The following is a 72,089-nucleotide window of genomic DNA, read 5'->3' as shown; positions in this document are numbered from 1 at the left end:
CCACACTGACCTATGAGCTAAAAGTTTAATAAGCTTCAACAACATATGGGTAAATATATCTCCTCTCCTACCCTTCTCTGTTCGTTCTGCACTTTTTTGACAGTGTCTTAACTTTACTTCACCTTACATTTTAGAATCCGTTTGTCAAGATTCATCATTCTGGATTTTGATTAATATTGTATTGACTATACAGATCAAATAAGTAGAATTAGCATCTTCCTTATATTGTATGTTCGTATTCATGATATATGTTGAAGTTTGTTTAGGTCTGATTTAATATTAAAAAATAGCATTTTATAATTTTCTTCATAAATACATTGTCCAATTTCTCTCAGACCTTTATAGAGATAATATCTTAGCTTCTATTATAAATGACATTTTTATATTAGATTGTCTACTTTTTATTTATTGGTATATAAATATGTGATAGACTTCTCCAGATTATAATAAAAATTAACTTTTATTAATTTAAATAATCTATCTGTATCCATTTTAAGTTCTCTATATAATCAACTATATTATTTGGAAATAATTAAAATGTTTGAGCCATTCATTTTAATTCATTTTTTATTTTTCCTTTTTTTTGTCTTACTGCACTACCTGGGGATTCCAGTTCAGTGTTAAACAGAAATAGTAGTCCAAAGCAAATTGTGTTCTTCTTGATTTCAGAAAAACGTTTTCTAACATTTTACCATTACATATAATGTTTACTAGAGATTTTTAAATTTGTCTTTTATCAAGTTAATTTAGTTTCCACCCATTCTTAAGTTGCTAAGACAGCTTACCAAGAATGGGTTGATGCTTTTTTATTTCATTTCTGGAAAAGATGATATGGCTTTTCATCTTTAATTTTTTAATATGGCTTAGTTTCCAATTTTAAACTAATGTAGCATATTCCTTTTCTGGCCAAAATTAATTATAAATTGTTTTGAATTTTGGTATCAAGCTTTTTTTTAAGCTTCTTAGAATGTGTTTGGATATACAGTCTTGTGCCACTTAATAACAGGGATATGTTTCAAGGAAAGGATCGTTAGGTGATTGCATCATTGTGTGAACATCACACAGTGCACTTACACAAACCTAGATGGTATAGCCTAATATACACCTAGGCTATAGGGTATAGCCTGTTTCTTCTAGGCTACAAACTTGTACAGCATGCTACTGTACTGAACACTGGAGGCAATTTTAACATAATGGTAAGTATTTGTGTGTTAAGCATATCTAAACACAGAAACAGTACAGTAAAAGTATGTTATGATAATCGCATGGGACTACAATCATATATATTGCCTGTTGTTGGGTGAAACATCATTATATGGGGTTTGACTACACTCTCTACTTTTTTCATTCTCTGAATAGGGTTGTATAAGATGGAAATCACCTGTTTGAAAGTTGGGTAAATGTTTGAGCCTGGTATTTTAATATTTGAAATATTTTAAACTATTCAAAACAGTTGATGGTTATATGATTATCAATTTATTTTATTTATCTCTCAGTCTGCTTATTTTTCAATTGGCAATTTGTGACTGTTTGTCCAAGATAAAAGTTTGAATAGCATAGATCTAGCCAAAGAGGCAGAGAAAGTCTATACAGTACTTAGTTTTGTGTCAACTTGATCAGGCTACAGTATCCAGTTATTCAATTGACCAAGAATCTAGCAGTTGTGAAAGTATTGTGTAGATGTGGTTAAATTCTACAATTTAGTGACTTTCAGTAAAGGAGATTATTCTCTATAATGTGAGTGGACACCATCCATTCAGTTGAAAGGACTTACGAACAGTTGAGGTTTCCCTGAGAAAGAAGCAATTATGCCTCGCGGCCTTAATATCAACTTTTGCATAAGAGTTTTCAACCTGCAATCCCGTACATATTTTGGATTTGCCAGTCCCCAAGATCCTATAAGCCAATTTCTTACAATGTCTTTACTCCCACTGGTTCTGTTTCTCTGGAGAACGTTGGCTGATACAGTGCCTTAGTTAACCTCTCCTTCCCCATACTCTATCTCTGCCCTCCCACCTCCCTCATTGAGAAGCTGCTACAGAAGCTATTAAACAACGTACTTTTCGTAGCCTTTCCTCCAAACATTTTTTGATCTAGTTCTCTCAGGAGAGACAGATAAGCACTTTTCTTCTTCCATACAACAGAAGAGCCAAACTCCCGGTCCCCACTGCTGCTTATAGAACCTATCAGGCTGATACCTCTAGCAGTAAACTTTGGGTTTTAATTCCTCAAAGATGTTAATCTTAATTTTGAGGCTGGACATGTCTTCTTTCCTATGTTCGTAGTAATCTATGCAGCAATGTTTGCTGCATTATCTTCCCAATTCTCTCTTTATACAGCTACCTGTTTGTACAGTTAGGGAAAGATTATTATTTTTCCCTGTTTTCAGAAAAATAACATTAAACAGTTTTCCATTGAGTAGGCTCTCCAGATTTTCTCTCCATTATGAATGTTTAAAATGAAATGAAGAGTTTGGAGTGAAAGTTTTTAATAATGTTCCATGTGAAGAACATTTTTAGGTAAGAGTTGGCCAGTAAGAGCAGGTAATTATGCACTGTAATCTCCCTAAGTTTTAAACTTCTACTAATTTCTAGTGTCTTGTGTACAGAATATAATAGCATAGGCTACTGATAATGGGAGCTGACCATTTAATTGAGGATATAAAATGTTTTGAGAATCCTCAAGGTTAACTTGGAGTGTGTCTGTAAGCCAGGTTTCTCCATTTGGAGGGAAGAAAAACTGTAAAAACATCCAGCAAGGTCTCCTTAGACTTTTATTATCAGTTTGTTTCAAGGGCTTTCCTTTTAAAATGTTACTGTGGGTAATGACAGAAGATGAAAAAAATATGCATTTGGGCCTGAAACAAGGAAAAAAACTCTCTGCTGGCCATTTACAGGATGAATAGGACACAGAGATTTGCTCCTAAATTGGCAGGAGCCACAAACTGCTAAACAAATTAGCATAAAATCTGTAGTATGAGGATGGAGTTTGTCAGGTTTGCCTCTATAAAAATGCGTTTCAAAAATATCATTCGTATATGAGGTTAGACTTGTGATCACCACGTCGAGAAAACTGAGATGTAGAATTCTCCTTTGTAACTCACCAGTAAGTGTTTGACAGTGAGACAAGAACTTAATTATTGGCACATAGAATTCACTAAAGCCTTAAAATGATATATCTCTAAAGCATATGAAACTACATTTTCCTGGAGTCATTCATGTGATTTATTATAGAAAAAGACAGACTATATAATAATCCAAGTGTTTAACTGGACATCACCTTAGGGCAAACAACCATGGCTTATGATCTCAGGAAACTGATCTGTGTGTGTTTGTTTGCTGGTTTGATTTCTCAAAAATGTAAGAATTTAGAAATTTCTAATGAACATTACATTTCTGGTGATTTATTTAAGCTAAAGCTTTCAAATATACTTGCTCTCAAATATAGTTGTTCTAAAATTTAACATATGTGACTCCTCAAATTTACTCATTTTCAATCTGTTTATAGCCCAAGAACAGCTATCTTTACAAAATATTGCATATTTAAATGCAAGTATACGGAGAAAAGTACACTTTTTGTGTTATTTTCAAATATTAAATACATGTTATATTACAGTTAAATTTAAATATTAAATACATATTACTTACATTACCTCTATTTTCCAATACACAGCAAGTTTATTTTATAACTGAGTATAGAGAAGGTGTTTTTCTTGAAAAATGATGAAATTATTCCATCTCTCAATTAAAACATTGGTCATAAGCTAAGGAGAGAAAGGAAATTCAATAGTATAGGATTTAATACATTTGGTAAAATAACTATACTTACAAACTACCAAGTGTGATGAAATATGGAAACCAATTGATGTATCCTAATAGAATTAATGTATACAAAGTGAGATTTGTAAAATCTCTCACCCTTAAGATTTAATATCCATGGATTCCTTTTTGAAACATGCCTCTGACCTTGTATAATTGAGCTTATATTATTTTATAGTATCATTTTATTCTTTTATTTTATGGAAATTACATGAAAACAAAAGAAAATGTATAATTTTCTTTTAAATATGTTGTATCAGAGTATGGAAAATGTGCACAGCTCTTTTAAAAGCCTGTGGTTCCAATTTTCAAGGTTATTTTAATTTACATTTCCACCAAAAATGAGAATATATATCGTCATAATGTGTTTCCATGGTAACTATTTTTTATGCTGAAAATAAACTAATGAATCTCATAAGAAGATTGCCCTTCACCAGCTTTGGACAAATGAGTGTGTCTTTTTATTTATCAATTCTGAAAGTTCATTGTCTGTTCTTCTGATCTTTGCCCATTTATAACAACCAGAAGCATAAAGGTTGTCTGTGGCTCTAGTTACCAAGCAGCAACATGTAGCTAACTAAGTTGGTTAAATAAGAAATAATCTAAGAATATGTCAGAATTAGCTGTATTTTAAGACTCACTAAAAAGCAAGGTTTCCAGAGTTGGAAACCATGAAGATGTGGAATGGAACCTGGGCATGAATGCTAGGAATTTTAAGTAATGAGAAAGGATTCTCTCAGTTATTAATGACCCATAATTGCTATAACTGATGAAATTTTAGTGTTACATTTATTAGCTATTACAAATAATTAAATTCACATTTAAAAAATACATAAGGCGATTTCAGATCAAGTTTCCAAAGCTGGTACCAAACAAAGCAAAACAGGCCAAAATTCCAAAGGTCTCGCTTCAAAATCGTTCTGAGTTTCCTTACTTCTCAATGCCCTAATTGTGCCAATGCAGAATGGAAATAATAATATTTCTCCTTCTTCCTTGATGACACTATCTTGAGAGTAAAATAAGAAAGTGAGACAGATCCTTTCACTAACAAATATTCCTTGGTAACCACCTCTGAATGTACCTAATGTTTTCAGGTGATCTGAGTTGTTCTCCATGTCAGGCTAAGGACTTGTTCCCAGAGCACACAAGAATTTCTGTAACAGATAGGGAAAGGCAACACAGCAAAGGATCTGCAGTATTCAAGATTAATTGCTTCTGGTGATAATGTCTTCAGTTTAAGAAACTGTTAGTGAGTCTTGGCAAATTTAGTCATGTAACTAATGTCTCATTACATTGTGGTAAACATCTCATTGAGATAGCAATTCTGTCTTCTCTTTTGTAAAAAGAAATGTCTTCTGCCCCAATCACAATACCCTTTTTAAATTTGTTGGCACTGCTCTTACTCAGAATTGCCTATACTTCCTTCCTTTGTCATCTAAATCAGAGGTTGTATAATAAGTTTCTGAGACTGCGTATTTAAAGACACAGTGCCACCCAACACTCAATGTTGGAGCCCTGAATTGCCAGGGAGGAGATCTGACTATCCTGTAGTCACCCTTCTAGGAGAAAGCCAAGCCACATGGAGACGTGTTGTATAGGCACTAGTCGGCTGTCCTAGCTGAGCCAGCCCTTGCATCCTTCCAGCTAGCCTCCAAACATGAGTGAAAGAGAATTTAGTTTAGTGCCTAGTCATTGAGTTACGCCCACACCGCACTTTGAGTCTTCCCAGCTGAGGTCCTGTTTATTGTAGAGGAGAGAAAAGGCACCTCCTTATCCTGAGTGTGAAACCCTAACTTACAGATTCTGTGAGATAATAAAGTGGTTGCTTTTAACAACTACTATAGGGTAATTGTTAAGCCGCAATAATAACTGCTACAGAAATTTTGCTATAGAGGCAAAATGGTGAGATTTTCAGATTTTGAATTGATGCCCTAACAGGATGAGATTGTGGGAGTGTGTGGTGGGAAATGAGGTGGGTTATCTTGCATGTGGCAGGCATAGATATTGGTTTTGGTCAAAGGATGTAACGCAATAATTTAAAAACATGGTCCCAAATTTCTTTGACACTCCTCTCATTGATACTGGGATTTGTATTAGTCCGTTCTCACACTGTTATAAAGAAATACCCAAGACTAACTTATAAAGAAAAGAGATTTAATTTACTTGCAATTCTGCATGGCTGGGGAGGCCTCAGGAAGCTTACAATTATGGCAGAAGGCAAAGGAGAAGCAAGAACCTTCTTCACAAGGCAACAGGAATGAGAAAGAGTGAAGGACTGAGGAAGTGCCACACTTAAAACCATCAGCCCACGTGAGAACTCCCTCAGTATCATGAGAACAGCATGGGGGGAACCATCCACATGATCCAATTACCTCCAGGTCCCTCCCTCAACGGCTGGGAATTACAAGTAAAGATGAGATGTGGGTGGGGACACAAAGCCAAACCATATCAGGATCTATGCCTGTTCTCAGTATTCTCATCAGGCTTCCATGAATAAAGTACATAGAAAATAAGACCATGTGGTTTCTAAAATTGGGTCATAAAAAGTGATGCTGCTTCTGCCTTGCTCTGGAGGAAACTTGCTTTAGGATCCCTGCCCCACCATGTAAGGTGTCCAACTGCTTGACTCAGCCATGTGGGAGAGATCACAGGTTGGTTGGCAACCTGAGCTAAGCTCTGGGGCCACAGGGAGCATCACCTCCCAGCTATGTGAGTGAAACATTCTGGATGCAGGTTAGTTCAGCCTCAATAGAACGTCAACCCTAGAATGCTCTCTGGAATCCAGTGGTCCTTTCCATACAGTCTTCATTTCCTTTCCAACTCCAGCCCTTCCAAGCAATCAGTGTTCTGAGTTCTATTATCAAAGGTTAATTTGGTAGAGACATTCTTTTATTTTACTCAAGTCTTACAGTCCTGTCTCCATGATACTTATATATCAATAATAATTGATCCAAGTTTTAACTTTAAAAAGGGTGACCTTATTTCTCACTTTATGTCCTTAGGAATATGTCACAATTGCCTTTCAAAACATCATTGGAGAAAGAGCACTAAAATACCATATTTTTGCCTTAAATATAACTGATGACTAATACTAAGAACAGTAGACTGTGATTTGAACTGCTCTTAAGACCTTTAACATCTACTGTTTAACCGCTGATGGGCGATCATTTCCTGTTTATTTTGCTAAGGCCCAGTCTGAGGTCTTAGCACTAATGTGCTTGCATTAGCTTGTGACATGTCGACATTAATCAACTAAGTAGGGCATGGTAAGTTTTTGGTGAAGTTTTAATTTTCAGTTTAACTTGTTAATGGAAAAAGTATTTAAAATCTCTCTCTAAATTATCTCAAGTCTAGTAATATCCTCTCAAGAAATTGAGTTTCATTTTTAGCTTTAAAAGGTAAGCTCCAATAATCAAAGCAGACAACATAGTCTCACTGTTAGTATAAAATAATTTGGGCATGATTACATCACTTGAATTTTACTCCCCAAGGAACTCTATATTATTTGGTAAATCTTTGTGTTATTCTTTAATTCCACAGAAATATATTATTAAATATAAATTAAAGGAATAGAAGAATGATGTTTGAATTTAATTTACAAGGAGATAATACTTTTTTCTTCTCTCTTGATGTATGACAAGTAAAAACTGTATATATTTAAGTTATATTATGTGATGTTTTGATATATGTATTGTGTTAGACTGTTCCTGCACTGCTATAAAGAAATACCTGAGGCTTTTTCATTTATAAAGAAAAGTAGTTTAGTCAGTTCATGGTTCTGCAGGCTGTATAAGCATGGCACCAGCATCTGACTGGCTTTTGATGAGGCCTCTGGAAGTTTACAATCATGGTGGAAGGCAAAAGGGGAGCTGGCATATTACATGGCAAAGGAGAGAAAGGGAGAGGTCCCAGACTCTTTTAAACAAGCCAGATCTCTTAAAACTCACCCATTACCAAGGGGATGGCAACAAGCCATTCATGGAGGATCTGCCCCCTGGATTCAATTACTTCCCACTAGGACCCACCTCCAACATTAAAGAATACATTCCAACATGAAATTGAGAGGGGACAAACATCCAAACTATATAATGTACACATTGTGAAATGATTACCACAATCGAGTTAATTGCATATCCATCACTTAAGATCTACTTCCTTAGCAAATTATAAATTTTATGTAAGACATACCTTGGGAGACATATATATGTGATATTACATTTTCTTTATTCATTCATCCATTAACATGGACACTTAGTTTGTTTCCATATCTTGGCCATTGTAAATAATGCGGCAATGAACATGGGCATACAGGTGCCTCTTTGAGATACTAATTTCATTTCCTTTGGATATATACTCAGATATGGGATTGATCTACCATATGATAGTCCTATTTATAATTTTTCAGGAACATTCATGCCACTTTCTGTAATGGCTGTACTAATTTACATTCCCACCAAAGATGTACAAGCATTCTCTTTTTTCCCCATATTCTCACTAGAGTTTATATTTTGTATTTTTTATCATAGCCATTTTTACATGTCCAAGGTGATATTTCACTGTGATTTTGATGTGAGTTTCTCTAATAATTACTGTTGTTAATCATATTTTCATATACTTGCTAGCTGTTCACATATTATTTGGGAAAATGTCTATTTGGGGTTTTGAACTATTTTTCAATCAGTTGTGTGTGTTTGTTTTGCTGTTGAGTTGTGTGGATTTCTTATATATGTTGGATATTAATTGCTCATCAAATGTATGGCCTGCAAATATTTTATCCCATGCTGTATGTTGTCTCTCCACTCTGTTGATTGTTTTCTTTTCAGTTCACATGCTTTTTAGTTGATGCAATCTAATTTGTCTATTTTTGCTTTGTTGCCTATGCTTTTAGGGTCATATCCAAAAAATTATTGACCAGACCAATGTCATAGACCACTATTATTTTTTCTTCTAGAAATTTTACAGTTTTAGGTCTTAAGTATTTTACCTATTTTGAATTCATTTTTGTATATTGTGTGAGATAAGGGTCCAGTTTCATTCTTCTGCATAAGAATATCCAGATTTTTCAACATCATTTATTGAAGAGACTGCCCTTTTTGCTCGTGTGTTCTTGGCAACTTTGTCAAAGGTCAGTTGACCATAAATGCATGATTTTTTTTTCTGGGCTCATTATTCTGATTCATTGGTGTATACATCTTTTTATGCCAGTACCATAATGTTTTAATTACTGTATTTTTATTATATATTATGAAATAAGATTTGTGATGCCTTTAGCTTTTTTATTCTTTCTCAAGATTACTTTGACTATTTGGGATTTTTTGTGGTTCTATATAAATTTTAGGACTTTTTATTTCTCTGAACATACGCCATTGTAACTTTTAAAATCAATTTTATTTTATATATTTTTTATTTCCACGTTTTATTTTAAGTTCAGGTACATGTACAGGATGTGCAGGGTGGTTACATAGGTAAACTTGTGCCACAGTGGTTTGCTGCACAGATCATCCCATCACTGAGCTATGAAGCCCAGCATCCACTAGCTATTCTTCCTGATGCTCTCCCTCTTCCCACCCTCCACCCTCTGACAGGCCCCAGTGTGCATTGTTCTGTCATCACTCAGCTCCCACTTATAAGTGAGAACATGCAGTACTTGGTTTTTCTGTTCCGGCGTTAGTTTGGTAAGGATAAGGGCCTCTAGCTCCATCCATGTCCCTGCAAAGGACATGAACTCTATCTTTTCATGGCTGTATAGTATTCCATGGTATATATATACACAAAATTTTCTTTATCCAGTTTGTCATTGATGGGCATTTAGGTTGATTCCATGTTTTCGCTATTGTGAATAGTGCTGCAATGAACATACGCATGCATGTATCTTTATAATAGAATGATTTATACTTCTTTAGGCATATACTCAGTAATGGGATTGCTGGATGAAATGGTATTTATGATTCTAGGTCTTTCAGGAACTGACACACTGTCTTCCACAATGGTTAAACTAATTTACACTCCCACCAACAGTGTAAAAGTGTTCCCTTTCCTCCACAATCTTGCCAGTATCTGTTGTTTTTTGACTTTTTAAGAATAGCCATTCTGACTAACGTGAGATGGCATGTCATTGTGGTTTTGATTTGCATTACCCTAATAATACGTGATGTTGAGTTTTTTTCATGTTTGTTGGTTGCATGTATGTCTTCTTTTGAGAAGTGTGTGTTCATGGGCTTTGCCCACTTTTTAATGAGGTTTTTTTTTTCTTGTAAATTTGTTTATGTTCCTTATAGACACTGGACATCAGACCTTTGTCAAATGGATAGTTTGCAAACAATTTCTCCCATTCTCTAAGTTGTCCGTGTACTCTGTTTATAGTTTCTTTTGCTGTGCAGAGGCTCTTTAGTTTAACTAGATCCCATTTGTCAATTTTTGCTTTTGTTGCAATTGCTTTTGGTGTCTTTGTCACAGAATCTTTGCCCATGCCTCTGTCCTGAATGGTATTGCCTAGGTTTTCTTTTAGGGTTTTTACAGTTTTGGGTTTTCATTTAAGTATTTAATCTATCTTGAGTTAATTTTTGTATATGGTATAAGGAAGGAGTCCAGGTTCAATTTTCTGTGTATGGTTAATCAGTTCTTCCAGCACAATTTATTGAATAGGAAATCATTTCTCTGTTGTTTGTTTTTGTCAAGTTTGTTGAAAATCAGATGGTTGTAGGTGTGCAGTCTTGTTTCCGGGTTCTCTATTCTGTTCCATTCTCTATGTGTCTGTTCTTGTACCAGTACCATGCTGTTTTGGTTACTGTATCCTTGCAGAATTGTTCGAAGTTGGGTAGTGTGATGCTTTCAGCTTTGGTCTTCCTGCTTAAGATTGCCTTGGCTATTTGGCTCTTTTTTAGTTTTATGTGAATTTTGGTTCCATGTGAATTTTTCCTAATTCTATGAAGAATATCAATGGTAGTTTAATGGGAATAGCACTGAATTATAAATTGTTTTGGGCAATATGGCCATTTTAATGATACTGATTCTTCCTGTCCATGAGCATGGAATGGCTTGTCCACAACGATCAAGTAGGCTTCATCTCTGGGATGTAAGGTTGGTTCAACATAAGCAAATAAATAAATGTGATTCATCACGTAAACAGAACTAAAGACAGAAATCACGTGATTATCTCAATAGATGTGGAAAACATCTTTGATAAAATTCAACATCCCTTCATCTTAAAAACTCTCACTAGGCTGGGCGTGGTGGCTCATGCCTGTAATCCTAGCACTTTGGGAGACTCAGGCAGGTGAATCACCTGAGGTCGGGAGTTTGAGACCACCCTGACCAACATGGAGAAACCCCATCTCTACTAAAAATACAAAAAATTAGCTGGGCATGGTGGTGCATGTCTGTAATCCCAGCTACTCGGGAGGCTGAGGTAAGAGAATCACTTGAATCCTGGTGGCGGAGGTTGCAGTGAGCCAAGATCATGCCATTGCACTCCAGCCTGGGCAACAAGAGCAAAACTCCACCGCAAAACAAACAAACAAACAAACAAATAAAACCTCTCACTAAACTAGGTATTGAAGGAACATACTTCAAAATAATAGGAGCCATATATGACACATTCACAGGCACTCTCATACCGGATGGGTAAAAACTGGAATAATTACCTTTGAAAACAGGCACAATACAAGGTTGCGCTCTTTCACCACTTCTATTCAACATAGTATTGAAGTTTTTTATCAAGGCAATCAGACAAGAGAAAGACATAAGGAGTATTCAAATAGGAAGAGAGAAAGTCAAACTATCTTTGTTTGCAGATGACACGATTCTATATCTATAAAACCCCATTGTCTCATCCCAAAAGGTTATTAAGCTGATAAGCCACTTCAGCAAAATCTCAGGGTACAAAATCAATGCGCCAAAACCACTAGCATTCCTATACACCATCAATAGGCAGGCCATTGGAATTTTTTATAGGAATTGCATTGAATATGTAGATTGCTTTGAATACTATAAACATTTTAACAATGTTAATTCTTCTAATCCATGAACATGGAATATCTTTCATTTATTTATGTCTTCTTCCACTGCTTAAATCAATGTTATATAGTTTTCAGTGTACAAATCTTCGATCTCCTTGATTAAATTTATTTCTAAGTATTTCATTTTTTTGATGCTATTGTAAAAGCGATTGTTTTCTTAATTTCTTTTTCAGATAGTTCATTGTTAGTGTACAGGAACATAATTAATTTTTGTTTGCCAATCTTGTCTCCTGCAACTTTCCTGAATTTATTTAATAGTTTTAAACGTTTTTTGGTAAGATTATGTCATCTGCAAACAGAGGCAGTTTTACTTCTTCCTTTCTCATTTTTTTGGAAGTATATTTTACTTCCTTTTCTTGCTTAATTACCTATATAATGAACAATATCTTACCTCCAAATAAGATAATTTTATGACATAATATAATCACTTTCTTCTCTTTTTCACTCACCAAACTAAATTGTCATATTTCATTGCATTTTGAGAAATCAATTCAGGGGGTCACAATCATTAAACAGTAACATACTAAATTAACAAAATTTAGTGTGCAACACACATCAAAAAGGCAAGTATCATTTTATAAAACTTCCTTCGTTTATATACACATACACGTATGCAAAGTCACATTCACTACATAAACACTGAATGTAGAAAAAATACAAAATATGTATGCTTAGAAATATCCTGAATCAGTTTTTAAAAAATGGAAAAGTCATTAATGAGATCAATTTTTAAATTCTGAAATTATATTAATAAGTGTACTTTTTTCTATTATCTTTGTAGGCAATATTATAGTATACTAAATTATCCTATTTACATTGCTTTTGTGTCTATAATTAAATCTCGTTTAATTAAATTTTTCTTTTTCTGGGTGTGTTCATCAAGGGTCTTTCTGAAACATAATTTTTATGTAATAAGCTTTCTGGGATTTTGTATGAATGAGAAAAATCTTTATTGCATCTTCATATTGAAATGAAAAACTTACATTTTATTATTATGTAATTTGTTTACACTTTAAGTATGTTACTCAGATTTTCTGTGTGTGTGGATGGGGGTGGGTATGTGGCTCCAGTGCTGCTATTAACCAGTCCAATGTCAATATTATTTTGTTCTTTTGTTGTTTTTTTAAAATTTTTCCCTCCTCTGGAAATTTTCAGGTTGTTTTTCTTCTCAGGGAGAAAAATGAGTAAAATCCAACAGCTTTTCTCTAACTCATCTTTTGAACACGGCACTTGGCCTCCTATATTCAGGCTGACAATTTCTCTCCAGTTCAGTTTGCAAATTTTATCTAGCTCTGTAGGAGCCCCGCACAGTTTTTACATCAGTTTTTCTGACTCATATATTTCCCTCTTATTTCTTCTGTTTCTCCTGAGATAAGTTTAGGAGGGAATGAGCTGTCTCTGCTTGCTCACCACCTTAGTCAGCCTGACTGATATCTTGCATAATTTTAAATCCATCTATGCTTTTAGAGGGAACCTATATACCCACTCTCTCAGATTTCTCAATGCTCAATCAACTCTCCATGAAATTTGGCTTTCTTGACCTTTAAAATTAAATTGATCTTATTTATCTCATTCCTAACCTCCATGTTGCTAAAGCCAATGTGGTTCAACTTTTTTCATCTTCAATTTTCTAGCTATTATTTGCTCATGTGCATTATCCACTGTTTAATTATCAAATTTGACTTGGATTGAATTCTGAAATCTTGTTTACTTTTGGTTTATATTTTACATCCCTCAAATCTCCATTTCTCTTCCCCTCAGTGCCTATTCTTCCTTAGCCTTAGAGATTGGTGCTTCCAGGGCTGCAAATGACTTATGCACACAATATATGTAATGGAAACCTCTCTTTAAATTAGAGAAAAGACTCTTTCGAGCTTCAGACCCATGTATCTATTTACTTACTAGGCCTTTCCACTGACATATCTCACAGACATTACTAATTCAACAGGGCCAACGCTAAAGTCATCATAGGCTTGCTAAACATTATTAGGCCCTATTTATCCTTTTTTAGAAAATGATGGTTTCATCACTTCAGTTTCATAATTCATAAAATGCAGAGTCTTCCTGATTTCTCCTTGTATCTATTCTATTTATCAATTCATTCACTCCATTCATACTCAATATAGCATCATCCCTTGATTCTGTCTTCTTAACTTCTCTAGTCTATATTTTTTTTCTTTGTTTTTGTAATCCATGTCCTAATTCTGGCCTGCAATAATTTTTACTCAAACCATTATAATAGTCTTTCTTCTTGCCTAATTACCTTTGAGTTCATTCTTCTTGAACATACTCTCCACCCTGACAATACAACCTTAACAACGTAACTCCCCTACTCAACATAGCTAATAGCTCCAGGATAAAGGCTGAAATCACTTGTGGTGTATGAGTCATTCATAAATAGCATCTAGCTACACAGTCCACCCCATCACCCCTTATGTTTATAGTTTAGCACCACTGGAATTTGACTTCCCAGATCTTACCATGAATCCATACTACCTCCACGATTTTTTCATATGATGTTCCCTGATATTTTAAAAAACATACTGACTTTGTTCTGCCTTGCCTATATTTTCTTCAAATTTCACATCAAATAATAATTTATGTTAAATACTCCTTACCTCTCAGGTGTTATGGACTGCATGAATGTGTCCCTGCAAATTCATATGTTGAAACCCTAACTCCCAACTGGATGATATTCAGAAGTGGGAAATGAGGGAGGTAATTAGGTTTAGATGAGGTCATACAAGCGTCCTTATAAAATGAGAGACCAGAGATTGCTCTATCTGATATATATAATATCCGATACATATATTATATATATATTTTATATATATGTCATATATATAATATATATATATATATATATGCTATTGTAAAAGGGATTGTTTTACACAAGGATACCACAAGGATACCACAATAACATAGTCACCTGTTAACAAGAGATAGGGCCTTCACCAAGAACCTGACCATATTGACACCCTGATCCTGGACTTCCAGCCTCCAGAACTGTGAGAAAAAATAGTGTTTGTGTTTACGCCACCCAGTTTATAATATTCTGTTGTAGTAGCCTAAACTGACAAAGACACCAGGGAACTATATATGTACTGCTCTAGTATTCCACTACATTTTTTTGCTTAAAATAATATATACTGGAATAGTCTTGTTTATTTATTTACTTATGTGTCAACTCGTTTAGGAGAAGGTTAATATAGGAACTACTGCATGGTAAAGTTGTGAAACTAAATTCATGAAATACAATCAACACAACATAAATTTTATCTATTGATGTTGATAGTTTTAGCTCTTGATATTATTTAGCTACTGATATGATTATCTAGCTTATTTGCTATTCTTGAAAAATGGCAGTGCTGAAAACAATACTATATTGTTTTCATAAGTCATCAATAAACAAACATTAAACTTATAAATACATTTTAAAATATGTTGCATTTACATATCATGGCATCAGGGCTATAAAATTGTGGTGTTAGTCAAAGAAGCATTTCCTTAATTCCTTCTTGAAAAAATCGGATATTCCAGATATTGCCATAGCAAATATTGAATTAAGACATACTAGTGGTTACAGGGTGTCCAGCTTTCAGGAAAAATGGACACAAGGATGCAGAGTTAGACCAATATAGAAAATTGGCTTTATATTCCAACTGAGTCCAAATGCAGGGCTTCCTGTGAAGGCTGTGTTGGAAGATGTATGGTTTTGAAGTACTCAAAAGCCCTATCTTTTGCCAGTTACTTCTGAGAATCAAAGGGGATAGAGGAGGTTGTGACTGAGGTTTCCCAAAATGATATTTTTCAGAACGATTTTATTCTGCTTAATTTTTTCTCTATGTTTACTTAGGAAAAAGCAATGAATTTTGTTTGTCTGGAATTAATACTATTCATTTCTCTTTCTGGTGTCCAAGCTGGAGTGCAGTAGCATGACCTCGGCTCCCTGCAACCTCTGCTTCATGGGCTCAAGCAATTCTCCCACCTCACCCTCTCGAGTAGCTGAGATTACAGGTGCCTGCCACCACACTTGACTAATTTTTTTATTTTTAGTAGAGATGGGGTTTCACCATGTTGGCCAGGCTGGTTTCGAGCTCCTGAGCTAAGGTGATCTGCCCGCCTCAGCCTCCCAAAGTGCTGGGATTGCAGGCATGAGTCAACACTTCTGGCCTCAATTTTCTAAAATAAACTCTCAGTGGATTTTTATTAAAGAGATATAAAATATATCTGTAGCTTGTGCTCTTCTTTAGAATTGCCTCCTAGGAAGAGAGAGAATGGCAAACCAGAAATAAATGATGATGAAGGCTCTAGAACTTACAGAATTTTAAAGTGCATTAGCATCCAGTTTTTATTGTTATTATCAAGGATTTATTCCCATAATTATGATACAATAAAGATAGATTATGATTAGTAATATACAAAACAGTGATTACTAAAAACCATGGAGATATAGCAGAAGTTAGAAAAAAATTTAATTCACAAGGTTCATAAGGTTTTGATGGAATTAAAAATATAATGCCTAGGCCGGGCGTGGTGGCTCACGCCTGTAATCTCAGCACTTTGAGAGGCCGAGGCGGGCGGATGACGAGGTCAGGAGATCGAGACCATCCTGGCTAACACGGTGAAACCCCGTCTCTACTAAAAATACAAAAAATTAGCCGGGCGCGGTGGCGGACGCCTGTAGTCCCAGCTACTCGGTAGGCTGAGGCAGGAGAATGGCGTGAACCTGGGAGGCAGAGCTTGCAGTGAGCCGAGATCGTGCCACTGTGCTCCAGCCTGGGCGACAGAGCGAGACTCCGTCTCAAAAAACAAAACAAAACAAAACAAAAAATATATATATATAATGCCTAACAGACGCCCTAGTTTTTCCATCCCCTCTAAAATCTCTAGCACCAAAGATAGCAGTGGCTTTTTTAAAAAAATCAATAATCACATTGGAACACAACAAAAGGAAATCTTACGGATACGAAAATTTTTTAAAATCCTGAGAGGCAGATGGCAGGTAGGGTCCAAACTAAATAGGAAAATCTCAGCTCCAATGTACATAAGAAAGTATTGCTGCATGGGGCTACCAGGTAAAAAAAGAGCTCTATGTCTGGTGGATGTATTCCAGTCATAAAAGTAGATCTACGTGTAAATTACAAAATAATTTATTGAGATATCATAAAAGGTGAAGTCACACCCTTGACACGTCTCTCAACACTCATACCCATGTGGTCTTGGGCTACTTGGAAATTGTGTCTGCCTCCTGACATGAGAAGCAGACAGGGGAAAGCGGGTCAGCACACTGAGTGACAGGCCATAGCAAATAAAAATGAGGAGCACTCCTACCTCAAAGAGCGGGGGAAATAGCTTGCCGTTATGGACTGAGTGCTCATGCTCCCTACATTCCTATGTTGAAATATTAATTCTAATGTGATGGTATTTGGAATTGGAGTCTTTGGGAGGTAATTAGTACAGAAAGTTGAAGCCTTAATGAATGGGATTAACACCCTTATAATAGAGATGTCAGAGACATCTCTTTCCCTCTTTTTGCCTTGAGAGGATACAACAAGAAGTCTGCAGTCTGCAACCTGGATTCACCAAAACCCAACCATACTGCCACCCTAATCTCAGGCATCCAGCTTTCAGATTTTAAGAAATAAATTTCTATTGTTTTTAAGTTACCCAGTCTATAATACTTTGTTACAGTAGCCCAAACTGACTAAGACAATTGCCAGTGTTCACATTCTTCCCACTAATCTTTCTTTCTTTCTTTTTCCTTCCTTCCTTCCTCCCTCCCTCTCTGCCTCTTTCTTTCTCCTTTCTTTCTTTCTTTTTCTTTCTTTCTTTCTTTTCTTTCTTCTTTCTTTCTTTTCTTTCTTTCTTTCTCCCTTTCTCTCTTTCTTTCCTTTCTCCCTTTCTCTCTTTCTTTCTTTTCTTTTTGACAGAGTCTTGTTCTATTGCCCAGGCTGTGACACGATCTCAGCTCACTGCAAACTCCACCTCTCAGGTTCAAGCGATTCTCCTGCCTCAGCCTCCCAAGGAGCTGGGATTACAGGTGCCCGCCATCACACCCCGCTAATTTTTGTATTTTTTTTTAGTAGAGTCAAGGTTTCACCATGTTAGTCAGGTTGGACTCAAACTCCTGACCTCAAGTGATCCGCCAGTCTTGGCCTTCCAAAGTGCTGGGATTACAGGCGTGAGCCACCGTGCCCGGCCTCTTCCCACTAATCTTTTTATAAAGGATACAAGCACCAGAATATAAGCAGCTCTGCCTTCATAACTCCTCATCACAAACATATACTCTGGGCATGGTGATTCGGCATTTGATGTAATGAGAACTTTAGCTATGAAGATGAATACACAGCCAGAAATTACCAAACATTTAAGGAAAGCTCATGCTGTGAAAAACAAATTAATGTAAAAACACTCAAGTGAGGTAACATAGTAAATAGGGAAAATATAACATCTTAAATGGGAAAGGATATTGGGTTCATACAAAAGAATCCACTTGTGATTTAAAAAAAGACTTGAAGTTTGAGAATTGAAAAGCAGAATTAAAAATTCAGAAGAACCCATTGGAAATCTTTACAATCACTAAGAGAGACCAGAGATCTCTCTCACAAAATACTGCATAAAAGACTAGGTAAAAATCTGTCTACGATGTTCCAGGAGAAAATGAAGAGAAGGTTGAGAAGACATATCCAACAATACGAAATAATACAATTTATTGAATTGATCAAAGATATGAATTCAACTTACAGGGCCTATCCAGTGTCGAGAATAATAAAACACGAACACATTTACACATAGATATTAAACTCATTGCAATAAAACCTAAAACTACCAAAAGAGATACAGATTACTAAAAATTTCCAGAGAGAGATGGGCAGAACTTTTTTTTAATCATACAAATGAATGGGAGTTAAGTTTGCTATTAGGCTTCTGTTATGGACTAAATGTTTGTGTGCTCCCAAGATTCCTACATTGAAGCCTAAAGCTGACACTCCCAATCTGATGGAATTTGGAAGTAGGGCTTTTTGGAGATAATTTAGTTTAGACCAAGTCATGAGATTCGGGCCCCCATGATGGGATGGGATTAGCATCCTTATAGGAAGAGAGGGCCGGGCGCAGTGGCTCACACCTGTAATCCCAGCACTTTGGGAGGCTGAGGTGGGCGGATCACAAGGTCAAAGGATTGAGACCATTCTGGCCAAGATGGTGAAACCCCGTCCCTATTAAAAATACTAAAATTAGCTGGGCGTGGTGGCACACACCTGTAATCCCAGCTACTCAGGAGGCTGAGCCAGGAGAATCGCTTGAACCCAGGAGGCAGAGGTTGCAGTGAGCCAAGATAGCACCACTGCACGCTAGCCTGGTGACAGAGTGAGACTCCGTCAAAAAAAAAAAAAAAAAAAAAAGAAGAAGAGAAAGGGAGACCAGAGATCTCTCTCTACCATGTGAGGACACAATGAGAAGGCAACTACATGTAAACCAGGGAGAGGGACCTCACGAGAACCCCACCATGCTGGCACAGATATCAAACTTCGAGCCTCAGGTACTGTGAGAATACACATTTCTGCTGTTCAAGCCACCCATCTATGGTATTTTCTTATGGCAAGCCGAGCAGACTAAGACACCTTCTCATCCACAATATTCTTAGCATGAAGTCAATAGACCAACAGATTTAAATTTTTGAAAGAAAATATCTTTAAGTGTAATGATAACATCTACAAAGTTGGTAAAATGAAGACATTTCAAACATGTAAGGCTTCTAAAAGTTTACACCATGCAAATTCTATCTTAAAATATTATTAAAGATAGATAAGCCAGGCGCGGTGGCTCATACATATAATCCCAGCACTTTGGGAGGCTGAGGTGAGCGAATCACGAGGTCAGGAGTTTGAGACCAGCCTTACCAACATGGAGAAACCCTGTCTCTATTAAAAATACAAAAATTAGCCAGGTGTGGTGGTGCATGCCTGTAATCCCAGCTACTGAAGAGGCTGAGGCAGAGGAATCACTTGAACCTGGGAAGCAGAGGTTGCAGTGAACTGAGATTGTGCCACTGCACTCCAGCCTGGGCAACAAGAGCAAAACTCTGTTTCAAACAAAAAAAATAGATAGTGGGTATGGTTGCACTACACTGTGAATGCAATTAATGCTGCCAAATCATACAGTTAAAATGGGTTACAATAGAAGAAGTTGTTGTATATATTTTAACCAAATATAAAGTGTCATTTAAAGATCCATTCTAACAAGACAAAAACATGAAACTAGGAAGAAGACAAGGAATGAAATTAACAATGGTGAAAAATTATTGTGAAGATAATTAAACACACTAGTCTCAGGATATATAGAGTAATACAGCAAAAATTAAGGAAGATTAGAGGAGGTTAGAGAATTATGTCATAATTCAAAGCTATACGTAATGAACTCTTCACCCCCTAAAACACACAGTAAACACTGTTTTCAAGCAGATCAAACACATAGAAATGATCATGTACTAAACTACAAAGAAAAATACAATATTTCAAAACTGATGTTATGCTATGTTCAATGACTATCATGCAGTATATTTGGAGATCAATAATTTAAAGTAGCTAAATCTGTGTATATCTGGAAATTAACACAAACATGTGTACATGTTTATAAGAAGAGGATGAGATACCAGATATCTTTCATATATATATACATATATATGTGTATATATGTATTAGATTAGGGTGGTAGTATGTGTATATATATATGTATTAGATTGGAGTGGCAGTATGGTTGGATTCTGGTGAACCCAGTTTGCAGACTGCAGACTTCTTGTATCCTCTCAAAGCATATATACACACACATATATATGTGTGTATACATTATATACACAAACAGACACACACATACACACATGAAGTTCTAAATAATTTTTGGTTTAAAGAAAGAAAATTGGACATTGCAATTACTTTAAAAAATGCTTTTTGTGAGCAAATAAAGTTATGGAAAATGTATAGCCTTCTGCTATCAATTAATAAAATTGTCTCAAAATAGAAAACCTGAATAGAAAAACTACGGGATACATTAAAACAGCAAGGAAAGAAATCTATCTCCTAAAAGTAAACAGACACAGATGTTTCAAGTGATATCGAGCTCTCAAGGAACAAATAACTCCTACCTTATAAAAACTGTTTAGAACACAGAAAAAAGGTGGGAAGCTCTCCAAGTCATTTCGCAAAGGGATGCATAAGGACAACTGTGCTGTTGTCTTGGAAGGACAACTGTGCTGTTATCTTGGAACTTCAACAGAGACCAAGAAGCTGGACGACAATAGTTGCCAGACCATTGCTGCAGAACACACTGGGATATTGTTAACACTCATGAAAGTTTTAGCCTATTACCCAGCTAAAAACCTTAAAACTGCAGTTGGGTAAATTGATCAGAAGTATTACCCAGTGATAATTCCACTGGAGATAGTTGGTATACTATGAATCCTCACCCCTTTCCCAAAGAAGAAGGGCTTCAGAAGCCTGATATGGGCACCCTGAAGATTAGAGCACTTAGGAGACTGGAACTTGCTTCCAGAAATTAATGAGGTAATTATTCATGAGTTTCTCTGTGAGTTGAACAAATCCAAGCATGGAAGTGAAGCCTTAACCAGCCTAAAATTTATCCCTTTCAAGAAGGACATCTGGAGTGGTGAGATACCTACAAGAGAAAGAGTCTGTATAAGAGAGATTGATGGAAGCCAGGGACTGTCAGTTCATAAGAAGCCAGCCGGATGGAGGTATCTTCTGCATCAGATAACAACAGTGTGACATCTTGAATAATACAAATTTCCAAGAGTTGACAAAAGCATTGCATAAGAGAAAAAGCCAGAAATCAGACATCTATCACACAGATGGCCCTGATACCGGATGATAATGAGCCAAAGAGCTATATAAGACTTTGTTATTTCTCTCTAATCCTTACTACTCCCTAATCCTAACACTGGAGGGACCCCAAAGGGAGGCCAACTGTAGAAAGAGGAGATAAAACAAAGAAAACATTAAGAGAAACTGGCCACTTTCCCTCTGTTTCGGTATCAAACAACCGAGTGTAGCTTTGATATGAGGCTGAACTGAAAATACAAGAGGCTGTCTGCTACTACATAAAAGAAATTTGGTAAGTATGGGTTTTGCAAGACAATCACTCCTGAACCATTTTATAATTCTACCCTTACTGAGTCCTTCAATATACCAGGGACACTCCAAATCCTGACAGCCAAACAGTCAAAATAACACAAATTCTTAAAATATTTTAAATTCTTAAAAAAATTAAGAATCTCTTATAAGTAAAATGATAATAAATCAAATGATAAAATAATTGCCTATAGTAGCAAATTAAGATCCATCCCCAGTAATAAAAAAATTTTCAATAGCAAAGAACATGTGCATATTTTCTACATGTGCACATGCATTTTACCTATCTACTTGCATTCTACATGCATTACATTTAAGAATGTAATTTTCTGTATTGATAAGCCAAAGGAGAAAATATGATCTCAGCACATGCCAAGTCTTAGCTAAAGGTAAGCAGTTGTCATGTTAATTAAATACAAACAATATCTTAGCAACTATAAAATTAAGGGAAATGTCCTTAATAGGAGATACCTTTCTCATTAATATACTTAAAACCATATAAGAAATCAGATATTGTTGAATTTACCCAAGCAACAGTACAATATATTACTGGAGGTTATAACCACACAACAAACCAAAAACATTAATAAGCCTAAAAATTACTCTCCAAAATATAGAAAGGTATCCTAAAATATCAAGAAAATGCAGGCAAGCCAATAAAATGAATTATGTCTATGGCTAGACAATTTATAGAAAAGTACATAAAGATGACTAAGAACGTAAGAAAAATTAACTTTAGCAGTAGCTTGATTAATGCAAATAAAAACAAAAATAATGAAACTTTTATAAGTTGTAGAGTTTGGATAGGTCTGCATTCTGACCCTCTGCAGAATTTCCTAAATAATAATAATAAAAATGTCCATGGTCTCAAAGCCAGCAATTCAACTGAATAGCCACTACAACACATGTATAAAAGGCACAGAATCTATATGTGTATATTTTTATATATGTGTGTGTGTATGTGTGTGTGTTTATATATATATATATATAGACCTAAACTGCATCATAACTTTTGACAGTGTAGTTTGAAAAAAAACGAATCTATATTTCTGTGATATTGAAATATCTAAATTAGCTATAACATGGTAATGCTATATGATGTTCCATATGCCAATTATAAATAGACAAATTGGTATTAGTTATATATTAAGGGAAGTATTTTATGCATATGCTTCAAAGCTATTTACATAAAAAGTTACCAAATTGTATTATTTTATAAGGATACATATATATGTATTAAAATACATAGAAAAACATCTGAAAAGAGATGATACAGCAAACTGTTGACAGGTGTTTCCTGTAGGAGGGGACTGGGACTACTGATGGTGGTCAAAATGAGGTTTAGCCTGTCTACCAAGTTGTAACTTTGTATAGCAGTTAATCTATTACATGATGTTTATAGTGAGTCAAAGGAGAAAGATTATATTATCATCTTGATAGACTCATTTGATTTCATTTTCTTTATCCTTCTTTGTATTCTGTCATTATAACTTCTACCATATGTGCATTGCATTTGTAGACCAACTGATATCCCCATGGAGGAGCAAAAAAATACTTGCACTTTTCAATGCTTGTTAATGTGAAAATGCAAGAATACACTTCACATTTTTTGGAGAAGTGATCATATGGGCAAATTTCATGGCACTTGGCTATAATTGTTTTTGACAACGAGCCAGCTAACAGAGCTAAACATGCTTTTCCTTTAAAGATGCTTGTAATATACATATATTTAGATATATAAATACTATTAAGATTATATAATATTGTATATTATAAATATGTATGTTTAAAATAAATATTTATCACTTCCAACTACCTAATTTTTGCCCCAAATATTTAAAAACTAAGATTTATTTAGAACTGAAGTAAAGAAAGTTTCAACTGGAGTAAAGAAATAACGTTACCCTTCCTCTATAACTTTGGGCTCTTTCCATCCCCCACACTCCTCACCAGCTCTATCTTGTATCCTAGCAGAGAAAAAGTAGTAATTTCCCAATATTAACAGTCAGCTGCAGCAGGAAACATGGAGGAGCATGCACTTCTGCACTTCATGAAAGGGGTGCCACTACTCTTAAATCTATGAAGAATAAATTAAGAAGTGGCATACAAGGGTTGCATTGGCAGAATTGGTTAATATTTTGCCCCTTAAATCTTAACTTTGAGTAATGTTTGAGAGGAATAGAATTCGGCAATTGTTACATTCAAGGGCCAATCATTCTGGTGTTTAATAGTTTGGAGTTGGTAATAATTATAGGACTTAGAATAGGGTTAAAATATGCCAAAACCTTACCTCTTACAAGAGTCAAATATGAACATATTGCCACCAAGTACAGAGTCAGTAATTATCCAGTGAATTGAACAACTTAACCCTACATTCATTTGAATGACATATTAATGTGTATTAATCTGTTTTCACGATGTTCATAAAGACATACCCAAGACTGGGCAATTTACAAAAGAAAGAGGTTTAATGAACTCATGGTCCACCTGGCTGGGGAGGCCTCACAATCATGGCACAAGGTGAAAGGCACATCTCACATGGCTGCAGACAAGAGAAGAGAATTTGTGCAGGGAAACTCCCCTTTATGAAGTCATCACATCTCGTGAGACTTATTCACTATCATGAGAATAGCATGGGAAAGACCCACCCCCATGATTCAATTATCCCCCACCGGGTCCCTCCCACTACATGTGGGAATTGTGGAAGCTACAGTTCAAGATGAAATTTGGGTGGGGACACAGCCAAACCATATCATAATGTTAACCTCATCTGAATGTGTTCACAAATAAAAGATATATCCTATCTGATAAGTGGCGAGATCAAAGAGATGACTTAGTGAAATACCATGGTTTATGAAGCATCTCAAGCACTTGGTTTCTCCGGGTAGACAGCAAAGGTGAGAAGGGATTGATGAGGGTTCTGAAGCGGTAGGCAGAGCCAAATCAAGACTTGTGAGCCATGTCAAGAATCTTGAGTTTTATACTGAGATCATCAGCCCTTAGACAAGAAGGCTGGTTGGTTCATAAAGGTTTTCCAAGGAGATAGTTTTATGAGACTCAATTTCTAGGTCCTCAATTTCCAGCTCCTTCATTTCCACACAGTCTCTTTCTTCAGCTGCATGAGATTGCTCATGGTCCTATTAGCCTTTCTCATTTTACACACACACAAAAAAAAACACTGCCCTTAACTGCAGAAAAAAAATTAAAGTTTTGCAGAAACTCCTTTATGATTCATGGATATGTCTTAAACGTATTAGTCTCCTGCTTTCCTCTGCATTTAACATATAAATATCAAGAGTGTTAGAATGTTCTGAATTCAAAAGGGCTAATGCATTAGAAGTTACTGAACCTGATCCTTTTAAACTTAGCTGACATTTTTTCCTAGCATGACCGAATTTCTCATGTTACAGGAAGTGAAACCCAAGCATGAAAAATTTACATGATTATTTAAGATTGGGTGTGCATTATTCAACAGCGTATTTAAAACTCATTTTATCAAAGTATAAAATATTTATTTCAATTACAGTAAATCCTCATTTCACCTTAAAAAATATATTCTTATCTCTTATTAACCAAAAATAAACTTCTAAAATTATGATGAAGTGTTTATAAATGTGGGCATTTTTTTTTTTAGAGTAAATGAAAGCAAAACATGTTGAAGTCACCTGTTGCAGTCTTCAAGAAGAGCCATAAGACAACAGCGAGGTGTGTGTAGGAAGGTAAATTTGCTAATTGCAGTTAACTTTGGGGAGCTGTAAGATAGAAAGGAAATGCCAGAGGGAGTTTTATTCCGATATATCAAGCATTAAAAAAGCACCAGAATATCTTAAGAGCAGAGAAGATGGCTGCCTCTGTGCCTCCTCCATGTGCACACCAGTCAGTTAGTTGATGAAGAAGGGTAATTTTTGAGCCTCTGGTGTGATGGTGGCCAATCAGTGTCTTTTCCTAGAAGAAGGTAATGTAAATCAAAGTCTAGTGTCCTTAATTATTCTCCTTAACTTGAAGTATATCAACTTGGGAAGGTCTGTGGGAAACTTGAATTTTTATCCAAAGTTTTTATAGGAAAGAATATTCATCTTCTGGCAAAGTAAGCCCATTATTTCAAAGACGAAAAGAATGTTCCTGATGAAAAATAGGTCAAGTACCCCTGCCAGAGGATTTTAATTGCTTCATGAAGAAAATAAACCTTCCTATCACCTCCTGGCCTAATCTCCTTGTTTTTCCTCCTGTCCTCATCTTTCCTTTTCTCCTCCTCCTCCACCACCTCCTCCTCCTTCTCTTATTCTTTCCCACTCCCCTTCCCTGCCCTTCCCACCATAGTTGTAGCTGGAAACAGTGTGTGAATCATGTAACAGGAGATGTTGATTAGCTCCCTGCAATTTCACATTCTGAGAATATCGCCCTCCATTATTCCTCCTCAGAGCATTCTCTAGACAACTTCTCCCACTATATACCTGGAGTATACATGGGATATGTCTAGTCATGTAATGTTTGCATTGTGATATTGCTGCAAAGTCAGATCTCTAGTAGAAAGTGTTGAGTTATACAAACTGCGAGGGCCACAGCACTCCTGCAGTAGATTAAGGAAGCTACTGGACTTCATCCTACATCTTGCAACGCACATCTTTAAGAATGTTCAAAACACAAAATACCCATAAGGTTTTAAATTTTTAAAAACAGTGTGGCGATTCCTCAGGGATCTGGAACTAGAAATACCATTTGACCCAGCCATCCCATTACTGGGTATATACCCAAAGGACTATAAATCATGCTGCTATAAAGACACATGCACACATATGTTTATTGCGGCACTATTCACAATAGCAAAGACTTGGAACCAGCCCAAATGTCCAACAATGATAGGCTGGATTAAGAAAATGTGGCACATATACACCATGGAATACTATGCAGCCATAAAAAATGATGAGTTCATGTCCTTTGTACGGACATGGATGAAGCTGGAAACCATCATTCTCAGCAAACTATCGCAAAGACAAAAAACCAAACACTGCAGGTTCTCACTCATAGGTGGGAATTGAACAATGAAAACACATGGACACAAGAAGGGGAACATCACACACCGGGGCCTGTTGTGGGGTGGGGGGAAGGGGGAGGGATAGCATTAGGAGATTAATGGGTGCAGCACACCAACATGGCACATGTGTATATATATACATACATATATATATATATATATATATATGTATGTATATATATATAAAAATGACATTTTTTAACCACAGCTGTCTGAACAAACAATAAAGAAGGCTTGTTTCAAAACAAATTGGGAAAAACTTCTCTAACTAATATTCTGTAACAGATAAATGGAATGGACTTTTGTTTTAACTGGAACAACACATGTGAAATAGTCTGTGGGCGATTGAAAGAAAAGTAGAATATTAGGCACCTCTTGTTTTGAAGAAGTAAACCTGGGCATGATGAAGACATGACCGCTTTAGGAAACCAAAGATGAATAAGAAAATTTAGTTTATGTGTTTTTTGTTTTGTTTTGTTTTTCTGTTGTTGTGGGTGTTTCTACTTTCTCAAACAATTTTTATAGTTCACAAGAGACGTTTCTTTTTTATTTCTTTGGAAATGTGTAATTAAATAAAATACAGTTGTACATACTCTGCTACGACTTTCTATAAGTGTATATTTCTGTTAAAAATACATATTTTGTTGAATTATAAAGTCACCTTAAGTAGCCTGGTAAAGGAGATCAAACTGGATATTTTTGCATCAAGAAAAGCATTATCCTAAATCAAGTCAAAAATGATGCCCTGGAGTTGCTGACTGACTTACCTGCCTTTTCTCTTGATACCATGTTTTGTAACTAAAATAAGACTTTCTAATCATATAGCATATTTAAAATGCAATTTCACAGTCACTATGTGAATCAAAAGCAAACTTCTGATTCCAAACAAGAATCAGAAAAACTTACTTAGATCTTAGACAAATCTAGAAAAGAGCTTTCCTGGTATGATTACATATTTTACTAGTAAATATGTCCATGTTGTACTTTGGGTGTCAAGGAGAAAAAGAATCTATATAGCAGTACTTACTCAACAAATGCAGACCCTTATAAAATCATGCATTTGGGTATGTAGTGAAAGGTCCTAAGATACAATAAATGTCATGGTGAGAAAATTATTACTTCTGGTAATAATACTGCAAGAGAAAAAAAATAAGCCACTAAAATACTATCTTATTCTGTGGCTGCTGTACTACCAAGTAGTTAACTGCAATGTTAATGCAAAATATCAGTGTAAATTGTCAAGATTTTAAGGTAGTATATTAATATGACACATAAAAGGCTTGTATTCTGTAGTATACAACACTGCACTGTCAATTTAAAGACTTATTTTCAAAGAAGATAATTCTGAATTATATTTTTTGTCTCTATGCTGTGACAGCCTAAACTGAGTATGTTCTTTGCTTTTCATTCTAAAAATTAGACTTATGCCAGTTCATCCAAGGAGAGAAGAATGGGAATGGGAAGTATCACAGCGAGTTTAGGACTATATTATAGTCTAAATTAAATACCCAATTTACCTCTAATGTGAGCCATGGTTTTCTAGCTGCACAGATATATAATTCAGCTAAAGCAGAAGCTAATTGCCCTGCTCTGTTCCTGGAATGCTAAAGGCAGAACATTCAGCACTACATCAGGCAATACTCCCATAAAGCTAATAGATCTAGCAGAACTGAAAGGTAACATGACCCCTGGAATTGAAAAACTTGCTGGCAACGTAGAAATACCGTAACCCTGGGATTTCTCAGTGTTGTTTCATAGCCAACTCATAGGAGTTTGGAGCTGCAGTGGACCACCTGGTCAGACACAGGTTTTCCAGAGTACGAATCCAGGACTCATAAGCTTTATCGTTCAGTCAGGCTCACGGAGTAGTCTGTGGGACTACAGATAACTGAGTAAAATGAGGATAGCTAAGAGTGGTGACCACTGAAAATTCCAGGGTAAATGGGAAAAAAAAATGCTGCAGCTGATAATTTTCTCATTTGTTTATAGAATTTCTCCCTTTTCCTCTCTTCTGGTTTTTCCTAGGAAATGCATAATTAAATACAATACTACGTGTATCATCTGCTGCTACTTTGTGTATTCATAACTACATTTCAGCTTAAAATTCAAATTTTTGTTGAATTACAAAATTATACTGAATAACCCAATACATCAGATGAAAACTGACATTTTTGCTTTATTTTTTTTAATGTCAATAACTAACATTTATTGAGCAATTACTGTGCAGCAGGTACTATGCCATGTACTTGATATGGTTTGGCTGTGTCTCTACCCAAATCTCATCTTGAATTACCATGTGTTGTGGGAGGGACCCAATGGGAGGTAATGATGGAGGCAAGTCTTTCCAATGCTGTTCTCATGATAGTGAATAAGTCTCACGAGATCTGATGGTTTTATAAAGAGTTGTTCCCCTGCACAAGCTCTCTCTCTCTTTGCCTGCCACCATCCTCGTAAGATGTGACTTGCTCCTCCTTGCTTTCCATGATTGTGAGGCCTCCCCAGCCCTGTGGAACTGTAAGTCCATTATGCCTCTTTCTTTTGTAAGTTGCCCAGTCTCAGGAATGTCTTCATCAGCAGCATGAAAATGGATTAATACAGTACTTTACATGCGTTTGAAGTTGATAGATAGATATACAACTCATAGAGTAAGGAGTGTTTTGTCTGTAGACATTTTCAAGTGGAGGTAAGTGAGTATCTTCCCCACATATTGTAGAGAACATTCTTACTTTGGGAATAAGTCAGTTTATTGCAAGATCATTTCCAAGCATAAGCCTCAAGGAGTCCACCATTTCAGGACTGAGTGCAGAATTGGGCATTTGGAGAGTTCAAAAATGTTTGAGATTTGATTTCTCTTGCTCTTGTGTAGTAGTTGATACAGGTTAGAAATGATGAAACTTGCTGCCTGCTGCTCTTCCTAAACTGAATCAAGTTCAGAGTGACCTTGCTATGTCTTCTAGACAGAGCATGTGGCCATGACTCAATCAAGTTATAGAGCAAATTGTAGATATGCAGAGGAGAAGTTCTGCCTTATTTTTTTCTAAGAACTCTCAGACTTCCTTGAGTTACAAATTTGCACCCAATCTTTTAACTGTTTCTTCAGTGTCATCTCTGGGCTATAATTATGGCTTAAAATGACAAGTTTAGATTATCCAGATTTATTGTAATGCAGCTGGTTTATCAGCACTAAGTTGATGCTTGCTGAAAACCAGTTTTATTGGAGAAATAGGCTGTTACTTTCTTTATTAATTCATCAGTGATTTTTAATTTTTTTTTGGCCAGGAACCATTCTAAGTGCTTGAAAAATAATCATTAATTTTTGGAGAGATAGTCACATAAGGAAACAACCCAACTGAATGTGCTATCAATGCTATAATGGAGGTAAGAGTGGCAACATGGAAGAATGACTTTTAGGGATGGAAGTGTCATAGGGGTAGTCATAGCTCAATGGGAAGTACAAATAGAAATTCACCAAACAAAGAAGAGAAAAAAGGTTTCTATTCAGGGCAATGATATGCTCTCTGGCTTGAAGCTGTGAACAAGAATGGCACACTGCAGACCTGAGAGATGTTCACAGCTGCAGCAGTAAGGTGTTGGTGTGTGTGCGTGTTTGTGCTGGAGTAGTGTGTAAGTGTGCGAGAAGATAGAATGGTGAGAGGTGAAGTTGTATAACTAAGCAGACGGTAATAGAGAAAGACATAATACTACATAGAAGCTAGACTGATAATTTTTTTTTCACTTTTGAGTAAACCTTAATCAATCATTTCAAATGATGGGTATTAATTTTAGGGGTTATCCAGGAGTAAATGAGGATGGCCTACAGCACTTGGACAGAAAGTTGACTTTTTTTTAGAACAAAACTAAGGAGGACAACTGGGAGCACCCTCACATCCAGAACAGCAAGCACTTTCTGCAGCTCTAAACCAGTCAGTCTTCATATTCAGGCAAAGAAGAGGGGAAGAGAAGTTTTTTTTTTTTTTTTTTTTTTTCCTCCAGAATGGCAGCCACATCTGCATAGATAAGATAGTGATCACCATCTATGTTGTCATCTTTAAATGTAAATGGAGTTTCCTGCTGAGGTCGCAGAAGTGCTCTTTTGGTGAGCCCCATCTGCAGCACTCTGTAACATCTCTTCAGAGATAATAGCCCACGCTGTATTAGTGTCCACGAATGGCCTAGCACATCACCTTTTTATTTTTTTGAGACAGAGTTTCGCTCTTGTTGCTCAGGCTGGTGTGCAGTGGTGCGATCTCGGTCACTGCAATCTCCGCCTCCCGGGTTCACGCCATTCTTCTGTCTCAGCCTCCCGAATAGCTGGGACTACAGGATTTTGCTTTAAGAAAATCATCATCTGAAATCAATCAAATAGACTGTTTTAGGAAGGTCACTGGTGGTGTCACAGGGGAAGATGAAATAGAGCTATTCAACTTTACCAGTCTTGATATAGGCACAAACCAGGTCACTGCAGTTAATAACCAGACATAATTAAGAACAATTATAAAAATATGCTGTACTTCTAATAATACAATTTAGAAAATAAATTTAATGAACCCTACATAATTTCTTAGGCATTAATGTGTACATCTATATATTACTGTTACTATAACATTTGTTTGACCAAAGACCAAAGAGACACTTTTTAAAAAAATTTTATTATTATTATACTTTAAGTTTTAGGGTACATGTGCACAACGTGCAGGTTTGTTACATATGTATACATGTGTCATGTTGGTGTGCTGCATCCATTAACTCGTCATTTAGCATTAGGTATATCTCCTAATGCTATCCCTCCCCCTGCCCCCCACCCCACAACAGTCTCTGGTGTGTGATGTTCCCCTTCCTGTGTCCATATGTTCTCATTGTTCAATTCCCACCTATGAGTGAGAACATGCGGTGTTTGGTTTTTTGTCCTTGTGATAGTTTGCTGAGAATGATGGTTTCCAGTTTCATCCAAGTCCCTACAAAGGACATGAACTCATCCTTTTTTATGGCTGCATAGTATTCCATGGTGTATATGTGCCACATTTTCTTAATCCAGCCTATCATTGTTGGACATTTGGGCTGGTTCCAAGTCTTTGCTATTGTGAATAGTGCCGCAATAAACATATGTGTGCATGTGTCTTTATAGCAGCATGATTTATATTCCTTTGGGTATATACCCAGTAATGGGATGGCTGGGTCAAATGGTATTTCTAGTTCTAGATCCCTGAGGAATCGCCACACTGATTTCCACAATGGTTGAACTATTTTTTTAAGAGACTCTGTCTTAATGTCTGCATGTGTAGAGAGAAATAGGAGGACATTGTTAACTGTAGCCAAATAGGTGGTAAATCCATTAGATACAGAGATTAAAATACAGCAAACCAAAACACAATCTAAGTCAACATTTTAGCAAAGAAACTTCTGATAGCCTCAACAAAAGTCTTCCCTTAGGCCTTCCCTTCTTAATGTAAGACCAGGAGATGTTATTTTTGCCAAAAGTTTAGGTAGTGCAACCTCCAGTTCTGACTAAATGTTTCTCTTTATTTGTCTCAATAGTTTAGTTAGCTCCAATTTGGTCCAATTTTAGTCATGTGGGTTTAGGTTATTTGGCAATTGAGAACATAACTAATAATTTCAATTATTTTAAAAAATGGAACTATATTTTATGACCAAACATCTGAGACTTTGCTGGTAAATATCGGAGTGCCTGATTTAACGAGATGGATTATTTGAATCTGCTTCTCTAATGACAACTTCTAGATGACAATTTTTCTTAAAAAGCCTTTGTGTTATTCATACAGATATATAAAATTTTTGGCTATGTTTATGATATTTCTTGTGATAAATATCTGACATTAGAGCAGCTAATTATTATGATATGCCTATAAGTAAATATATATGTATACACATATATTTGTCATCATGTATAAAGGAAGAGGATATTAGTAATGAAATAAGTGTGCTATGATAAAATATTAGCATAATAGAATATAAACATTAGATATGTTTAAAATTACTAATGATCGTTCCTAATTTTTTAAAGTTTTACATATATTACTAACTGTGCCTTAATTAGGATACATAAACCGCAGGTAGCTTAATATTGAAATGCAGAAATAAATGCACACACATATACACACATACACATGAAATACAGCTTTTAAAATCTAAATATATTTTATCTAAAAACAGTAACAAGACAAAATATTAAATAAGCTCTATCATTATTCATACTTCACTTGTATGCTCTTATAAGATTTTACTTTAATGAACTTAGTATCAGGAGCTTTTGCCTTAAAATTAGTAGGATTAAAGCAGAAAGTGTTGTTGGTTATGGTTTATATCATAAAGGTCAGGAGGGATGGAGACTTTACTATTCTCCATTGTGCAAAGCTGGCAAGATTATTAAATGAAAAATTAAAACATTTTTCAAAAACTGCATTTACATGTTGAAGCCATCCAAAGACTGTATTTAATTTATGCTCCATTAAGGTATGTGGTTTTATTTGGTGATCTATTACATTATTGAGACTAATTCTAATAGCAGCTGCCATTTATAATACCTGGGAGATACCAAGCAGTTTATTAAAGTGCTTATTTTCACTAATAGGAAATCTGATCACTAGCTCCTTTTCTAGTGTTATTATGAGGGTGAAAATGAATTTTCTCTAGATTAGATCTGGGGGTAATTTATCTCGGTAGTAGATGTAGATTTACCCTTATTGTTTTAATATATCAAAAGCACAGGCTTTTAAAAAGTTGTTTAATAAAAGCAACCTGCAGGAAGTGCAAAAAATGAACACGCATCCTGCCAGGAATATTTCCCCAGGAGAATGAAGTGAAATAATGGATCCATTCCCATCCCTACTCCCCAATCTCTTATTTACTTGTCTTTTTTATTTCTCATAAGCACAAACATTGAAATTGAAAAATATAGGTGTCTTCAGAAATCTAGGTTTCTATACCAAGTTTCTTCTGCATGGCTTATTTTGTTATTCTTGAGCATAACACCAAGCTCAAGGGAAATTTTACTTTGGTTTTCTTTGCTAATGGGTATAAGCAGAAGCTTGAACAAAACAAATCAGTAGGATCTCCTTTTTTAATACTATCAGAATCAAACGTTCTTAGATACTAAATATACTTCTAATTAAGCCAGTGTATTCCAAAATATTAAACAGTACCATAACTCACTCTTATCTAAATTTAGATATCATATCCCTTCAAATGAATCTTCAGACTGTATGAGATTACTTAAAACTATTATCTATTGTCACTAAAAATAATAAATTAATAGTGATAATATTTCCATTTATTGCATGTTTTCTGTATGCGAAGTGCTATGTCAAGTACTTTACCTGCAGTCTATTATCTTACACAGACAACAGATCCCTGGGGTTTATTGTAGTCATTGCCAATTGCGATTTCATACTTTTGCTGATTTCTCAATCTCTTTTTCCTCAGCTTTTTGTGGCTATTTCATTTCTCCATCCTGCAAGGCCTCAAGAATAAAATATTTGTTCTTTGATTTCCTCAAAATATAATTTACCCAGATCACTATTTGCAATCCACTTTTAATCCTATTTTGGAGATAATAGAGGTTATATCGCTATACATGACAACAAATTTAAAACATTCTGGCTTTTTCAGTCCTCATCCTTTCCTGCTCAAGCATATTTTACCACTTCTCCCTTCCTATTTGCTCTTCTTTTGGATTTTTCTTGCCTGTGGCATTATTTTGTCCCCTCGTCTTCTCATTCCTTGTTCAGCTGACATCTTTGGGCTTGATATGTGTCCAGCAATTCAATAGTCCTTATAAATTAGTGTACAAAATTTCTGCTTCGTCTATAACAATTTATATAAATATACATACACACACATTCTGATGAACTGCTGTATTTTAAATTATTAAACACACACACAAGTGCACACACACAGCTTCACTGCTATACTTAGAAAAATAAATGTATCTAATTGCAATTCTAGTGCTTAGTCATAAGACAAGCCTCATCTATATCCATTGCAAAATAAATCCATTTCCACATAAGTAGCCTAATTAAGTTAGTCCCTGTTCATTATAGCTCAAACTATCAGGAGAAAATATGGTCCAGAGGAAGAGTGATCAGGTTTGCTATTTGAACATAGTGTTCTTTCTGAATAGTGTGTTGTCTGTATGTCCTCATCCTGCCTGGATCTCCTATAGTGGTATAGACTTGGGCAGAGTTCCTAAAGGTTGGGGAAGAAGTTCCCCCTACTAGGAGTTCTGCAGTTACTTAACTGCTTGTATTCCCATAGTTTGCAGCTGTGTACCTAGAAATTGAGATGTTGTGAACTGCATCAAATCATCAAGTCTGGGGGTGACTTGGGCTGAAGTATGGCTCTCACTCTTTAAACCATGGGTCCTATGTCTGTGAACCTGAAGCCATCTGGAGGAGGCTCCAGTTCTAATTCCCACAGAGGCTCTCTGGAGTTAATCCATGGCCCAGAATGTTTTGCTAATCATATACCTGTATGTATTTACTGCTGGAGTGTATAATTCTAGTTTCCTCTCTTAGCTTTTAATTGAGGGATGGCAAGGGAAATATTTCTCATGCTCCTTTGAGGTTCCCATATTTTCAAATACCTTTTATGTGGTACACACTAAAGTTGATTAACCATAACAACTATAAAGGGAAACCTAGCTCTCATCCCAATCTCTCCCTCTCAAATCTTCTGTATCTCATATATTTTAGGAAGCCACTGGAAAGTGTCCCATAAATGCTCATGATCAAGCTCACCAGGTGCTGCAGTTGTGGAACTGAAAGCCACTCATTTGAGAAGGTTTTCTTCTGCAGAAATATCACAGCATGTTATGCTTTGCTGCTCTGCAAATTTCCGGGTAATTAACAAGCATTTCAGGGCCCAAGATCACACATCAGCTTCTTCTCACACAAAATGGTCCATAAGATGGTGAGCTTTTTAAAAATTAAATTCTGAGATATGATCTGGAATTATGCTGAGATGGTAAAACAATGCTCAGAAAATATGCTTCTCTCTAAAATTCTATCCAAAGAGTCCATAAGAAATAAAATAAATGTTTCCCCTAATGGCAGGCTACTGTGAGGCAAATGATACAGAACAATGGTTCTCAACTTTGGTTGCACATCAGAATCACCTGGGAGCTTTTTAAAATTTCTGATACTCAGATCTTATCCCAGGAAAATTAAATCAGAGGCTCTGGGGGTGGAGCCAGGGTGTCGATACTTTTTCCCAAATGATCGTAATGTGAGTGGTTCGAAATCTTAGCTTCCCAAGTGAAGCTAAGGTTTACAGCCCCTGATGGATGTACCATTTTATTTGCAATACAACCAAAGAAATTTTGATAAACACAATTTAATATCAGAATAGAAAAGATATGCAGTTATGTGTCCATTAACAATGGTGATATGTTCTGAGAAATGTATGTTTAAGTGATTTGTCATTTTGGGAACATCACAGAGTGTACTCACACAAACCTGGATAACATAGCCTACTACACACCTAGGCTATATGGTGTAGTTTATCACTCCTGGCTACAAAACTATACAGCCTGTTACCGTAGTAAATACTGTAGGCAACTGTGACACAATGGTAAGTATTTGTGTACCTAAATATATCTAAACATAGAAAATGTACAGTAAAATATAGTATAAAAGATACAAAATGGTACACCTGTATAGGGCACTTACAGTGAATGGGGCTTACAGGACTGGAAGCTGTTTTGAGTGAATCAATGAGTGTTGAGTGAATGTGATGGTCTAGGACGTTGCTATACACTACTCGAGGCTTTATAAATACTATAGATTTAGGCTACACTAAACTTATTTTAAAATGTTCTTTCTTCAAATATAAATTTATCTTCATTTACTGCAACATTTTTTCTTTATTAGCTTTCTCGCTTTTAACTTTCGGACTTTTTTGTAATAACAGCTTAAAGTACAAACACATCGTATAGCTGTACAATTTTTTTTTCTTTCTTTATATCCTTATTCTATAAGCTTTTTAAATTAAATTTTTTATGCTTCGTGGTTAAAAACTAAGACACAAACACACACATTAGCCTAGGCCTTCACAGGGTCTGGATCAATGTCATTGTCTTCAACCTCCACATCTTGTCCCACTGGGACAGTGACATGCTTGGAGCTGTCATCTCCTGTGATAGCAAAGCCTTCTTCTGGAATATCTTCTGAAAGACCTGCCTGAGGCTGTTTTACGTTAATTTCTTTACTTTTTTTTTTCTTTTCTTTTTTTCTTTTCTTTTTTTTTTTTTTTTTTTTTTGAGACGGAGTCTTGCTTTGTTGCCCAGGCTGCAACTTTACTTTTTTTTACTTTTTCTTTTTTTTTTTTTTTTGATACAGAGTCTCACTTTGTTGCCCAGGCTGGAGTGCAGTGGCGCAATCTCAGCTCACTCCAACCTCCAATTCCTGGGTTCCAGTGATTCTCCTGCCTCAGCCTCCCAGGTAGCTGGGACTACAGGGGCGCGCCACCACACCCGGCCAATTTTGTAGTTCTAGTAGAGATGGGGTTTCACCATGTTGGCCAGGCTGGTCTCAAACTCCTGACCTCAGGTGATTCGCCCACCTTGGCCTCCCAAAGTGCTGGGATTACAGGCGTGAGCCACTGCACCAAGACAGTTAATTTCTTTAATAAGTAGAAGGAGTACACTCAAAAATAATTAAGGGTATAGTATACTAAATAAATATACCAGTAACATAGTTATTTATTATCATTAGAAAGTTTTATGTACTGTCTGTAATTGTACGTGCTTTACTTTTATATGAATAAAAGTGCAGTAGGTTCGTTTACACCATGATCACAACAAACACACGAGACAGCAATCACATGAGTAACACATTGCACAGTCAGCTTATGATGACTATGACACCACTAGACAACAGGAAATATTTAGTTCATTACAATCTTATGGACGTAGTTGCATATGTGATCCGTGGTTGACTGAAACATGTTGATATTACTGTATGTTACCCTCTGATACATAACTGTAAATTACCCTTCCGATACAATTGATGAAAAAATAATATATTTTAATGAAGCATTAAAGCTTAACCCTTAAATTTCTATAAAAATGCACTGTAAAAAAACCTAACAGTCTTAAGTATTTAGTTACTCTTATTTAACTTGATGCCATTCTTAAAGAGTGGCGTAATATATGTATAACATATATTTTCATAAGACAGATCTTTACTCTTCATAATGCTCAGTTTCCTGCTGCCTCTTTCCCACTTAATGTCATAATCTTCTGTGACATCACAATTCCTGCAGAGATGATTATAGTTACACTGAGAGGATTATGATTTCAGGAAAGTGACAAACAGCAGGGACAGAATAAGGTCCTTTTTTTGTTGTTTCCCAAGGATTATTAGCTTGGTAAGAGGGAAAGCCAAAAAAAAAAAGGGGGGAGGGAGGTGTGGGTGGAAGAAAAACATGACTGCAGATATTATAAAACAAGATAAAACTGTAGATTTGTTTCTTTCATGAAAGGCCATTGACTCTTTAAATAGTTTTCTGTTGATTGCACTAGCTTAATTACTTACTTAAACAGCGAATGTTTTGTCAGCTCAATCAAATATTTTATTAGTATTGCTTAGTATTAAGATTCCAAATGTACCTTGTGATTTAGATTTACCAGCATCATTATTGTAGTTATTGACTACCTGCGAATTTTTAGCACTACAAATACCTTCAACTTTAAAACAGAGATAAACTATATTTGGCCTTCATGAATTGCATTAATTTTCATTACGGTTATCAAGAATTGGGTTCTAAAGCAAGTAATTTTTTGTTTGTATAAACCGTATTCTTTTGAATAGGGTTTTGCTTTTGAATGAAACACCAATCAGTGTTCTTAATTCTATAGAAAGATATTCAAGGGTTATGTATTAAAGATATGTATCTATACTTTCTCATAAACATTCATTATATTACTTGACTCACAAATCTATCTTGGTATTATCTATTTACATATACAGAAAGTTAATATCGGATATGGGCTGTGGCTTATTGTCCTATCAGAAATAGAAGAACTAGCAATAGAAGAGACCCAGATCAAGTTTGACTGAAAGGCAAACACCATTCCCAACTGGCTTTACCATCTGGTAAGGGTTTGTCAATAAAAATATTTGGGTAGCAGCAATTTTTCCAAATTCTTATTTATCTAGACTTTCAGAAAAAGCCAGACAAAATACATAAGGGGGCATTTACCCCCTCCCTCAACTAATAATTTCAAATCAAAATCACATTTAAGGCTCGATGGAGTTGTTTTTTGTGTGTTCATTTTGTTTTGTTTTTTTTTTTGAATTTCTCCCAGAAAACATCGTGTTATTTAATAGTTATACAAATCATACCCAGGCCTGAAAGATTCAAAATAATACAAAGTTTATCTGCTTGTTTCTGAGTGAGTCTGAGGTATCTTTCTTAGCAAACTAGCATGCCATCACTAATAAATGCTTAGTTTTCACAGCTGACATTGCTCATGAGATGGAAAATAAAAACATAATGAAAATGTTTATAAGCAACTTAAGGAACCTGCAAAATGGCATTTTGTGAAGCCATCTTTTTTAAGTAAAAAGAACTTTCTTCATAATTACACAAATACAATTTTCATTCTGAAAGCTTTCTTGCTTTAAGTTTTCTAAATTATAATTAATTGATTTAAATCTTGCCTTAATGAAAGAATCCAAGCAGATAAGATTAATTTCTTAGTCTCTAACTACATAACATACCCAAGAGGTTATTCTAAAATGCTCAGCAATGCAGACCCCTATCGATTATAATTTATATAAATTATCTGTTTCTCTCCAAAACTACTGAGGAAGTACAACTGATACACAAATCAGTGGGCTGTTGGAAACACACAGAACATACTCTCTCCAAGTAGGTTATTACGAAATTTGATTTAATTATTTCTTTTGGAAGTTTAATGTGCAAAAAGCTAACTTATAGAAATATTCAGACCATTGCCAGATGGCTATGAAAATTGTTTTTCATTAAATTGGACTGTTTAAATTTTCCAGGTCCATGAATCCATAGACAGTTTAATCATAGTCAAGAGGGAATTGTAACTCTGGAAAACTAAGCAGAACCCTGTAGCCAGAACTATAATGATAATTATAATGAAATAAGACCACACGATCAGGAGTTAGCCTACAGGAAGGTAATTCTAGACATTCAGAGTCTGACACAAAAGCTGCATCAAAGGCGGGCCTTGCAGAAAATTCCTGAATAATTTCTTTGAAAAAACAGGAAGAATCTACTGTCTTTAGCAGAGAAAGAGGTACATGCTGTCATCTTTGGTCTATTCATGCCATTGAGTTAAAATTATGGTTTCAAATTTTATTTTCACTTACCCAATCAAAGGAACTATTATCGAATACTTCTCATTGTGCAATGTTTGGATGTAAAGTCATGCAACTGATTTCGAAAACAATCTGCCAGATGAGTGACCTTTTTATCTGCACCTTCACAGAAGGCTTCAGGGAATGTGCCCTTTAATTCTCAAAATTCTCAAGCTCTTTAGGAAGACTTGTTTTCTGTTTTTTTGGTTTTTTTGTTTTTTTTTCCCAAAATTTCTTCAGAATCAGTTCCTAAATAATGTAAAAAAATTTTATTACTTCAGACGCACACATCTTAAAAGCATTATGACTGAATTTTGTGGGTTGATGACCTAGTTGAGGATTTATGATTAACATGAAATAGAGAAATGTTATAGCTTAGTAACAATTGCAAATTAGTGTGTTATAAATGTAACCCCCCCAAAATATGATTAAATTGTGAAGTGTTCTAGTGTCCCATGTAGAGAATATGTTTGATGATGTTGCTTAGGAACTATCATGATACTCATGTTTGTGCAAAAATTAAGAATCCATTTTCACAACACACTCTAAGCACAGAATGAATCTTCCCAACAAGAAAATATTTAAGAGATCTGACACTTTCCCTACATCTCCAAATACTAATCCGACAGATAGGGTTGCTAAAGCATTTTAGTTGCAAATGAAGATGAAGTCAAGTTAGAGTCAGTTTAATAATCATCTAAATAATGACAGAATTTTGCAGACATTGGAGGGAAACAAAGCTTTCTGCATTAGTTCATTTTTACACTGCTAAAAAGAACTGTCCGATACTGGGAAATTTATGAAGAAAAGAAGCTTGACTCATAGTTCTGCAGACTTAACAAGAAGCATGGCTAAGAGGCCTCAGAAAACTTAAACAATCATGGCACTAGGTGAAGGGAAAGTAAGCACGTCTTACTACGAAAAAGCAGGAGTCAGAGAAAAAGACCAAGGGGGGAACTGCCACACACTTTTAAAGCATCAGCCCTCATGAGAAGTCACTCACTATCACAAAAACAGCATGGGGAAACCACCCACATAATCCAATCACCTCCCACCAGGCCCCTTCCCCAACATGTGGGAATTAAAATTGGATATGATATTTGGGTAGGGTCACAGAGCCAAATCATATCACTTTCTTTGAGGATTTAATGAATAATATCTATCAATACATTCATCTTATATACTGAGTAAGTGCAGAGGCAAAGACTGGGCACTGAAGCCCGAGAAATACATCTTGCCTCAGATATATTGTGGGATGTACAGAAGTTTCAGATTGCAACCACTGGTCAAAATTTTACCTGATGCTCAGTAAAAAGGACTTCAAGTCTGATAATAGAACTTTTTTGTCCTTCCACATTCTTATATATGAACATAATAACCACAATTCTCATTAAAGAATGTGGATTCAGTAATTCTCAATAAATGATTTCGTCTTTGTTATGAATATCTTCATTCATTATTATAAATATATCACAACTGAGAGTAGCCCACTTTGTTATCACACGCAAGTTTATGGGAACTGAGGTAGAACATCTAGTAACTTCTTTCTTATAAACTTCTGACAGAAGGAGACCTGTTTCAGCTAACAGCTGGACTAATATTTGTAAGCTTAAAGCCAAAGGAAACTCAACAATGGATTAACTAGGGCAGATGACAATATGTTAAATCTATGTGTATATTTTTGTTTGTTCTTCTCTTAAAGAGATTAAAACATATACTTTACATCATTTTCCATCATAAATATACTTAAGTCCCATAATAAATTTGCTAGAAATTAGAAGGAAATTATCTCTAATAGTGATTTTATACCAAGAATTGAGTAACGGCTTGAGAGAACCAAAAATAATTGCCACCCTTTCTAAATCTCATTAGACCATGGACAGGAGGGGGTTAATTTACAAATGACGCTTCTAAAAATATTTCTACACATGCAAAACTAGTAAGCAGCTGGATTTCATACCATGTTACACCATTCTTTGTGGTTTTTTTTCTATTCCTTCATAAAGACTTAGTAGCTTTATGTTCTATACCTACTAACGACTTTGCTTCAGAAAGAATATACTTTCGAAAGAATAACATTAAAAATAGGTAATATTTATTAAACATTTCCTAATGCTAGTTTAATTGTACTGTAGATGATACTTCATTTAATATTCATAGTCATAAGGTAAGATTACCTCTTTTATGATTCCCATTTATTCAGAGAAGGAAATCTTTTTAAGAGATTATGTGACTTGTCCAAGGTCAACAGAATTAAAGCCAGAACCTTCACAATCTACACCATGGTGCCACTGCTTTAAACAATGCGACAAATATCAACTTGTATTTCAACTAGCTTTCTTTCTGTTTCTTGTTTAAGGTAAAATCTTATTTAAGTAATATCTCTCCAAAGGAAAGACCTTGTATAAGACCAGACTCAGCTCTCAAAACGGATGACAATATTGTGCTTCTTTGCAGACTAAGTCTAACTCAACAGCACCTGGTTCTAGTGCTCAACGAATAAGTTTTTAAAAAATGGTTGCATGAATCAATGAATGAATACTTAAAAATAATTAAATCACCTTTCAGCCAAGCCAAAATTGACTGTTATTTTCACCTTTTTTAAAGTAGCTTTTTAAGGTTTTAAATCTCTAGCATAAACAGAAAGCTCATATTTTTATTCTGAAAATACTAGAATGGTCTCAAGCTAAATGTTACCACGTGACTTTAGAATGATTGATTTTGACTTGATTAATTTTTGGAGTCTTTCCACAGAGGCAACTCACAGGCTATAAAGTGCTTAACATTTCCCTGGCTTCAGAAGGCACTAGGGAAGAGGTAAGTATGGATCAATTAGCAAGTGGGCACTTCAAGTGTACTTCTAGTTATTTATATGAATTGTGAAGGTCTTTAATACCCTCTTTGAACTTTTGATGCAGAAAACAAATTTGTCTACTTGCATCTAGTTTAAACCAATTTATTTAGAACAAAAACAAGATACATTCCTGGATGAATCTTCTATTTGGGTTTTGCATTCCTAGCAAAAACATAGAATCCGTGAACCTCTGTTTATGAAACTATAAGCTATAAGAAGCTGTACTCCACACTAAGCAAACATAGACATTTGTTCCCCAAAATGGAAGGGATGGTTTGATCCTTCATAGTTGAAAAATATTTCTTCCTCTTATGACCATTATGTTTCATGACTTAAATTATATGTAATAATTCTACATATGTATGGGGCACAATGTTATGTTCTGATACATGTATGTATTGTGTAATTATTAAATCAAGGTATTTAACATGTTCGTGATCTTATATATTTTTCAGTTTTTCCACATATAAATGAGATCATGCACTATTTGTCTCTCCATGCCTGGCTTATTTCACTTAACATGATGTCATCCAGACTCATCTGGGCTGCCACGAATGACAGAATAACATTCTTTTTTATGGCTGTGATGTTTCCTTGTGTGTATGTACTAGTTTTCTTTATCCAATCTGTTGATGAACACTAAGTTGATTCCATATTTTGGCTATTGTTACTAGTGCTGCAGTATGCATAGGAATGCAGACCGCCCTTCAACATGCTGATTACATTTCCTTTGAATAAATATTCAGTAGTGGGATTTCTAGATCTTATAGTAGTTTTATTTTTAATATTTTGAGGAATCTGTATACTGTTTCTCATAATGACTATACTAGTTTACATTCACACAGTGTACAAGAGTTTCCCTTTTTAAATTTGCTTACCAGCATTTGGTATTTGTCTTTTTCATAAGAGCCATTAGAATTGGAATGAAGTGATATCTTATGGTGGTTTTAATTTGCATTTCTCTGATGTTACAAATGTTGAGCATTTTTATATATACTTATTTACCATATGTATAGCTTATTTGGAGAAATGTCTATTTAGGTATTATGCCCATTTAATTTTTTTTAATTTTTCATTTTTGTGAGTACATAATAGGTGTATATAGTGATTGGGTACCTAAGATATTTTGATACAGGCATGCAATGTGTAATAATCATATCAGAGCAAATGGGGTATCCATCACCTCAAGTATTTATTCCTGTGTTACAAATAATTCAATTATACTCAGTTATTTTAAAATGTACAATTATGAATATGTTAAATATCCTGAATTAATCATTACACAATACATACATGTATCAGAACATAACATTGCACCCCATACATATGTATAATTATTACACGTATTTTTAAATTATTATTGGCTATAGTCACCCTGTTGTGTTGTCAAATGCTAGGTCTTATTGATTCTTTCTATTTTCTGTACCCATTAACCATCCAACCCTACCCTTGCTACCCTTTCCAGCCTCTGGTAACTATCCTTCTACTCTCTATATTTATTGCCCATTTTTTAATTAGGTTATTTGTTTTTTTGCTATTCAGTTGTTTGAGTTTCTCATTTATTCTGGATATTATTCTCTTTTTACACGTATAGTTTGCAACTAAGTTCTCTCATTCTTCTAGTGCCTTTATAGTTTTGGGTTTTACAGTTATGTCTTTCATTTTAGCTGATTTTTTGTATGCAGGGAGAAATAGAAGTCTAGTTTCATTATTCTGCGTGTGGATATCCAGTCTTCCCAACAACATTTATAGAAGAAACTATTCTTTCCCTAATAGTTGTTCTTAGTGACTTTGTCTAAAATCAGTTTGCTGTAAAATTGTGAATTTATTTCTCTATTCTCTTTTCTGTTCCAGTAATTTATGTCTGTTTTTATGTCTTCATTAAGCTGTTTTGGTACATACTTTGTAATATAAAGTCAGACTGTGTAATGTCTCCAGCTTTGTTCTTTTTTCTCAGAATTTCTTTGGCTACAACAAGACTTTGTAGTTTCATACAAAGTTTAGGATTGTTTTCCTAATTCTCTGAAGAATGTCATTGCTATTTTGATAGAAATATCTTTAATTGTTGTCATTGTAAAGATTTTTCATCTTCATGGTTAAATAGATTCCTAGGGATTTTTTTGTAGCTATTGCAAATGGGATTGCTTTCTTAGTTATTTTTCAGAGTTTGCTATTGACATGTAGAAATACTAGTTACTTTTGTATGTTGATTATGTTTTCTGCAACTTTCCTGAATGTGTATATTTATTCTGACAGTTTTTTGTTGTTGTTGTTGGAGCCTTCAATTTTTTCTATACATAAGATCATTTCATTTTTCAAAAAGAGACAATTTGACTTTCTCTTTTCCAATTTACATGCTCTTTATTTCTTACTCTTGCCTAATTTTTCTGGATAGAAATTCCAATACTATGTTGAATAAAAGTGATGAAAATGGGCAATTTTGTCTTGTTCCAGATCTAAGAGGGATCACTTTCAACTTCTATATTATGTTGATGATGAAGAACACTCCTTCTATACTTTATTTTTTGAGAGCTTTTAACATAATGGAATGTTGAATTTTATCAAATGTTTTGTTCTGTACTATTGAAATAATCATATACTTTGTTAAAATTTTATAAACTTTTAGTTCAACTTTTGGAATACATGTTCAGGTTCCTTAAATAGGTAAACATATGTCATGGGGGTTTGTTGTACAGATTATTTCGTCACCCATGTATTAAGCCTGGTATCTATTAGTTATTTTTCCTGATCCTCTTCCTCCTCCCACCCTCCACCTTTTGATAGGCCCCAGTGTGTGTTGTTCCCCTTTATGTGTCCATGTGTTCTCATCATTTACATCCCACTTAATAGTGACAATATGCAGTATTTGGTTTTCTGTTTCTGTGTTAGTTTGCTAGGGATAGTGGCCTCCTGCTCCTCCAAAGGATCTCTTTGTTTTTTATGGCTGCATAGTATTCTATGGTGTATATGTACCACATTTTCTTTATCCAGTCTATGATTAATTGGCACTTAGATTGATTGCATGTCTTTGCTGTAATGAATATTGCTACAATGAACATACACATGCATGTATATTTATAACATAATTATTTATAAATTATTTATATTCTTTTGGGAATATACCCAGTAATGGGATTGCTGGGTCAAATGGTATTTCTGCCTCTAGGTCTTTGGGGAATTGACACACTGTCTTCCACAATTTACACTCTCACCAACAGTGTAAAATCATTCCTTTTTCTCTACAACCACAGCAGCATCTGTTGTTTTTGACTTTTTAATAATTGTCATTCTGACTGGGGTGAGATGGCATCTCATTGTGGTTTTGATTTGCATTTCTCTAATGATCAGTAATGTTGAGTTTTTTCTTTTGATTGTTGGCTGCATGTATGTCTTCTTTTGAGAAGTGTCCATTCATGTCCTTGGCCTACTTTTTAATGGGGTTGTTTTTTTCCTGTAAATTTATTTAAGTACTTTATAGATACTGGATGTTAGACCTCTGTCAGATGCATAGTTTGCAAAATTGTCTTTGAATCCTATAGATTGTCTGTTCACTCTCTTGATAGTTTCTTCTGCTTTGCAGAAGCTCTTTAGTTTAATTAGATCCCATTTGTCAATTTTTGCTTTTGTTACAATTGTTTTTGGTGTCTTCATCATAAAATCTTTGCCCATGTCTATGTCCTTCATGGTATTACCTAGGTTTTTGTCTTGGGTTTTTATAGTTTGGGGTTTTACATTTAAGTTTTTAATCTTCAGTTAATTTTTGTTTATGGTGTAAGAAAGGGGTTCAGTTTCAATCTTCTGCATATGGCTAGCCAGTTATCCCAGCACCATTTATTGAATAGGAATCCTTTCTCCAGTGCTTTTTTTTGTCAGGTTTGTCAAAAATCAGATAGTTGTAGGTGTATTGGCTTATTTCTGTGTTCTCTATTCTGTTCTATCAATCTATGGGTCTGTTATTGTATGAGTACCATATTGTTTTGGTTACTGTAGCCCTGTAGTATAGTTTGAAGCTGGGTAGAAAGATGTCTCCAGCTTTGTTATTTTTGCTCAGGACTGCCTTGGCTACTCAGGCTCTTTTTGCATTTCATACAAATTTTAAAAGAGTTCTTTCTAATTCTGTGAAGAATGTCAATGTTAGTTTAATAGGAATAGCATTGAATCTATAAATTGCTTTGGGCAGTATGGTCATTTTAACCATATTTATTTTTTCTATCCGTGAGCATGGAATAGCTTATCCAGCAAGATCAAGTAGGCTTCATCCTCAGGATGCAAGGTTGGTTCAACATATGCAAATCAATAAATGTGATTCATCACATTAACAGAGCTAAAGACAAAAAATACATGATTATCCCAATAGAAGCAAAAAAGGCTTTTGATAAAATCCAACATTCCCTCAGGTTAAAAACTCTCAATAGTCTAGCTGTTGAAGAAACATATCACAAAATAATATAAGCCATATATGACAAACCCACAGGCAAGATCATACTGAATGAGCAAAAGCTGGAAGCATTCCCTCTGAAAACTGGCACAAGACAAGAAGGCCCTTTCTCATTGCTCCTATTTAATGTAGTATTGGAAGTTTTGGCCAGGGCAATCAGGAAAAAGAGAGAAATAAATGGCATTTAAATAGGGAGAGAAGAAGTCAAACTGTCCCTATTTGCAGATCATATGATCTCATATCTAGAAAACACCATTGTCTCAGCCCCAAAACTTCTTAAGCTGATAAGCAACTTCAGCAAATCTCAGAATACAGCAGCAATGTGCAAAATTTGCTAGCATTTCTCTACACCAACACTTAAGCTGAGAGCCAAATCACAAAGGAATTCCCATTCAAAATTGCCACAGAAAGAGTATAATACCTAGGAATACAGCTAACAAGGAAGGTGAAAGACCTCTATAAGGATAACTACACACCTCTGCTCAAAGAAATCAGAGATGGCATAATCATATACTTTTTGCTCTTGATTCTCTTAGTGCATCATGTTTATTGATATGCATATGTTGAACCACTGATATGGTTTAGCTGTGTCACCACCCATATCTCATCTTGAACTGTAGCTCTCATAATTCTCACGTGTGGTGGGAGGGACCCAACGGGAGATAATTGAATCATGGGGGTGGGTCTTTGCCATGCTATTCTCATAACAGTGAATAAGTCTCACAAGATCTGATGGTTTTATAAAGGGGAGTTCCCCTGCACACGGTCTCTTGCCTGATGCCATGTAAGACGTCCCTTTGCTCTTCCTTCATCTTCTGCCATAATTGTGAGGCCTCCCCAGACATGTGGTTCTGTGAGTTCATTAAACCTCATTCCTTTATAAATTACCCAGTCTTGGATATGTCTTTAATAGCAGCATGAGAACAGACTAATACAGCCATCCTTGTATCCATGGGATAAATCTCACTTGATCATAGTGAATGATCTTTTTAATTTGCTTTTGTATTCAGTTTGCTAGTATTTTGACGAGGAATTTTGCCTCTATTTTCATCAGATATATTGGCCTAGTTTTGTTGTTGCTGTTGTTCTGTCCTTGGTTGGTTTTGATATCAGAGTAATGCTGGTCTCATATCATGAGTCTGAAGAATTATCTACTCCTCAATTTTTTGGAATAGTTTGAAAAGAGTTGTTATTAATTCTTTTTTAAATGTTTAGTAGAACTCATGAATCTATTAGGGCCTGTGCTTTTCTTTGATGGGGGATGTTTTTTATTACTGATTCAATCTTGTTTCTCATTACAGTTCTGTTCAAGTTTTTAATTTGTTAGTGATTCTATTTTGGTAGGTAGAATATGTTCAGGAATTTATCTCTTTCTTCTAGGTTTTCTAATTTGTTGGCGAATAGTTATTCATAATAGTCTCCAGTGATCCTGCATTTCTGTAATATTATTTTTAATAGTTCCTTTTTCAACTCTGATTTATTTTGAGTCTTTTCTCTTTTTTTAAACTGGCTAAAAGTTTGTCAATTTTTTTTTACCTTTTCAACAAACCAACTATTCATGTTGTTTACCTTTGTATTGTTTTTATTTTCTATTATATTTATTTCTGCTCTGATCTTTCTACTAATCTTGGATTTAGTTTGTTCTTGCATTTTGCTTCTTTGAGGTATAGTTTTAGTTGGTTTATTGAGATCTTTGTGCTTTTTGGAAGTAGATGTTTATTGCTACACACTTCTTTCTTAGAACTGCTGCTGTTGTATCCCATAGGTTTTGGTATGTTGTGTTTAAAGTTTCATTTATTTCAAGAAATTTTTTAAATTTTCTTTTAAATTTCTTCATTGACATGTCGTTACTGTTTTTTTCCAGAATAAGCTGTTTAATTTACATGTATGTTTATAGCTTCCACAGTTCCTTCTATTATTGATTTCTAGTTTTATTCCACTATGGTCAGAAAGTCAGAAAACATACTTGAGATAATTTTTTTAATTAGTTGAGAGTTTCTGTGGCCTATACATTATCTATTCTTGATAAAATTCTATGTGGTGTTGTGAAAAATGGGTATTCTGTAGCTATTACATAGAATATTCTGTAAATCTCTACTTGGTCTAACACATGATCTATTCTTGACAAAGTTCCATGTCCTGTTGTGAAAAATGGGTATTATGTAGCTATTATGTAGAATGGTCTGTAAATCTCTACTAGATCCATTTGGCCTAGGGTGCAGTTAAAATCCAATGCTTCTTTGTTAATTTTCTCTCTGAATGATCTGTCCATTGTTGAAAGTAGGGTGTTAAAGTCTCCTACTATTATTCTATTGCAGTCTTTCTATCCCATTAGATCTAACAACATTTACATTATATATTCACTGTGCTGTGTTCAGATATATTTATACTTCTTTTATTCTCTTGTTCATTTGACCCCTTTATTATTGCGTAATGACCTCTATTATCCCTTTACAGTTTTTTAATTAAAGTCTATTTTATTTGATATAAACATAGATACTCTCACTCTCTTTTGGTTTTAATTTGCATGGATTAATAATTTTCATCCCCTCACTTTCAGTCTGTGTGTCTTTAGAGGTGAAGTGATTAGTTGTAGGCAGCATATAGTTGATTATTGTTGTTTTTGTTTTATGAATTCAGCCACTCTGTATCTTTTATTTGGAGAATTTACGCCATTTACATCCAAGGTTGTTTTTGATAGGTAAGGATTTATTCTTTCTATTTTGCTGTTTTCTGCTTGTTTCGTTTTATATATTCTTTGTTCCTCTCTTATTTTTTGCCTTTTGTGGTTTGGTGATTCTTTTGTAGTGATAAGCTTTGATAACTTTGTCTTTCTTATTTGCGTATCTGCCATAATTTTTTTCTTCATTGTTACTATGGCCTTACATGAAAATATTTTAGATAAAATAAACTATTTAAGCAAATAATAAATTAAGTTTTGTTATACATATTATATATGTACCTATATGTATATAGCCTACATTTTTAACTTCTCCTCCTAATTTATAAATTGTTTGTTTGTATCTTTTTATATCATTTTTTCTTAACAACTTATTATAAATAGTTATCACTGAGCATTTGACTTTTAACCTTCATACTACATACTTAAAAGTTTATATAATAACCATTATAGTAACAAAGTATTTTGAATTTGCTAATGAATTTTCCTCTACCAGTGAGACTATCTTTTCACACGTTTTCACGATAGTAATGATTGCCCTTTTGCTTCCAGTTGAAGCACTCCCTAAGCATCTCTTGTAAGACTGGTCTGCTGGTGATAATTTCCCTCAGCTTTTCCTTTTCTAGAAGGGACTTTCTTTCTCTATCTTTTCTCAAGGACAGCTTTGCTGGATATAATATTGCAGAATGGCAGGGGTTTTTTTTTCCCCCTTCAGCACTTTGAATGTATCATCCCATTCTTTACTAGCCTGAAAGATATCTGCTGGGAGACCTGCGTATAGTCTAATGGGGATTCCCTATATGTGACCTGACACTTTTTTCTTGCTGCTTAGAGTTCTCTCTTTGGCTTTGACTTCTGATACTTTGATTATGTTTCTTGAGAAGACTTCTTTGGATTAAATCTCTTTGGTGTTGTCGAGCTTCATGGATTTGAATTACCATATAGCTTCCAAGACTTCAGAAGTTTTCAACCATTATTTTATTAAATTAAGTTTTGTGCCCTCATCTATCTCTTCTCCCCTGGAATTTCAATGATGTGGAAATTTCTTTACTTAATGGTATTCCACAAGTCCTGTAGGTTTTCTTCAATGATTTTTATTCCTTTTCTTTTTTTTTTCCTGAGTGGGTAATTTTTTTTTCTTCTGAGTGTGTTCTTCTGACACAAAAGACCAGTCTTCAAGTTCAGAAATTTTTCTTCTGCTTGATCTAATTTGATGTTGAAGCTCTTGATTGTATTTTTTTAAAATTTTATTCATTTAATTCTTTAGGTACAAGATTTATGTTTGGCTCTTTCAATCTCCTTCTGTGTGATTTTTTTTTCCTGATTTCATTGAATTGTCTGTGTTTTCTTATATCTTAGTGAGTTTTCTTTAAATTATTATTTTCACTTTCTTTTCAGGGAGCTTGTAAATTTTCTTTATTCAGAGTCAGTTACTGAATAATTACTGTGTTTCTTTGGTGCTGTCTTGTTTCCTTGCTTTTTTATGTTTCTTGTATCCCTGCTTTCATATCTGTGCATCTGGTAGAATGGTTTTCTTTCTAATTTTATGAAGTGGCTTCTATAGAAAAAGACTTTTACCTATAGATGTGTCCTATGGTGTTGGTTAGGTAGTGTGCTTTGGCTTCGGTTCAAAGTAGACACAGTAGTGTAGTCTCCAAGAAGTTTCTTCAGCTGTAGTCAATGTCAGCAATGCCTGAGATTACCTCAGTGGCCTAGGCTGCTGGAATTTGTGTAGCTGTTCCAGCATCTTGGGTGGGGCTCCTGAGGTGAGAGGATGGTGAGCTGTTTTATGTGCCAAAGAAGTGCCAGTTTGGACTCAGCTTTCCCATGGGAAAGGACCAACTGTCCAACTGTTCCTTGGGAGGCAAGGCACCACATGGACTCAGACACCAAGATGATGTCTGTTTCACTGGATTTAGGCTCCAAGTGCACAAAGTCAGGGTGCTGCAGCCATTGGAATGGGGTAGATGAAGTGCTTCCTAAGCAGTTTTCTCCCAGGGGTAGGGCTCTGTAGCAGTTCAGCTGGGGAATTCTGCACTATCATATATGAGTATGGTATAATGGTGACAGAGCCTCGGTGATTGGGAGACGCAGTGGCTACTGGCCCCTGGAGCAGAACACACTTTAGCAGTGCCTCTGGTTACAACACGACACCATGCAACAGCAGCAGCAGCTTGGGTCACAAGGGGAGGAGCACAATGTGGCCATTCTCAAGAGCAACACAACTATGTGAACTGTTGGTAGCTCCCCAGACTGGCCTCATGACCTGTAAAAAACTGTAGGATTCTCCAGCAGCAAAGATTGCAGATGCCTATGGTGTCAATAGGGGATTCTGGTGGCTTTTGATTGCCTTTTCCCTATAAGGAAATGTCCCTCGTAGTTTCAAGCTGATCCTGATAGATGAGATGGGGTGGCAGGAGCAGAGTGTTTTGTTTTCTTCTCTCTTGGCCATCCTGAGTCTATATGTTCCACAGGGTCTCTGCCACTCCTTCTCTGTACTTCAGCACGTTCCTTCAGACCCTGTAGTCAAAATGTAGTTGTTTGTTTGTTGTTTTTGTCCCTTTTTTGTGAGAGGATGAGCCATGGGTGCCTCTAGTTAGCCATCTTGCTGACGTCACCTCCTCACTCAAGATTAATGACCTTTAACGTCTATGTAATACATTTCTTTCTTCTTAAAAAGACAAAAAAAATAGCAATCTTTAAAGAATGTAATATTTGCACAGCACCTGAATCACCTTGAAATATTATGTAAATATAAAAATCACTCACAAAGTAGTCAATATATGTAAATGACACAATTAAAAAAGATGGCTTGGGGCCAGGCGCAATGGCTCACGCCTGTAATCCCAGCACTTTGGGAGGCTGAGGTGGGCGGATCATCTGAGGTCAGGAGTTCAAGATCAGCCTGGCCAACAATGGTGAAACCCCGTCTCTACAAAAATACAAAAAAATAGCCAGGCATGATGGTGGGTGCCTATAATCCCAGGTACTTGGGAGACTGAGGCAAAAGAATTGCTTGAACCCCAAGAGGCAGAGGTTGCAGTGAGCTGAGATCCTGCCATTGCACTCTAGCCTGGGCGACAGAGCAAGACTCCATCTCAAAAACAAAAAAAAAAAAACAAAAACAAACAAACAAACAAATGGCTTGAATTAGATACAAGAGAGACTAAGTTAATTTATCCTATTCTTTTTTTTTTTTTTAAACCAGGGACTGGCTCTGTTTCCCAGGTTGGAGTGCAATGGCATGATCTTGACTCACTGAAACTTCTGCTTCCTGGGCTCAAATTATCCTCCTACCTAAGCCTCCAGAGTAGCTAGGACTACAGGCATGCACCACCAGGAACTGCTAATTTTTTTTTCCCTTTGGTAGAAATGGGGTGTTGCCATGTTGCCCAGGCTGGTCTCAAATTCCGGGGCTCAAGATATTCTACTGCCTCGGCCTCCCAATGTGCTAAGATTACATGTATGAGCCACTACACCCAGCAGTTTACTCTATTTGTTTAGAAATACCAAACACGAATAAACCGAGAGAGGAGTTTTCAGTTTTAGTTGTTTTCAAATAATAACAAAAGAAAACTTTTTTATGTTTTTGATAGATGATAATAAAAATCCACATGCAGAAGCAATATTGACTCTGTTATGAGATGAATTTTCAAAGATGTTCTTTCTGATAAAATGATGCAGGTCTTGGAATGATGTAGCACATCACTCAGCAGGGGCTGGGACCAAGCAGTCACCAAATATGTCTTGATAATGACAGTCCAAGCCATTTACTTGAAATTCTTCCTGTTTATCCTTCAGGTCAACAATTGTCCTACACCTCTAGGAGTTCGGACTCATTTGCATGTTACAATGGTGAGAAACATTTGTCACAGTTCAGAAATTGCTTCCTGAAGGCACACTGAAAGGCATAATAGGTTAGGCCAAGCACTCAGAAGTTTGAATACTTATCTGCACTCCAGCACTTTATTCAAAAACAATCTAAATGGCTTTTGATATAATATTCTGACACTTTTCATTTAGATCTTGTTTGAAAGAGCAAGGGCAGAGGCAATCAAAAATAAAATAAAAATATGGGGTAGGAAGAGCAGATATTGAAGCTTTATGAGCATAAAAGATTCAAATTAAATTTGTGTTGAAGGTCTAAAGAGTACCTTGATGAAAACTCCAGGTAGTTATGGCTATGGTAAAGCCATTTATTATGTCTACTGGAAAGTGTACACAGGATAAGGTAAGCTAAGGTTGTTGTCTACACAGGCTGTACTATTTCTCAAGTCTGTAACTAGCTGAGGTGCCAGAGCTAGGGTACTTTTATCTTTCTTTTTTTATTTTTTGTTGGCAAATAAGTTCCCATTTTTACAAGTTAGATTAAAACAGAACAGAACATGAACAAGAAAGATAAGCAAAAGCCCTCATCTTCATGACTGCAGTGCTCCTGATATGGCTGATGCTGACCCTCTGCTTATAGCACAATCTTGGTCCTGGCTTTAATCGTGATGAAGGCATACCCAGCATTGGGTTAAAGATAAAACTAGCCTCAGTATCCATATTTTCCTCAAATACACCCTGTGGAAGTCTGGGAATCTTTAAAAGGGGTTTGGTGATGTATTTTCTGGACTCCAATAATACTTTATAAATGCTGATGTTGCTCCAATAAAAAGACCTAGAATTAGGAGGGAAAATCACCCTCTGAAAAGGAAAAATAATAGAAATCAGACCATAATCTATATATTGAAATATCATCGAGGCATCTAGCTTAAAAAGTAGTTTATTATATATCACTGAAAAGTGTGGGAGAAATATTTTTCATGTGTTTAAGCTGCAGTGGAGAAAAGACAGAGTACGTGTATATGTATGTATTATATATGTATGTATGTGTGTGTGTGTATAATTTATTTTATTTATTTTTGGTCCTGGTGAGGGCATTTTGTCTTTTCTCCTTGCTTCCATACTTTAGATGCCTAGAATAGTGTCTGGTACACAGCAGTGATCAACATTAATTGTATTAATAGAATTCAACACATTAATAAAAAAGCTAGCATCTCAATATAAGTATTGAAAAATACCTCTTATTCTTACTAATCCTTTGATTTTCATTTTTCAGTTAAAAAGAATAACTTTTCAGTTAAAAATGAAAATCAAAGGATTAGTAAGAATAAGAGGTATTCAGCCTAGCTAGTAATTAAGGATTTTATATATATGAGGTATAGTTTTTTGCCTATAAAGTAGAAATCATTGACAACAATATTAATATAATTTTGATTAGAGTATGGTAAAGTTGCTGCATAAAAGATAAATTCTGGAGAGCAAAAAAATGTTCATATTTAATCCCAAATCTGCAGAACATGCATGCCTTTAACACATAAATTCTATTTCTAGTACCTTATTCTATGATAAAAATCAAGTGAAGAGGACATATATACACATGTAAGAATATATCTTGTAATAATATTCATTATTAAAGTAAATAGTCATAGGTATCATCTGAATTTCCAGTAAAGGGCTTTGAATATATAAAATATGAGTATAGCAGTACACAAGATACAAAGCACACTTATTGGCTGGGCATGGTGGCTCACGCTTGTAATCCCAGCACTTTGGGAGGCCAAGGCTGATGGATCACCTGAGGTCAGGAGTTCAAGACCAGCCTGACCAACATGGAGAAACCCTGTTTTTACTAAAAATACAAAATCAGCTGGGCATAGTGACACATGCCTGCAATCCCAGCTACTCGGGAGGCTGAGGCAGGAGAATCGCTTGAACCCGGGAGGCGGAGGTTGCATTGAGCCAAGATTGCGCCATTGCACTCTAGCCTAGGCAACAAGAGTGAAACTCTGTCTAAAACAACAAGAAACATTTATTAATGCAACTAGACGCTTAGTTTATCATTAAATCAAAAATAGGCTTACAAAGCAATATATGTTTATTTGTATAGCACGTGTGCAAAAAGATGAATATTTCTACTAAAATATCAATAGAGTTTATATTTAAGTGATGGGCTAAAATGTGATTTCACTTTCATCTTTACATATTTAGTAAAATTTTTACAAGGCTTCTGTACCACATTTATAATCTAAAAACCTTTTTATTTAAAAAAATACATCCTCATAGAATCTTATGAATGCCAAGTGCAGTGAAACTTACTATAATCTAAAGAAAAACTATTTTTTAAAGTACATAATGTAGAAATTTAGAAAAGGAGATTCAAAGGACAATATATAGGCCGGGCGCGGTGGCTCATGCTTGTAATCCCAGCACTTTGGGAGGCCGAGGCGGGCGGATCACGAGGTCAGGAGATCGAGACCACGGTGAAACCCCGTCTCTACCAAAAATACAAAAAATTAGCCGGGCGTGGTGGCGGGCGCCTGTAGTCCCAGCTACTCGGAGAGGCTGAGGCAGGAGAATGGCGTGAACCCGGGAGGCGGAGGTTGCAGTGAGCCGAGATCGCGCCACTGCACTCCAGCCTGGGCGACAGAGCAAGACTCCGTCTCAAAAAAAAAAAAAAAAAAAAAAACAAAGGACAATATATAACATGAATTTATTTTTAGTCCTTTTGAGTGACTCTGACCATGCACATAATTAATTTTCTATTTTTTTCTCTCCACAGTTGAATGGGTTTATTATAATAACTTATTTTAATATATTTTTTAATAAGATTATCCCATTCTTGTCCAATTTCTAGGCTGTTGTCCAGGAGAAAATGGACTGACAAGTTGATTTAAGTTTTCTTTTATACTTGGACATAATAGTATCTGCCTCTTATGAATTTTGTCATTCTAAACTCTCCAGAACTCTGGATGAATTAAACAAATTAAATTTCTCAATCTGTAAATGTGAGAACATTGGTGGTTGTGATGGTTAATTTTATATGTCCACTTGACTGGGTTAAGGGATGACCAGATATCTGGTAAAACATTATTCCTGGGTGTGTTTGTGAGGGTGTCTACAAAAGAGGTTGCCACTTGAATCAGTAGACTGAATAAAGAAGATGTGCAGTTCCCAACGTGGGTGAGCATCATACAATCTTTTGAGGACCCAAATAGGACAAAAGGAAGAAGAGAGCAAATTCACTCTCTCTCTTTGAACTTGGACATCCATCTTCCCCTGTCTGCCAGTGTTGGTGTTCCTGGTTCTCAGGCCCTTGGACTCAGACTGAATTACACCACGAGCTTTCCTTGGTTTCTAGCTTGCAGGCAACAGGTTGTGGGACTTTTCTGCCCCCGATTTATATAATAAGTGTCCTCATGTATTTATCCTATTTGTCCGTGTCTCTGGAGATCCCAGCCTTGCTTCTCACATCAGCTCATCTTCTTGCAAGCTATTGCTTCCTGTGGTGTGAGTGGAAGTTTCAGTTTCAGTCATATTGGATGGAAAATAGCTTTTTAATGTACGTTATCTGTAGTACGTATGGTATGAAAGGCCCCTGTGATATGACTCTTGCCTGCCCCTCCATGTTTATCTCCCATAATTCCTTAATAAATTTTGCCCGGTCATACCAACAGGCTGAATTTCTCTGTTTGCTATAGAAATTACTTTTTCAGCCTGACCTAACCTCTACCTTTTGGTGTCCATCCACCTTTCTGTGGTCAGCCTTCTCTGACCACCTCTGCCAGGTTAGGGTCTGCTTGTCTGTGCTCTCACAGTTCACTGTGCTTAACTTTATTGCCATATTGCACTGGTGTATGTTGGTTTCCTTATCTTTTTGCCTACTAGATTCTAAATACCTAGAAGGCAGGACTTATCTATGTCTTTTATGCAACATACTAGGAAAATGACAGACACTAGTCACTCTATAAATATTAATACAGGAATGAATAATTGAAAGTAGCTGGGTGTGGTGGCGCATGCCTGTAATCCCAGCATCTAGAGAGGCTGAGGCAGGAGAATCACTTGAACCCGGGAGGTAGAAGTTGCAGTGAGCCGAGATCGTGCCATTGCACTCCAGCCTGGGCAACAAGAGTGAAACTCCACCTCAGAAGAAAAAAAAAAAGTATACATAAATGATAATACATAAAAGTAAAAAAATGAATCTTCCTCCAAGGATAAAACCATGTTGATATTCACAGTTATTCCATCTAATTCTGATTTGACGACACAGTGCTGTAATTATAATAAAAGATAATAATCAACATAATCCTTTAGTGAATGAATGCAGCACTTTTTGATTTTAAATGTTTTAATTACTGTATTTTACTATAGTTATATTACAAAATGTTTTAAGCTATGGGAGAAAAATATCAAATAAATTCTGAGCAGATAACTAACGTGTTATAATGCCAGAGCTTTTCCATCTTCCTTGTGTTTTCTTATCTTGTTTTCACATCATTTGCTGTAAATTTTTTTAGAGTTCATTATGTGTCAGGTACTATTTTATGACTTGTATAACTAAATGAACAAGCATATAAACAATGTAATTTCAAGCATAATAAATAACAGAAGGACCAATGCTGCATGACAAAGGTAAATGATATTTCTTCTTTTGAATAGGTGATCAGGGAAAGTCTATTTAAAGAAGGGTTAAATTGTTGTCCTGGAGAGCAATAGGGTCTAGAAACATTCCTTTGTCAGTCTGATCTTGGCTTTTGGTTCCTGGTTCTAGATCTACTCCTACCTTGATGATCTCCAAAAACCAGCGTTCATGGTTGATTTTGAAAGAATTCCTTAGGAGATGAAATTTCAAAATTATACTCACTCTTTGTTTCATAAGTCTTCACAATGCTGTCAGATTTCAAGATTCTTTTTTTTAATCCACAAATTTATTTATTTATTTATTTATTTATTTATTTTATTATTATTATTATACTTTAAGTTTTAGGATACATGTGTACAATGTGCAGGTTTGTTACATATGTATCCATGTGCCATGTTGGTGTGCTGCACCCATTAACTCATCATTTAGCATTAGGTATATCTCCTAATGCTGTCCCTCCCCCCTCCCCCCACCCCACAACAGTCCCTGGAGTGTGATATTCCCCTTCCTGTGTCCATGTGTTCTCATTGTTCAATTCCCACCTATGAGTGAGAACATGCGGTGAAGATTCTTTATTATGACATTGTTAAATGTATTTTTTTCTTTCCACTAGTCAATTGGTGACATGTTTGCTATTTTTCAGTGATGCCAGACCCATGGGCACAGTGGGATACTTCTACATTTGTACTTCTTGTCAAAAATTAAAATAAAAATGGTTGAAATTGATGAAGTAAACCAGTATCTCTTTAACCGTAGGAAAAATATTCATCAAATTTCATAAAGACATTCAGGTTTATTACATCTCTTAAATAATATTAACCTGTCAGCTCTATTTCTTACTCACCTTTTCCATAACATAAGTAGGGTATCTATCTAATGAAAATACATAAATAACCAACTAGATGCCTCTTGGACTATTATATGGGACCAAAAATTTGTTTTATTTTATTGAGCAATATTTTAAAATTTTATTTTGGGTTTAATATGATAGTCTTCAACAAATGAAGGGGCATTTTTAGTTGGACATAGAAGACCTCTGACAATCTAACCCCTGATACTCTAGTGATGTTGCTGTGACAGAGCTTGGGGCTATAAGGCTGAAGCCACACGCAATGAAATGACCTCCATCAAGTGGCATATTTCCCATTGCTATCCAATTGTTGACTTCACTGTCACACATACAACTTTCACCAAAAAACATTCAAAATAAACCACAGATACACAAAAATGCACAGAAGATGAAAGACACACTCAACACACATGCAGGCACACACTCACACAGCATTAATCCACAGGCTCAAAGAGCTTAAAACCAAAGCTTCTTCAGCTTGGAGAAAACTTGTAACAGTATTTAGACTTCTCATGTTTCTAAGTGGTAAAATCCTTGATGGTTTCCTCTAGAGCTCTTAGAATAGCCAATTGCCTTATGCCCTCTTCAACTCTAGCACTTAGAGATTTTTAAAATTCCCTTTAGTTTGGCGAGTAATCACTATGATCGTATCTGGAGTTACTTGTGTTGATATCTCTAAATGTAATATATATGACTCTACTTTGAGCATGCTGAAAATCTCCCTGGAAAGGGTCTTCTCCTTTTTCTTCTTTATATTGTCCAGAGTACTATACTTCAGAGAACTTCAGCTCAACTTCATTAATACATTACTTCTCTATTTCCTTGTCAATAATTCAATTGCCTAAATACAAGCATAAATATATATATATATATGTAATTTTAAACATTAGTAATTAATGAAATGAGATAGGACAATAGGTCAGAAGGCTTACTGATATAACCTTTAAGTTGAGGCCAAGTGATGAGTTGGGAAAATGATATTCTAGGAAGACTGATTTAGCAAGAAATTAAATAACCCCAGTGTGTCTGGAGATTAAAGAACATAAAAAAGGCCTCAAGAGACATGCAGTAGTCACATTATGCACATGTTTGTAAGAAGAGCTTTAGAATTCAAATTTTGTTCCAAGTGTAACTGGAAACCAGTAAAGAATTTCATAGAGGATGGTCGGGTTTTATATACAAAAATAATGTCACATGGTTTTTTGTCCCTTGACTCCAGGTCTCAATGTTCTCTACTTTCCCACACAGATTCCTGGTTAAGCAACTTCAAACACAGTTTTCATTTCACTTCATTCATAGTTATAATCACAATCATTGTTTTCCATGGAGAGCTTCCCATATACATCTTACATACATTATGAAATAAATCTTTTATTGTCACCACAAATCCCTAGTCACAGAGGTATTACTAGTCTCATGTTAAGGATAAGGAAACTCCAGGCTACAGAAGTAAGATAGCTTATCATATTCACCCTAGGTTTGAATGACTCCAAGCTCAATAGGAGATATTTCCTACTATGCTCAACAAACCACACTATCTCTCTTTTTATCTCAATCACATTTAAACTCCTACATGTACTCTGTACAATTTTTCATTATCTGGCCTCATTTGTACATCCATATTTACCCCCCTCTGCCCTCATCAAAGACTACGATCTTTTTTTCTTAACCACCCACCCTCATCTGTTATCCCTCACCACACACAGCATGCTTATTCTACCGCCTTGGATGATAATATACTAGAAAGTCTGCTGGTCAGCAGAAAAGTTAAGTCTCCATTCAGGCTTTTCCACTAATTGGGCCTCACTGAGCCTCAAAATGTTATCTTTAAAATCAAGATGATAATCTCCAGCTCACCTACTCTTGAGGAATTCAGTAAAGATTAGATAAAATAATGTACATATTTTCTTTTAACTCTAAAGGACAATACAAGTGTGTATTTTACTTTATAACTTGTTTTAGGATCTCTTCTTAGTCAGCAATGGCTTCCTCATGTTCTCTGTCTGTCCAAAATGTCACCCACCTTTCAGACCAGGAGCAGGGAAATGTCATAAATACTAAGGCTTTTCTCATTAAATGTAACTGCTATGTTCCATTTGTGCAGTCTCATAGTCATACTGAATTAAAGAGAAATTATTATATTTTTGGATATATGTGTATAAATTTTACTTGGCTATCACTGATAGAAAATCTGCAAAATTATCATATATTCCATTATCTATATTGTCACCATTCCTCCCATGGTGCTGGTAGAAAGTCAAACCAAGCAATTCAGAGAACAGACCTCGGCGATATAAAGACCTGGGTTGCGATCTTGTCTCTGTTACTCATCAGCTGGATAATATTAGGTGAAAATCATGAATTCTCTTAGCCTTATTTGAATCCCTTTTCATGTGGGGTTATTAATTGCCTCTTTCTCTCTGTGTTGTAAAATTTAAGTCAAGAAAAGCCTGGATGCTACAGTGGCTGCCTTTCTTTCTATCAACTGTCACTATTATCATGTTTCTTCTTATAAATATTATAATGTCTATTTTTCTGTACCTAGCTATCATTATTTTCCTAAAAGCTCAGCTAATGTGTGTTTGCTGTATAATTAAATATGTCATCTCTTCCTTAGGACTTCTGTATGCAATCGATCCACTTTAAGCAATTGCACTGATCAGATTTTCTATAATTGCTATTTCCAATCAGCCTAAGGAAAATTGTAGCCAGGTTGCCTGAAGCCTTAGATAGAAGTGGCATTCTGTTTTGTCAGCTGGTAATACCATTTCCTATAGACTAAAAGCCATATAATTTATTTTTAATAAATTTTATAGGTCTTATCACTGCATTTTGGTATATCTAATAGTTATAAAAGCCATTCCTATCTCAAGTCTTATTTGTCAAGGAACATAGAAATAGCCTAACTCAAGAAGTGAAGCTAAAGATTGCATGACTTGTTGATTTGCTAGAGATAAATGTTGGTTGAATAGAAAAACAAATGTTTCTTTGCTAACTTGTAAAAGGAAAGTATGGAACTGCCCCCATGTAACTAAGTAAAGAATGCACCTACAGATGATTTGGGTTGCCACCCTTAGTCTCTAAAATTTTTAAACTAAAAATTAATTATTTTATATCACCACATTAAATTCATCACGTTTTGCATTATAAAGCATTTGGATTCTCTTACCATAAATAAATAATATTGAAATTTTTAGGGATAAAACATTAAGTAGTTTGAACCAAGAAGTCTTCAGAAAGCACTTTACAAAAAGTCTGCATCCCTTTGGTACTAGATTAATAAATTTGATGTAAGAGAGTTTAATCATGTCGGTTCTTATTTATATTCATAAGATTAACCTGATTGCTGAATCTGAGAATGGAGGATTTTGTTTAAAGGGCATTGTGAACATAATTTGGCTTCCAGCTGTCTGTAATTGAAGAGTTCAGCTTATTAAGCAGATTTGTTTTTAGAGGTGGTATGACAGAGCCCACCGTTGCTTTGGAATGTCTCAGAACACTGAGGTCAATTTAGCCAAGAAGCTCTTTGAAAAACTTTTTAATTTGTAAATCTCCAAATGTATTCAAGACTTGAGACATAAGTGGAGAATAAGATCAATTTAACTTGCTCTGCTTCAATTCTCTTTTTCCCTTCCTTTCTTCTCCCTATTTCTTGCCCTCTTGTTGCTCTTTTCTTCTCCTTTCTTTCCTACAAGTAAATCTAGCACATGTGACAAAAACGTGGGACAGAAACCAGGATTTCAGGGTTTAACAACTCTGTCTAGGCTTTCACAGGCAAGCATCCCCAGGATAACCTGACCGATTTACCCTGACTCTGGTGCACCCTCTGTCTGTCCCACCCTACAGGCACGACTAAGGGTGAGTGCAAATACCTTTTCTTGGAAATATATTCGGAGGTCAGGCTGTCTGCAATCAAACCCCAGTTCTTACAATCCATAGCTATGTAACAGTGGAGAACTTGTTTAACTTCTCTCTACTTCCATTCTCACATCTGTGAAACAAAGATAATATTAGTATCTACTTGAGGGGTTCTTGTGAGTACTAAATAAAGCAATCTTTGTAACCATTTAAATCAGTGTCCTAAAGATATGAGTGGTCAGTAAGTCTTTGCTATTATTATGATACTCTTAATTATACCATTGTATATAGGAGATACAGGTAATGAGGTGGGAATTTCAGAAGGAAAAAATAAGCTTCAAAAACAAATTAGATTTAGGGGTAGCTTCTTGAAACTTCAGTTTCTTCATCTGGAAAATGGGAATAAATATAGTGTCTCCTACAGAATTATTCTGACGATTCAGTGGAATAGTGCATTTAAAGCACTTAATACCCTGCTGCCTCACACATGGTAACTACTTGAGAAATTGAGCTATTATGATGGTGGTGCTGAATAAATGGCATAAAATCAGGGATAATGGTGGAATGACGGTGATAATGTGCAGGTTAGAGGGGAGAAAATCACTTGAAAAGAAAGCTAAACATGTTATTAATTTTAGAAAAATATTTAAGAATTGTGATACTTCTTTACTTAAAACCCTTTAAGCCCTTGGCATTGCTGTATCTCAGTGCTTCCTGGATTTGTTATTTAGGTACTGCTTTCACCGGTTTTGTCATATGGTATACTTTCTTTTTTTTTTTTTTTTTTTTTTTAAATGGAGTCTGGCTCTGTCACCCAGGCTGGAGTGCAGTGGCAGGATCTCGGCTCACTGCAAGCTCCGCCTCCTGGGTTCACTCCATTCTCCTGCCTCAGCCTCCCAAGTAGCTGGGACTACAGGTGCCCACCACCATGCCAGGCTAATTTTTTATATTTTTAGTAGAGATGGGGTTTCACCGTGTTAGCCAGGATGGTCTCGATCTCCTGACCTCGTGATCCGCCCACCTCCGCCTCCCAAAATGTTGGGATTACAGGCGTCAGCCACCACGCCCAGCTGGTATTTCTTTGTCTTTCTTTTCTTTCTTCTTTCTTTCTTTCTCTCTCTCTCTTTCTTTCTTTTCTTTCTTTCTTCCTTCCTTCCTTTCTTTCTCTTTCCCTCCTTCCCTCCCTCCCTTCCTTCCTCTCTTTCTTTTTCTTTCTTTCTTTTTCTTTCTTTCTTTTTTCTTTCTTTCTTTCTCTCTCTTTCTTTTTCTTTTTCTTTCTTTTTCTTTATTTTCCTTCCTTCCTTCCTTTCTCTCTTTCTTTCCTTTTTCTTTCTTTTTTTTTTTTTTTTTTTGACAGAGTCTCACTCTGTCACCCAGGTTGGAGTCCAATGGTGTGATCTCAGCTCACTGCAACCTCTGCATCCCGGCAGCCTCCTGAGTAGCTGAGATTACAGGAGCACACCACCATGCCAAGCTAATTTTTGTATTTTTAGTAGAGACAGGGTTTCACCATGTTGGTCGAACTCCTGACCTCATGATCCACCCGCCTCGGCCTCCCAAAGTGCTGGGATTACAGGCGTGAGCCACCATGCCTGGCCTATGTGGTATACTTTCTAAGTTAGTCTCCTCCTAAGGAAGTGTTCAAAGGACCACATGTTGGTTCCCAAGTTGTATTTTTCTCAAATACACACCAAAATGAATGGGTAACTGTCAAAATTAAAAATCAGATCCTCTGTGCTCCAAGGAAACCTTTGTGTGATAGTTGGTGGTTCAGTTTGGGGATATACTGAAACTAACAAATTAATTTTTGCTTGTAATGTTACAAGTCAGATCTAATGAAGTCCTGAGATTAATCTCTTCTGAGATTAAGAGGGTCCAGCTACCCTGAATTCAGTTGTTTTGGTTTATTTGTCTATTACAGGTATTTGTCATTTCTCCCCAAACCCCAATCCCTCTATAGTCAGCCAGCCAATCCTGGAAAACTTGTCACTTAATACTTGTCACAAGTTGAAAATCCTCACATTTTACAAAGAGCTTAGGTACTTTTGTAAAGTAGTCTTTTCTTATCCATGGAAAATATGTTTCTAGACTCCCAGAGGATGACAGAAACCTCAGATAGTACCAAACCCTGTATATACAGTGATTTTCCCTACACATCTATACCTACAATCAACTTTAATTTATAAATTAGGCACAGTAAGGGGTTAACAATAATTAATAGTAAAATAGAACAATTACAATCTGACACTCTAATAAAAGCTGTATTAACATGATCTCTCTCCCTCTCTCTCTGTCTCTGAAAATATCTTATTGTTCTGCTCTCTTCCGTCTTCTTGTGATCTGTAAACCTGATAACACAGATGGCTGCTAAGTGACTAACAGGAAGGCAGCATAGACAATATGGAGAGGCTGGACAAAGAGAGGATTCACATTCTGGAAAATCCTGAGATTTCATCGCAATACTCAGAATAGCTCCCAATTTAATACCTAGGAATTACTTATTTCTGGGATTTTCTATTTGATTTTCAGACTCTGGTGAACCACAAGTGATGGAAGCCTTGGAAAGTGACACTGTGGCTGAGGGGATACTATTGTACATTTTTACTTGTTATCTCATTGTGCAGGAGTGTGTTTTATTATCATTTTTGTTATCATTATATACAGTGTGTGCATGTGTATATGAGGTTAATTTATTATTTTTATTTTATTTTGCACAGGCTAATAAAGAGAAGCATGTGATACTTCTAAGCGTAGACCTTTGATCCCTTAAAAAACCAAAGTAAAGAACTGAAGTTAATATTTCTAAAGACCAACTCCTTCTTCCAATTTCTTCCTCCTTTCCCCTTAATTTCTCTGGAAAATAGAGGTAATTTGAATCATTTAGCTCAAGTTGTCCAGGTTATTTTCTCACATAACACTTCACTCTGCAATAGAGACTATTAATTGTTACAACTCTGGGTAGCTGGAGGGATAAGAGAAATGTACTGAGACAAGGACAGGCATAAAATAGCTCATTAAAGCCCACTCACCTGCCCACACCCGGAGTGGTGGGAGGCTCGGGAGCTTTTATTATGCACCAATGTGATTCTCACTGATGCTAACCCGGGCTGCCAGGAACCCACAGCACAGTCCTCTCTCAACTCCCTCTGAGCTTTGGATAGGATTTTTCATTTCACACATCATTCAACTCCTCGCTCCAGTGACTCTGAAGAGCCAAGAACCCACCTGCTTGTGTGTGCACATTAGCACTAATCATTTAAATTCATAGTGTAGGGAGGTGGAGATGATCATACAAATTCTCAAAAAGCATATGCACTGGGGACTTTGAGAGTGAATCCTCTTAGAAATCATCTCAGAAAATGATGAAATGTGGAGCCAGAAAGTAGAATTCCTTAATTTAGCTCCTGACTACCCTTCACACATACAGTAATGTTTCCTTTGTGGAGCTTCTGTTACATGTTTATAATATGTAATTATACTTGAGTTCACAGTAAGCAAATATTTTTATTAAATTTAAAAAATCTCCTCTAGTCAAGTTTGCTTAATGCCTGACATTAAAGCCTATTGGACAGTGAGGAGAATCCATGTTTGATCCTAAAGGAGCTGCTGCTTAACAATACCCACAAGCTCTAGTACTCCAAGGTGAATTTTTTTTTTTTAAATTGGTATTATCTACCTGATGCCAGAACAACTAGTTTAAATTTAGGTAGGATAAATAAAAATAACAATTTAAAACCAGTAACCCAAGAGTGGGACCCACTTATGATATAAAAAGAAACTGAGTTAATAGTTGAGTATTTGTGAGAAATTTTTACTCCCATTGAAAGTATTTCTACTCTTATGTTGGGTTAATAAACTCAGGGATAACACGTTTCAAGCTACCATAGAACATTGGTCACCTGGCAAAAAATAAAGTTTAAATATAAAATAATCTTAGCCATATTCTTAACTTAAAATTGCATTTGAATTTGGATGCATAATGTTGAGAGAACATTTTCACTCTCTGAACATGTTTTTTATTGTCTACTCAATAGACAGTATTACTTTTTCCTCGCTAGCAGTATTCTGAGTTTATTCAAGAGTTGGACAACCGTTCATTTCATGGGCTCTTTCAGCCCTGGGTAATGAATATTAATTTGACTAGGGAACCAATCCTATTATGTCCAATTCAATTGTGGTAATTGGTTTAGGAAGAAGGATTTAATACAACACTGGACAATTAAATACAAAGGGTTGTTTTTCCAGGATGGGAAATTTATAATATAAATTCTTTTTCTTCCAATGTTTATAATGTCATGCATCCTTGGAGCTGCCACAGACATATCACTGAGGTACTATCCTAGAATAATCCACCTCCAGAATATATTTGTATATGAGATAACAAAATGCCTACTATTTAAGTAATTTACGGTCAGGTTTTCTGATACTCCAAACTGAAAGTCCACTGACTTCACCTTAACTTCAGGATTTCGCGTCAATCACTATTCATGTTTATTAAGTCTCTTCCTATGCCTGCATTAATCAGATTAGGCTGAATAAGAAAAAAAAAGTTTATTTTTACCCACCTTAACTTGCTACATTTTTGGCAGATTTCCAGGTAAACTTTAAATATTGATTTAGAGATTTCTTATGCTACAATCTTATGCCTCTGCTAGTTGCATGCATGGTTGTCACTGAACAAGAGAGAGATGGAGCATTCCCAGAGACTTTTCACTTCCTCAAAACAATGGTGACAGCCACTAGCAGGCCACTGGTCAGACCAAGATATGTGACCAAGACCAAACACAAGCATCGGGGGACTGTAAGAAGCTCTTGGATATTTAGTGAGCTTTAAAAATCTCTGCCACAGTGAACCTAGTCTAGATTTAGAAATGTTAGAAATGATAGACACTACAATGATAGACTATTTACATACGGAGTACAGACCTACAGACCAGGAAACAAGAATACACAATCCACCATACTAAGTACTTTAATTGAGATGCATTCGTGGTGCTTTGGCCGCGGATTCAGTCTTCACAGTAAACTTGCACTAGGTTAATTCAGAAAGTTTAAGTGATTTGTCAAATTGCCATTAGTTTATAAGCAGCAGAACAGTGTTTAAGTTTTAATCTAGTACTATGAAGTCTCTATTTTTCTCAATAACTTCTGATTATTTGAAAATTAAGACTCAATCCATGCATAATACAGGTAGTACAAGTATTATTATTATTGTTATTTTAGATACAGGGTCTCACTCTGCCAGAGTGCAGAGACAAGAAGATGGCTCACCGCAGACTCAACCTCCTGGGCTTAAGCAGTCCTCCTACTCAGCCTTCCAAGTAGCTGGGACTCCAAGCATGAGCCATCAGTTACCTCTCTTACTATATAAAAATAAGAAGAGATGCTTTTCATTCCTTTTAATTCTTTCAATTATTTGGAGGAAAACTTTTAAGAAATATAATTTTTTAAAAAGTAAACAAATAAAAAGTTTTATGGAATTTAGAACAGGAGGAAAAACAAGCAGCAAGAAAGTGAGGAGTGTATAGCAGGAGGGATTCTGAGTATGTGCACTGGAGTCTGATGGATCAATATTTGTATCCCAGCTTCATCACATGCCAGCTAGGTAACTCAGGGAAACTCTTTAAAGTATTTGAACTTGGATTCCTCTCCTACAAAATAGGAACAACATTAGTATCTATTCCATAGAGTTTTTAAAAATGTGCTTGGTTTACAGAAAAAAAAAAACTACACTAAAATTGATAAATATTATTGTTTTATATATAAGTACAGTTGTTAAGTAAATTCCTCAATAATATATTAAAGAAATAACTAGGGAATCCAATATAGCATTGCCATCTATGTGAACCAGCATTTTCTTTTATTCTATAAGTTTGCTTCTCAGTCTGCAAATATTACACTTAAAATGCAGAATGGGTACAATCAGTAAATGTTTTATTTTACAAGTAAAATAGCCCATTCTTTATTAAGCAAACTTTTTTATTCCTGTTTTTCATGTGCTTGCTTGGCATTTTACAATCATGTTACAATTTTATTAGTGGAAACAAAAGCAATTAAGTATATGTAAGCAGATATAAGGCAATTACAGCAAATGTAGTACTCACACCAATAAAGTGTGGAAGATTTTCCTAATAAAGTTTTGGATTACAAATTCTTCTGTATTGCATTTTCCAGTTACCTGTTGCACATCTATAGGAAATGATTCAAAGAAGATTCTGTGATACTGATATTTTAAGTACATGTTTGTATAAAGAGCATCCTATTCTTCAAACGTAATTAGGTCAAAATTGGCTACAGTTTCATATTTTAAATATACAGACATCAAGAAAAGCATGGGTATAAAAAAATCTCTTTATGTCACTATCATAGATTGAATTGTGTCGTTTTTTTGTTTGTTTGTTTTTTGAGACAGAGTCTTGCTCTGTTGCCCAGGCTGGAGTGCAGTGGTGCAATCTCAGCTCACTGCAACCTCCACCTCCCGGGTTCAAGCGATTCTTGTACCTTAGCCTCCCAAGTAGCTGGGACTACAGGTGTGCGCCACCATGCCCAGCTAATTTTTTGTATTTTAGTAGACATGCAGTTTTGCCATGTTGGCCAAGCTGATCTCGAACTCCTGAGCTCAAGCAATCCGCCTGCCTTGGCCTCCCAAAGTGCTAAGATTACACGCATGAGCCAATGAGCCTGGCCTGAATTGTGTCCTTCTGAAATTCATGTTGATTGGGCGGATCTTCCTAACCCCCAGCGTGATTGCTGTTTGAGACAGGGCTCTTAAGGAGGTAATCAAGGTTAAATGAAATCATAAGGGTGGGGCCCTGATCCAATATAACAGAGAAACCAGGGCTGCATGTACCCAGGGGAAAGGCTGTGTCAGGACAGGCAGTCAGAAAGCTGGCATCTGCAAGCCAAGGAAAGAGACTTCAGGAAAAGCCAATCCTGCTGGCATCTTAATTTTGGACCTCAGTTTCTATTGTTTAAGCTACCCAGTCTACCATATTTTGTTATGACAACCCTAGAAGACACATACAGTCACCTAAGGGCAACTTTTGCCTTTAATTAATAGGTACTATCTGTTGCACTTCTGTATTTGTGTGTGTTTTCATGTGTATGTGTATTCTAACATGTTCGGTTTTGGAGGCTTTGTTAACTGGAAGAAGAGGGAAAGTTGTGCTTGCTTCTTCTTTAGGCAACCCTCCCTTTGTCAACACATTTGTGTGTGTGTGTGTGTGAGTACCTATTATATACTGAAAACAACGATACACACTGCGCAATAATAGCAAAGAGGATAAATACATCCTATGTCTTTTAAAGGCTTAAAATTTCCCAGCAAAAATAAATATTATACAAATAAATTCAATAAAGTATGATCAATGTCATGGTGTGACAACACATTTTATGAATCTTGGTCTGTAGACATGACCCAGTTAAGGTGGGTCAAGAGAGGCTTTACTAGGGAACATCAATTTAACTAAATAATGACAAGGAGGTAGATGGGCAAAAAAAGAAAAAAAGAAAAAGAAAGTAGGGAAATCATACCCACACATCCACACACTTTCTTCTATTCTAAGACCTTAATTTCTGCATTAGGCTGTATACGGGCATTAAAGGTTTCTGTTTGGGGGTGTAATAGAGGGAGTTTCAACAAAATTAAGTAATCAACATCTGCAATAATCTGCCATCATTATCTGAAGAGATAGTCGTTAGGTATCCTACGTTTTATTCTCTTCAAAATAAAACATAATGTTCATTGGAGTCTGATGGACATGCATTTGTATCCCAGCTTTGTTACATGTTAGCTGTGTGACTTAGGGGTAAGATTTTACCCAAGCAAATATTTTTTATTCAAACAGTTAATCAACACATATTGAAAATAACTATAATTCTGCCAGAGATTTAATGGTCTAAGAGAAGTAGAGGCCATAGCAGACCACAATTAGGAGCATACAGCCTGTGGGAAAAGGTAGGATAAAGAATGTGGGCTGATTTGTGAAAGGTAGGTTTTTACCACATAGTTACATTGTGTCACAACTGATATATTGGACTAGAAAAGTGGAAGCTTAGTGTATTGTCTGTTCTTATGCTGCTAATAAAGACATACCTGAGACTGGGTGATTTATAAAGGAAGGAGGTTTAATTGACTCACAATTCCACATGTCTAGGGATGCCTCACAATCATGCTGGAAATTGAAGGGGAAGTAAGACATGTCTTACATGGCAGTAGGCAAGAGAGAGCTTGTGCAGGGGAACTCCCATTTATAAAACCATCAGACTTTGTGAGACTTACTCTCTACCACAAGAACAGTATGGGGGAAACCACCCTGATGATTCGATTATCTCCACCTCTCCCTGCCCTTGACATGTGGGGATTATTACAATTCAAGGTGAAATTTGGGTGGAGACACAGCCAATCCATATCACTTAGTAAGGGTTGCAGTAATGATAGCAGTGGTGGCCCATCTGGGGCAGCTGCTGCCATGATACCAGCTGCAGTGGCAAAGGTGCAGCTGGGGCTGCACAATCCAAAAAGCCAGCAGGACCTAGAACCTATGACCAGGTGGAAGCCCCGCACCCACT

At 35.7% G+C, this 72,089-nt stretch overlaps 1 long non-coding RNA gene across 2 annotated transcripts; it reads left to right on the top strand.

Annotated features, from left to right (window-relative positions):
- The first annotated feature begins 38,315 nt into the window (after positions 1-38,315).
- Positions 38,316-63,506, top strand: LOC131381585 (uncharacterized). Of its 2 annotated transcripts, none has more exons than XR_009210422.1 (4): positions 38,316-38,401; positions 39,004-39,129; positions 43,123-43,185; positions 63,425-63,506. It is a non-coding gene; the product is annotated as an uncharacterized LOC131381585 (long non-coding RNA). The 2 variants fall into 2 exon arrangements; XR_009210421.1 differs by having other exon boundaries at positions 43,112-43,185; positions 63,425-63,481.
- Positions 63,507-72,089: the final 8,583 nt, after the last annotated feature.

Source organism: Hylobates moloch, unplaced genomic scaffold (genome assembly GCF_009828535.3).
Source record: "Hylobates moloch isolate HMO894 unplaced genomic scaffold, HMol_V3 SCAFFOLD_16, whole genome shotgun sequence".
In the NCBI taxonomy this organism is placed as follows: domain Eukaryota; kingdom Metazoa; phylum Chordata; class Mammalia; order Primates; family Hylobatidae; genus Hylobates; species Hylobates moloch.
This window is presented reverse-complemented; position numbering and strand designations above follow the sequence as displayed.